Below are 62,275 nucleotides of genomic sequence, written 5' to 3' on the forward strand. Positions count from 1 at the left end.
TTCACCGGAGTCCATAAGATCATAACTGGAATATAAACAACCAAATAGATTTGTCGGATTGATTGACATCCATAAGGAGATAACTAATTGGCGATCAAATAAATTTGTCAGATTGATTTGCAATTGTGAAGGGATAACTGGGTTATTAGCGATCAAATGAATTTGTCAAATTGATTGGCGGTAAAAAATAGTCAAAAATAGTCAAGCTGAAATTATTGTGGCAGGAATGTAGAATAACAAGAAACATTGAATGTTAGATTAAGAGATATGGGTTAAAAATGTTAATTTGATCAAAATAATATGGATATAAGAGTTGAGAATCATCATATTATAAAATATAAAATATAAAAAAATAAAATTAATTAAGAAAAATATCTATTTTTCTAAAAATAATCATAGATCACCTGGTTTAATGATTTATTAACCATAATTGATCTAAACCAGGTTTCTCTTCGAATCATTTATGAAGTTGATCTAATAAAATTTGCATGTGGTTGTTCAATCCATAATTCAAGTAAAATCCAACATCATTAATTTTATTTTTTTTATTTTTTATATAAATAATATAATTTTAAAATAAGTTCGAGTTCATCCACCAACTCACCTTCATCAGTCGAGTCCGAATTCCAAATATTAAATCTAGACAAATCCCAACGGGATTTGACACATATACCTCTATATAAAAGTATACACTAGTAGCACCTTGCCAAAAACAAACCTTTAATTATCATTTTATTTGTTATGGATGCAACGTTCGGAAACTTCTATTGAGAATCGGACCAAATTTCCCATTGTATAATTGGATGAAGTTGCCAGCCTCATACGAAGTCAGTCCATTACACAGCTCTCGATGCATAGAGACGAAAGTCCCAAGAACCTCTTGTATAGACGAATGATAGGCGTTTGTGTGTACGATAATTATGGGTTTAAAATGTTTTTTTTTTTTGAAAATATATTAAAATATTATTTTTTATTTTTTAATTATATTAAAAAAATTAAAAAATTAAAAAATTAAAAATTAAAAAAAAAACACAGTTTACGCTTTCAAACACTGCTTATGAGATGGGGGCTTGGATATAAAATTATCGTATGGACCGCTCTGCACCACCAGGTCGCACCCAGACCAATTGTCTCGTGGGATCGCATTCACGGGGTCAACAACCCTTTTTTTTTTTCTATTTTCTATGAATTTATATTTACACAATCTTTTTTTTAAAAATGCTTGGCACTTGTAATATTTGTTGTGTTGTGGTGTATTATGATGTGCTGTTGTATTATATTATACAGTGAGATTAAACGTGTAAAATTATTTAATAATTAATTGCTGTACTTTGTTATAAAATCATTTAATTGTTTGGTGATTTAGTGTTGGGCTGTTTAAATTAAAATTATCTTTCAAAACATAATTTCAATTAAATCACATGGCATGATCGCGCGTTGTCGCGAGTTTATAAAACAAATATACTTGATAGTGTTATAATTGTGAATCAACACTAGACAAGTAATAGAAACTAAAGATATGATGGAGCAATATTTAATGACGGAAAAAAAAGTTATGTTGGTGATCAAAAACTTAGAGGCTGAACAAAATAATTTGTAGCAATCCATAGTGTTTTGGGAGGAAAGATACAGTATTTTCGCCACATGATTTTATTTTTTTGTTAATAAAAAGCAAAAAAAATACAAGGCTAAATTTTTTACCAACTTAATATTAAAAAAAACAACAAAGATAATTTTGGAAGAAAAAAACCCACGAGAAAAAACATTATAGCAAATGACAATGTTTTATGAGGAAAACTACAGTGCTTTCCCCAATAAAATAAAATAAAAAACTATTTAGAGAAATATTGTAGCAATACATAGTGTTTTGTGAGAAAAATTACAACGCTTTCTCGTATGATTTAACATTGTTGTAATTATAATTCTTAACCAAATCAATATTAAAAAAAATCGATAAAGATAATTTTTAAAAAAATCATAAAAAAAATTATATGAGAAAACACTGTAACAATTCACAGTGTTTTAAAGAAAAAAATTACAAAGTTAAATTCTTAATCAGCTTAACATTAAAAAAATAAATCGACAGAGATAATTTTAGAAATAATAATAATAAAAAAACACCAAAAAAATAAAAAACAAATCGTGTTGGAAACACTGTATCAATTCACAGTGATGAAAGCTACGGTACTTCCCTACATGATTTAGCCTTATTTGTAATGACTTGTAATTGTAATTCTCAACAATGTTTTGTGAGGAAAGCTACAATGTTTTTCTCATATGATTAAGTTTTATTACAAAGTTAAATTATAACAAACTCAATATTAAAAAAAAATCGACGAAGATAATTTTAAAAAAAATATTACAAAAAAAGAAAATACAAAAGAAACTGAAAAAAAAATCATGTGAGGAAAAACTGTATCAATCCATAATGTTTTGTGAGGAAAAACTTGTAATTGCAATTCTTAACCAGCTTAATATTTAAAAAATAAAATTGACAAATATAATTTTAGCAAAAAACATAACACAATAGAAAAAAACCATGAGGGAAAAACACACTGTAGCAATCCACAGTAATTTGTGAGGAAAGTTACAGTATTTTCCTCACATATTGTAACTTTAATTTTTAATCAGTTCAATATTAAAAAAAAATAAAAAAAGATAATTTTGAAGAAAATAAAATAAAAAAACAGAAAAAATCACGCTGAGAAACACTATAGCAATCAACAATGTTTTAAATAAAAAAATTACAAAACTAAATCTCAATCAGCTCAATATAAAAAATAAAAAAATAAAATAAAAAAACCATATGGAAAAACATTGTAGCAATCCACAATATTTTAAAGGAAAAAAATTACAAAGTATAATTTTTAACCAGCTCAATATTTAAAAAGAAAAATAAACAAAGATAATTTAAAAAAAGAAAAAATAAATGAAAAAAAAGGAAAGTAATTTTGAAAAAAAAAGAAGAAAAAATAAACGAAAAAAAAGAAAAAAAGAAAATAGAAAAACTATGTTGGAAAACACCGTAGCAATCCACAGTATTTTTTTTAAAAAATTATAAAATAAAATTTTTAACCAACTCAATATTTAAAAAGTAAAATAAACAAAGATAATTTTGATAAAAAAACAAGAAAAAAGAAAAAGAAAAAAAAAGTTGGAAAAAAAAGTAATTTTGAAAAAAAAAAAAGGAATGCACTGTCACAATGCATTCGGTGTTTAGTTTAATGTATAATATTTTTTAAAATAAATTATTTACTTGAAAAGAATACACAAAATATCATAAAAAACACAAGTTAAAAAAAAAAGGAATGAATACATTGCATGGTTTTTTTTTTGGTAAATAGAACTAATAAATAATTAAATTAAGATTCATATAAGCTCAACTCAGTTTCTGTGTATATTAGGAATCCCAAGGGATTGGTCTAGCCGTATTTACATATTTAGCCAGGGGCTTCGAGGTCTGCTCCTTTATCTCCGGTTTGAATCCCTCAAAGATTGTGTTTGGGAACACACAAATTACATTTCTTGAAATTTAAAATTTTTAAAAATTTTTAAATTATTTTAATGTGTTAATATCAAAAATAATTTTTATAATTTTAAAATATTTAAAGTTATTTATAACCTTGAAAGATTATTTTAAATTTACTGATACCGCGTACCACATATTAGTTCTGGAATATATGAACTTGGTATCATGTGCGAAAACTAGCCTAGTATACCTGCATTTCCAAAAAAAGTGTACATTAGGGTAAATTGCATTGTAAATATTTTTATAATTTTGAAATATTTAAAGTTATTTATATTTTTTAAATGAAATAAATAGAGATACATCTTAAAAACCATCAATCCTCGTGTTTTTTTTTAATGAAACTAAATATCTTTAAATTTTTAAAAAATCCACTTCCAGAAATTAAACAACTAATTTTTAAAATCTTTAAAGAATCATTTTTTATACTTTTAATTGTTTTATTTTGAGGTAAAGCAACAAAGAAAAGCAGACGGCCAACACAATCTTAGCGTTTGAAAAGGATGGGACGTGGAAGGAAGAAAAGTAAGGAGAGGACAAGGCAGGTCTCAAGGCATTTTACTAACACGGGAACATAAAACGAAACTTAGAAGGAAAGTAAAAATGTGGAGAACATATTTTCTCATGTCCCACATAAAATAAACTATTCTCTCCAATTCTAAGAGAAAGTGGGGGGAAAACTTAATAAAATACCAATTTTATATTTTTATAATTATTTTTCTCCCCCCTTTTCCAATTTAGATTTTATTAAAACATATTTTTTTAACTTAATAATTGAAAGAACAATATTAAAACTAACTTTAATTGAAATGTGGATTTTTATTTTGTTACAAAGTCATCAATCATGTATAGTTTGCAAGGACAACATTTTAGCTTAAAAATATATTTTTTTACCCATCAACCAGTCTTTTAAATAAATTTATTTTATTAAAAAACAAATTTATATTTACATGTACATAAATTTTATCAAAACTGATATGTATTTTAATTAAAAAAATACATATATAACAAAATTAAAAGGATATTTGAGAGTATAATAATTATTGTTTTTCAAAGTATTTTTAATTAAAAATATATTGATATCAACACATCAAAATAATAATATATATATATATATATAATAACAATTTTAAATAAAAAAAATTTAATTTTTTTAAAAATGTCATTTCAAACACGCCCCAACGCCTCTCAAGTAGATAGCTATCAATCCAAATGCATATTAGCATATTAGTCCCCAATCTTCAAAATCTTGCAGACTGACACCGACTCAACTGGCCATCTTTCAGCCCAATTGCACAACGCTGAGTTCAATTGGCTCAATAAATAGAACAAGAGCGAGCCTCCGAGGGTCAAATTGAGCGAAGAATTCTATCTACAAAGGGACAAAAATCATACTTGAGGTGGATGGATTAATCTAAATTCTTAGATGAGCGTTATTTTGAAACAGAAGCCAGCTATCCTTGCAGCTCACTCTTTATCCCATGAAACAGTAGAGAACCATCTCTGATCATCATGATGATGATGATTCAGGGAGTATTTTTAAATATAATAGTTATTTTTTAAAATATTTTTATTTTAGAAATATATTAAAATAATATATACTTTTTATTTTTAAAAAATTATTTGTATATGTTTTAAAAATATTTTTTTAAAAAATTAATTTTTATTTATTTTTTTACTTCAAATTAATATTTTTTTTATATATTTTCAAATCATTTTAATCCATTTATATAAAAAATAATTTTAAAAAAATAAAAAAAATATTATTTCAATACATTTTAAAAAACAACCTTACTACACTTCTAAACATCCCATGATACTGCCAGAAAGACTGCAATTCCTCCTTTCGAAGAAGCAAGCAGGCATTCATTTCGCAAGCGGGGCAACACTCACATATTGAACATCTGTTTGTCGAAAGCATTCACTTTATGTTTCTGCATGAAGAACATGCACAAGTACTACAGAGATGCTTTAGCTTTAATTATCTGCCATCTCCCTAGAACTATTGCTTGTTGAGAATTCTTTTTGCCAACTATCAACTACACAATTCGTTTACTCATTAGTTGGCAGGAGTAAAGATTTAAGGCGCCAAATCTGATACACATGTGACATGAGCCATTTTCAGGAAAAGCAAGCAACTCTACAAATGGTTAGCTATTACCCCCAAAGGAAAAAGGGCGTGCAAAATGCTACACCATTAGAAGGATTCACTACTATGGAAAAGCTTTGTCTTGGAGAAGTTGGTTAATTTTCTCCAGAACTCGATCAAGTCTTCTCTCTTCTTCTTCCTTGCATTCCAGCATCTTCTTGTGGCGTTCTAGAATTACTTGAACAAACTCTTGCTCTAAAGCAGTAGAAGGAAGCTTATTCAACTCACCCAGCCTGTTAACTTGATCCAGTTCTGGCTTCGATGATGTTTCAATCTCTGGGGTCATTCCTTCTATCTGATTTCCTCTCTTATCCAATTCTGCTTCCCTGTCCTTCCTTCTTGCTGCAGCTTGCAATTCTCTCTCCAGACTTGTTGTCCTTGTTGAGATCACACTCTTCTCTGCCAACGTAATTTCTAACTGTTTTTTCATCTTGTACCCTACCACTACCAATTCTGACCTTAAGAATCTACAGTCAAAACCTTGCTTCTCCAAATTTTTTATCACCTTTACTAATGACTCCACATGTTCGGGTGCGACACTTTTGTCTATCGAAACTATGTCCCTCACCTCAAAGAGGAAAAGCCAATACTGACAATATAAGAATTCATTTTGCTCTGATTTGTTAGGAAATTCAAGAATCACTTTCGGATCTTGAGGAAACACTCTAAAAATGTGGGGATAACACTTCTCCATCAACTCCTTCACTGGCATTTTTTCACTCCTTTGCATTGGTCCAGGTTCCAATTTGTTATCTTCCTTCAGCTGCATTAGGTACGCATGCACTTCCATGGGGTTCTCTGGATCAATTTGGACATGTACTTTCTGTTTCTTTGCTGGTGGATTTGTTACAGTGTCCTTTCCTTCCTTCACCTGCATCACAATTCCAAAATTCAAACTGCCGCCACAAGCAAAGCTTCATACTTAGTTAATCTATGTGTCTTCCATGCACAGTAGCAATATTGATTTTGCTAAATACTTAGAAACAGTTTCTACATGTTAAAATTTAGTGTTTAATTTTATTGCACATAATTATAGTTGGTTTTTTTAAAAAAATTGTTTGGTAAAAAAATTCATTAAGTGTTGATAAAATCCATCCTAGAACTAAGCTCAAATATTTATTTCTTTCCAGGTGCAATAACAATTCTTTGTTCATCTTTTACTCTACCTTAAAGTATATGTATTTATATATGTATATTGCATCTTAATATTGGATTTTAGATGTTAATTAAATAATTAATGTTTAATTGTCTATAGTATAATATTCAACAAAGATTAACAATTGATTTTGAGATTACTATGGGTAATGTTTATAAAAGGAACTTTTATAATAGCATAGGGTTAAAACTAAGGTGTAAGGTAGAATTGTGGCTTTTGTTGGTGGAAGCGACCAAATTTATTCATCAAGTCGCATGAAAAAGGGGGAATGATCTTATATTTCAAGCTAGACTATTATGTAAAATTGAAGTTTGTATAAACTTAGTCCAAGAAATTGTAAGGATCTTTAGTGAGCTATTTTTCACTTTGTTGAAGGTTGGATAATTGTAAATTTGGATCTCTTTTGGTTTCATCTATCAATGTGTCAAACATATAGTGCAAGGTAGTTCCTCTAACAAAATTTTAAGTGAAGTTAGGATTTAGGATGGACACTCTCCACATATATACGACCACATGTCATTCCTATATATGCATAACGAAAACAACACAAAGATACCTGTATCAATCTGCACAACATGCAGGTATGCAAGATCCTATAGTACATAAAACAAACAAAACCAACCAGACCACCTCTTGCAAGCAGGAAACATGACTTTTTGATGAGAAGGGAGTTCTTTCTAGCATTATCTAGAAAATTAGATAGCCACATTTACCTACCTGTTCAATTTACCTCCAAAACATACTTTTTTATTTTGAATAATAATAGCAACTGTCAGTAGTGACCTATCAAAGTAGAATTATCGACTATGATATTTTTATCATCGAAATCAGGTTGAGAAAATAGTAATTCTACACAACAGTTTTGCCATATAAGATATGCCCCAACAGCAATTTACCAGCTCATAGAACTCTATAAGACAACCCAAGTTTCAATTTTTTAAATAGTTGAAGAACAGTTTAATGCATCATCCATAAAAGCATGCCCGTCTACAATGGTTGGTTTTTCCAGTGCCTTGCAATATATCACAAATTAAGTGGGTAGGTTTTTGAAATGAAATAAATATACCATTCAAGTTCTTGTGCTTTACAGAATTCTTGTTTCAAGAAAGGTTATGATCAGGGCATAACATTCAAGTGCATTTTCACTCCTAAGCGACTTCAGCATCTACAGATAAAATCAATTTTAAGGATTTGATTTCTTTCTGTTCATTTTTCCCTGGAGTTATACAATCCACAAGGAAGCAGTAACTCGACAGATGAGTTTAATATTATTGGGGTTTACCAATCATATGCTAAGGCATTCATATTCTAAGACAGCAAAGGAATGTTCTTGAAGTAAAATCTATAAAAGTAATGCATCCCACCTGATAATATCATTAAGCTCACAAAGATAGTGCAGAAGAAGTAACTATCACAAAATAGTATATTCATGAGAAGGAAACTCTAAGACATCCAACTTACTTCAACAGGTTGGTTGAGAGTAACTAAGGGTATGTGACGCATGTTAGCAGGTTTGCCACCGCGCTCAGGATATTTAGGAACTCGGGCATCAGGAATACTAGGAAGCGTAGCTGAAGATGAACCTCTTCCTACAAAGCCTGTTATATTTAATCGAGTACTTAATTAGTGGTGAAAATTTAGAAATCATGATGATAATAATGGTGGGAGGAACAATTCTATCATATCAAATAAATTATTTGATATCTTCGTCAAGCAATCAACATAAACAAATAAACAAAATCTAATACATGAAACCAATAGATATTTGCTTCACTAGCACAAAACCACCATTTTTCATTCAACTTAAAAGATAAATTCCCATTCGGAAGTATGTAGAGGTTACGGTTGAGGATACCAGTAGGACGTCCTATAAGTTTGCGTCTTCGTATGCTCACCATCTCCACATCCACTCCTCCTATAACAAGGCATAAAGGTGCAGTTAATGGCTCCAAACAGTGAACGACTACCATCTTTATTCTTAATCACAAAGGGCAAACCATTTATGATATAATTAATTTATAACTACCATAAGCAATATAACCACAACGAATGACAAATAAGAAATGATCATTTACCACATAAAAAACTCTTAAATTGCAGAGAAATAAAAAGGGAAAAAGAAATGGAGCATTAAGCATTTGATTAATGACCAAGGAACACAGTATTCACAAAGAAATGGCAGCAGTCGCAAGCATATAACACTATTAATCATCTAAACTTAAGCCAAGCAGCCAATGCCATTCGAATAATCAAATACATGCAGTTCAGTCAGATAAGACTGCAAAAATTAAGCCATTAAGCAGTCATTAATAGAACTAACTTGCCTAACAAGCATTCACGAGGTTGAATATTCTTTCAGAATCCTAAGTTAGAAGAAATTATTAATAAATCAGGAAAAGGAGCAACAAAAGCTTAGAACATAACATGAATCTAAACGAAAAAGAACGAAAAATAATGATAAAAGTGAGTCACCGGCAAGGATGCAATATTTCATAATGTAAGCAAGAAAACTACCATAACCAAGAAGGGTCAAGCAATAGTTGCATCCATGTTCAAGATTCGAGAAAATACAACATGGGGAAGCAAAAAAATAGAAAATTAAGAGAAACCCTCATTAAAAAAAATCCCATTTTTTACAATAAAAGAAAAAAGATCAAAAAATAATCACCGCCCACAACTTTGCAAGACAAGCAAGGGGGAGAGCATGCAACCTTTCAACACAAAAAGAGAAAGAAAGGGTGTTGGGTAAAACCTGAGACAAACAGAATGCGATTGTAGCAGCGTAGAAGCCGAGGAGCATTACCTCCGTCCGGTCTACAGTAGTGTAAAGCGAACTGACGCTTGGATTTTAATCACCTACTACATTGAACTCCCTGACGCTTTTCAATGGGAGCATTCCTGGGCTGGGTGGGGTGTTCTAGTCCTGGCCTAAGCTAGTAGTAATTTTAGAGTAAGCCCATGTACATATAGGCTTTAAATTTGTCCAGGGTAAGCTCAATTGTTAATTTTTTTGATAAAGGTTATTCATTTTTTAAAAATTTTAATCCAATTATTTAATTTAGTCTATTTATACAATTAATGTAGTTGTTTGAATGTTATTTTTGGAATATTTTTTGGATATGTAATTTTATATTTAAAAAATATCACAAAAAGATATAAAATAAATAAATTTTTTTTTTAAAATATTTTATTTTGATATAAATATTATTTGGATATGTAAATTAATATATGTGTTGGAAAAGCTCGAGTAAATAGTGTTGATATAAAAAGTTTTTTAAAATAAATACATATTTATTTTAAAAATTCTAAATTTGTTTGGAGATTGTATCTATCATTACCATTATCTTTTACCACATTAAAAAAATCATTTATTTTCATATTAGTTACTATTTTCTATCAGAGAAAAAAATATTTAATTAATAAAGTAACTTATAATTTTTATATTAAACCTTACATATAATTATATTTAAATATTATGTTTATATTACATTTAAATATTAAATTTTATAGAAGTTAAAATATTATTTTTATTTATTTTATATGTGAAAATTCATTTTAAAATAATTTTAATTAAGTATATATTTTTTTAAATCCGAACTAAAATTATTTTCTCGAAACATTTTTTTTTAAGCCGCAGCGGTATAACCCGGCAACTTTCGCTCCACATAGAGGCAGGTTTGTTTGTGTTTTTCTACTTCTCCCTTCTCTCCCTTCTCTCCCCGTCTCACTCTCGTTGGAAAATGTCTCCTGTGAGCTTAAATCGCCTCCTCTCCTCCACTCTCAAGAAACCCAGACTTGTCTTCTCTCCACTCCCACCTCCATCCACTCTTCAAATCACCGACCCTTCACTCTATCACCGGCACCGCCCATTCTCCGAAAACCCACAATCCCAACCGCCCGAAATTCCATTCCTCAAAACCCCAACTCGAACCCCACTCGAAACCCAATTCGAAACATGGACCCAAAACCTCAAACCGGGTTTCACCCCAACCGATGTCGATACAGCCATCCGGGCCCAGTCCGACCCGGATCTCGCTCTCGACATCTTCCGTTGGACGGCGCAGCAGCGTAATTACAAGCACAATCACATCACCTACCTGACCGTGATCAAAATCCTGATCAGCGGCAGGCGATACCGCCAGGCAGAGACTCTAATCGAAGAGGTGATTGCTGGTGCTTGCGAGATTAGTGTTCCTCTCTATAATTCGATGATTCGCTTCTGCTGTGGCCGTAAGTTGTTGTTTAATCGCGCCTTTGATATCTATAAGAAAATGTTGAAATCGGAGGATTGTAAGCCCACATTGGATACTTACACGTTGTTGTTTAATTCATTGCTTAGGAGATTCAATAAGTTGAATGTTTGTTATGTGTATTTGCATGCGGTGAAATCGTTGACGAAGCAAATGAAGGCGTCAGGAGTGATACCGGATACTTTTGTTCTAAATATGATCATCAAAGCTTATGCTAAGTGTTTGGAAGTAGATGAGGCTGTGAGGGTTTTTCGCGAAATGGGGTTGTATGGTTGTGAGGCTAATGCTTATAGCTATAGTTATTTAGTAAAGGGACTGTGTGGGAAGGGGAGAAGTGGGCAGGGTTTAGGGTTTTACAAGGAAATGAAGGGTAAGGGGTTGGTGCCCAGCGGGAGTACTTATATGATTTTGATCTGTAGTCTTGGGATGGAGCGGAGGTTCGAGGAAGCAATTGGGGTTGTGTTTGACATGTTGGGGGATTCAATGTCGCCTGATCTGTTGACTTATAGGACGGTGTTGGAAGGGTTGTGTAGGGAGGGAATGGTTGATAAGGCTTTTGAGTTATTAGAGGAGTGGAGGAAGAAGGATGGATTCATGGGTGAGAAGAATTATAAGAGTTTGTTAAATGGATTGCATTTTGTAAGTCGGCAGTAGACTCTGTGCTCGCTTTTAGGATTTTATTCAATTGCCTGTGTTCGCAACTTTGTTGGATGTGAATTCCTCATTAAATCGGAGGCAATTGTGTGCTTGAAGATGGAATTATGAGCTGCAGTCATCCATGCTTACAATATGATTGCTTGAAGCAGACTGGATACTGTATTCCGAGTATCTTGCTCAAAGTTACTGGATGTGCGTGGTGATAGTGTGCAGCCAATGCAGGAGAAGAGGTTGCTGTTGCTTCTGCCTTTCAGGAATGGGATAATACTATCTTTCCCATGATGAATGTAGACTGTCTGACATTGCATATCCGCTAAAATTCCTCCCCATCTCCCATTTTGTGCATGGATTGATGTACTTGGATTGAAGTTGTAACTGGATTTGGTAGGGCAGTTCACGTTATGCCAATTCTCTAGTTCTGTAGCAGCTGACATCTTCAGCATCGGCATGTAAATGCACAAAGTGTCTATTTGGAAATTAGCCAAATGGTTCAAATATAAGTTTATCTATATACCTTGCCCCATAGATGCCTTGATAGTAGGTTGTGCAATTGGGTGTAAATGTTATATAAAAAATCTCAAGTGATGACTCCAAGCAGAAACGTTGTTGTGATGCTTCTCCACTAATTTTGTAAACTGGTGTAATACCCTCACGTTGTTACTGGTAGTTTTGATATATATATATATATATATATATATATATAGAAGGATAGTTAAACATGTTTTCTTTCGAAATTTATATGTGCAATATTTTTTAAAGTTTAAAATTAATGATACTTGTTTAATAACTAAATTTTTAGTTTCAATTATATTTGAATAAATGTTAGGGCTTTTTTCTTTTCTTTTCAAGGTAGTTTTTGGTTGACAAGATATTAAGATAATGGGACAAAGGCTTTTGTTTGATTTCTTTTTTTGCGGTTTGAAAGTGTTTATATATATATATACATTAAAATTTCAGGAGTGTATTTAGATTGTTTTAAAAAATTAAAAATAAATTTTAAAAAAATAAAAAAAATATTATTTTAATATATTTTTAAATAAAAAATATTTTAAAAAATAACCGATATTATTTTTACTAAACAAGCTCAAAGAAAATATGTCTGTATTTTATTTTAAGATTACAACAATTCACTTTCCATGTACATTTATTTTATATTCCAATCTCCAACTTTTCAACCAATGTTTTGGGCCGGAGATTTTTTTAAAATAAAAAGATTAAAACACCCACAATCTAGCCCAAGTCCAGGCCTAGGCCCGTGTCATACCAGGCTGGGTCCGGGTCTGATAAATATGGTTCGTGCACCTCTTCCATGTTATATAACGAGTCTCCGTCTCCTACTGGGTGTCAAACAGAAGACACACCACACAGAGAGAGTGACCGCAATTTGCAAAGATGGGCTTCAACTGCGCATCCAAGGCGACCGCGATATTCCTTTTGCTATCAGTATCAGCGCTGGGTAATTATCTGTGAGATTTATTTAGATCCAATCATTAGCAGCTTTCTTCCTTTTGATCTATAAATTCTCACTCTCGCCTCTCGCCTCTCGCCTCTCGCAGTTTCTGCTAAGAAGTCCGGCGATGTCAAGGAATTGCAGATCGGCGTGAAGGTAACCAATCATCCGTCTCTGACTAATTCTGTTGCTTCCACTGATTTTTCTTCTAGGGTTTTAAATATAAGAAGAAAAACCTTGAGACTTACAGAGGTCCCACTAATATAGCATTTCAAGTGTATTATTTGAGTCTTTTTCTTGTCATATTTTCTTATATTTTGAATTTCTTTTTTTATATATATTATTTCAGTACAAGCCCGCAACTTGTGAAGTTCAGGCTCACAAGGGAGATAGCATCAAAGTACACTATCGAGTAAGTCGGATCGCAGTTTTTGTTTGATATTTAACCTATTTATTCATTAGACCTTGCATTATTGAGTGCAGCAATGAAGTTGTAAAATATTAACAATAAGTATATAGTCCACGTTGTGTTGTGATATTTGTTGAATTGGAATTCGTTCTAGCTTAGTTTAGGTTTTGCATTTTTTTCGGGAGGATTTGGTGATATACATCTTGCAAAGTGTAGATTAGTAATTTGAACATAATTTTTAAACCGATTGTTGGACCGGACTGAAATTTTTCTAGCATGTACTACGAGACTTATTATGTAGAGGGATAGTTGCATGTGATCAGTTAAGGTCGTTTTAAGTCTAGTTTAGGTTCAAAAAATGTTGTTTTGGAATTTTCTTTATTTTTCTTGTTATTTTTGGATGTCTTTTTTTTCTAGTTATTTTCGGTGTAGTTTTGTTTTATAGACTAGGTCGGTTTAACCACTATATAAACAGTTTGCGTGTTATTTTCAAAGCATTTTTAAGAATGATTGAATTTCAGAAAAGCACTTTGAAAAGCAACCACAACCACACTCCCAAACACCCTCACCTCCTAAGGGTTGCAAAGTATGTGCTTGGTATGCCCTTTTAAAATGTAGATTTTTCCTAGTATTTGTACTTCATTTCATCTGTATGTCATCCAACTCTAAAGTATACAACACAAGGAAGGACCCTGAGTGCATAGGATAGGCACCTGTTAATTGGACATGTAGACAAGCATAGCCCCATCTTAGAGGATGATGGGCGCCACTTTGGAGAAACACTGGCATGGAAAAAGAAGTCTAATGGCGCCTGTGACTTATGGTCCCCCAAAATGATTGAACAAGCCTAAATGCATAGGATAGATGATTGTTAGTTCTGTTTATTTTTTCTTTTTCGATTTCTTTGAGTTCGGTTTCTTAATTCCACCTACAATTCTTTTGCTGATATCATAGGTTTTTTTCTGCACAGGGAAAACTCACCGATGGAACAGTTTTCGACTCCAGCTTTGAAAGGGGTGATCCTATTGGATTTGAGCTTGGCAGTGGTCAAGTTATCAAAGGTCTGAGCTACATTAACAACCATTGCTTTAATCAATGTTTTGGTTTCTTCATATATATATGTGGTTTGCATAGAAATTATTTAGTCTAACATAAAATCCATCCACTGCAGGATGGGACCAAGGACTGCTGGGAGCGTGTGTAGGTGAGAAGCGAAAATTGAAAATACCTGCAAAACTTGGTTATGGGGAGCAGGGATCCCCTCCTACCATTCCAGGTAATATATTATTTCCCACTCTCTTATTGAAACCTTTCATACTGTTTTCATTAGTGAGATGCTGAGGTATCTTTGCCAAGTTGGTGTTAGCTGACTTTTCAAGACTTGGATAATTTATGATATTGCTGAGAATCTTTTGTTTGGTTCTATTTGATAAAACTGTCATGATACACACACACACACCCGTTGATTTAACTTTCCTGTTTCGTTACTTGGAATCGTGATCGGCATACAGTAACATGTGGTGGTTATATGAAAATTTCAGGTGGAGCGACACTAATATTTGACACTGAGCTTGTCGAAGTGAATGGGAAAACATCAACTGGAGGGGGAGCTAGCGATAGTGAGCTTTAGTCAGTATTCTATGCAATGGCTTTCGCCATGGTTACTTGTCACAGTTTTTGGTAGCTCTTGCGGCCAAGCCAAAAAAAAAAACATTGGAATGGATACTAGTCAAACCGGAAAACATTGAGATAATTTGCTGGCTACATTTAATAAATGTGGTTTTATTTGCTTATTTTATCAACCTACCATTTTGTCTCATAATTTTTAAAAGTTGGCCCATATCTTAATATTTGTTCAAGACACTGTTCGTAAAGTAAGTTCAACCTAGGGTATAACATGAACAAATAATTTTCATGCGAATGAAAATAGAAGTGATAATATGATGTGATGTAACCTATATATGAACAACAACAAAAATTACAATCCCACCTTGAGGCTTTAGATGTTCACGCGCTAACTGCATGATACATCCAATCACAAACCACGGAATTGTTGTTGTTACTGTTACCTGTTAATTATTATTATTATTATAAAAAAAAAAAGAAAAAAAAGAGGAGGGGAAAGACTATTCCCCTCTGCACGCTTTATAGTTCATCGGAACATTTATTTTTTTTCTTTTTATTTTTTAATATTGAAATTATTAAAAATTAAATTTTGTTATTTATTTTGGTTTTTTTAATATAGTGTTATCATGATATCAAAAAAATATTCTTACAATAGATTGATGCCCAACTTTACAATTGTTTATTTTTTTTATCATGATATTAAATAAAAAAAATGATTTGCCATGTTGTTAAATAAAAATTGATTCTGAAAAAAAAAACTTGTATTTTATAATTTATTTCAATTTATTTTTTATAAGTTGATAGTGATCTTAGAAAAATGTACTGCTATTAGGTTGGTGTTTTTTTAGCTTTTTTATTAAATTATTAAATAAAAAATTGTTATAGAACATTCATAATTATTAGGAATTAAGTTTTATGATTTATTTTTTATGGGGTTATTATAATCTAAAAAAAAATATTCTAGTATTGAGTTGGTGCTCGGTTTTGTGAATACCTATTTTTTTACCGTATAATTAAATAAAAATATTTTTTTTATAAAAAACAAAGTTAATAAATTCAACAGAGTTCATGATTCGGGCTGTAGGTTTGGCGGGTTAACTTAAGTTGACCGGAGTTGATTCAATGTGTCGTCGTCTCAATATTTTTTTTTTTTAAGATTGTTTATAGACAAATAATGCAATTTAATTCAATACAAACATAATAACCAACAATATAATTATAGTGCTTAAAATAAATTGGTAGAGAAGAGAAATTGCAAACTTAATTTTAACGTGGTTTGGCAAGCCTGCTTCCATACCTTAAACACCAAACCGGTTTTGAGTATTGTATTCTTTTAATAGTCCAAGTTCAAGATTACAATTATCATTTTATGAATTCATATCAAAATTTTACACCACTTGAAGATGCTTTCTCTTCAAGATTTCTCATAACGTGATGAATCCACGCTGATATTTTTTACATTTGAATACATGTCATTTTCAAGATTTTTTCTTAGTGAAGTTGCCTTACTTAAACCAAAAGTTTATAGCTATTTATCAAAGGTTTACAAATGTAATTTTTATTATCTTGAATAACTTTTTCAATAAAATGGGTGATACAATTCAAATTTTTGATATCTTTATATCGCACAAAATAACATTTAAATGGGTAATAACTTGATCGATTCATGCAGAATTCCCAGTTATTCATCACGGATAAACAAATGGTCTCCCAGTTCATGTAGAATCCAGATTTTATTAGTTTTAATACTATGTGAATTCTTAGAATTATGTTATCAATTCTTTTAAATACATGCAAATGGAAGTATGTCTATTCATTTTAATTTGTATTATTAAGATAAGATATAAAGGTTTACATTTAGCATATTAAATATAATGTTTTAAACTAAGTGTGTACAAACCAATAAATATAATAAACCGATGAATTCTCCTTCATTATCAAAGCTTTCAAGTCATTAAATTCACTTTACATGTTACATGTTACTAGCTTTATCTTAGCCTTGTCCACGTAGATGTGATATACTAAGCACATGTTTCGCAAACAATACCTTAATTTCATCCTTGAGTAATAAAATAGTAGTGTTCTCAACATGCACTATACAAAAAAAAAAAAAACATTAAAGAAACACATTCCCTGACATCTCCATGGTGTAGAATAAGAATCATTCTCTCTTTAACTGATACATCGCATGACTCATTAATGATAATAGTGAAGAGCTTCTGATTAAGATTATTCAATATATTGATATTGGTGATTCTTGTTGCAGCAACAAGTCCCCAAGAGGCATAACATGATGGTAAAGGATTTGAGATCTGTATAGCAGGTTTCGAGTTCGAATCAAGGGCATGCATCTCTTGTAAGAGCCTAAAATAGCTGGTGTTTCTAATCTCACAAAGTGAGCTTTTTAAGAAGTGGGGTTTCATCGAATCTAAAAAAAATAATTTGTTGCAGCAACACATATAATATATTTTTGAATGTCATGAGCTATAATTCTTAGATTATAGGGAGATTTGTCTAAAACAACATTTTAGATTCTTTGATTATGATTAACAAGAAACCGTAAAAGCTAAAAAAAAGTTTCCTTAATTCTTTGAATCTTTAGATTTATCATGACCACGAAAAACTAGTCTTTGACACAAAAGAAAATGCATAAAATCCTTTGATTTAGAACTTGTTGATACGGTAAAAAATTCAGGTTAACTTCGTATAAAAGCCAGCTTTGAATTCATTTATTTTTTTATTAAAAAGATTGATAAAAAAAGATATTATTTTAATTTTTTTTTTAAATCAGAGGCCAACTTTCTTAATCCGTGATCAAGTCTTTATTTTGAGTAGATATCGATTCAGGATTTACAACTACTGTTATAACTGGTCTACAAATAATTGAATAACCCTTAACTTCAAACCAAAAGAAATAAAAAAAAATCCAATTACCTTTGGGGATCACCGCTGATTTCTCGATCTTTCCCCATCACTCCCAATACTCAAGGCAACAAGACCCCCGATACAATCCCAGCCGTCAACTAAACCAACCGGCAACCATTACGTGGTCCATTCACACGTCACAGGAAAAACACTTGTAACTGTTTTGTTGGTCCATTCACGTCACAAGAGAAACACTTGTAACGTTTTTGTTGGTCCATTCACACGTCACACGAGAAACACCTGTAACTTTTTTGTTTGATGAAACCATGGGTTAAAAGCTGCATAATTTTCTTAATATGTTCACTAATCAATTATTTTTCTTAATATAAGTACTTCGATCGAAATCTAGACATTAAATATTGACTTAGCTTTGTCACAGTGCTGCATTGTATTTTTTAAAGATTTTTTTTATTTAAAATTTTTTAAAAAATATATTTTTTAATTTTTATTTTTTTTATATTAGTATAATAAAATTATTGAAAAAAACGAATATTAATTTGATATTTTTTAAAATAAAAACATTTTTAAAAAATATTAAAAAATAAAAACTATCACACTAATGCTCTCAAACAAATTATTTCTAATCAAATATATTTATAGTTTTAATACTAAAGCGATGCCAGACAATAACTTAATGCAGCTCTATGAATAAAAAAGAGAAAAATCAATTTGATAAGTAGAAGTACCATATCACAAAAACTAATTGATGAGGGATCGTATTGAGAAACGTACTTAAGTACAAGGACTCGTGAGCTTATAAAGTAAACTTTGATTTATTTTATTTTATTTTATTTTATTTTTCTGGAATCATCTGACCTTCACTAACAAGCTAGCTAAACCCTCGTAGAAGTCTCTAGAACCCATTTCTATCCTTCATATACAAAAGAGAGGCCTTCGGCAGTTCGGCTTCACTCCCTCACTAACTCCAATCACCAGCAAGCAGTTAGCTCTCTTTCTTTCTGCAAATTAAGATCAGAATCAAGTCGTTTTACCATTCGCGGCGGCAATGGAAGAAGACTTCGAGCTTCCTACCGGAGACGAGATGATGATGAACAACGGCGACCAGCTTGATCTCCCAGACGAAGGTCCGATGCTGAAGGTAGGTGAAGAGAAGGAGATCGGTAACCAAGGCTTGAAAAAGAAGCTTCTCAAGGAAGGTGAAGGTTGGGACACTCCTGATAACGGCGACGAAGTCGAAGGTATTAATCGAAAGAGATTATCATTTGATATTTCTTTCTTTTCTTTCTTTTCTCTGATATATGAATTTATTTTATTTATTCTTGACAGTTCATTACACGGGGACGCTTTTGGACGGAACTCAGTTTGATTCGAGTAGGGACAGAGGGACGCCGTTCAAGTTCACTCTTGGTCAAGGTTAGGGTTTCTTTTCTGTTCTTTTTATGAGAAACGCTATTTGAAATAATTCTTGTTAATGCTGTTTTTTAACTATTTCAATTTCAAATGGGACTTCCTAATTATTATCATGCTATGAACCATTTTTTTAGAGAATCGCAATTGTTTCTCGGAAATTTTTATAAAGAAGTGATTAATGAGTGGAAACTGGAATGTAGAAGAATGTTAAGTAAATGGTAACGGGGGGTATTAAGAGTTGAGAAGACAAAATGGGCAAATAACTAGGAAGGAGTTAATCCTGAAGAGAATCGAGAAGATGGATGCAAAGAGTGGTTGATGCATGAGTAGATTTGATTTGATGGTTATGAAAGACCAATTAGAATGGAAGTGGAGTTTTAACATAGTCAGCTGGGAAAAGCGACAATTTATGAAATCCTAAAGCATCATGGTGTAGCAAAGGGCATCGTGTCTGTGGGACGAGTACTTGGGCGAGGCTAGCGAGGAGGATTACCTTAGAGATCAACAGGCTTATCAGCATAAAAATAGTGGCTCTGTTTCACAGTATGAAAGAATTCCAAGATGTTTACACACACACGCCCGCACACACACACTATTTACAAAATTAACTTCAGATCTCAGTGATGAGGAAATCTAGAGGACTAATATTTGGATCTGACAAGTTATGGAAAGATCAAAATCAGCTTGTAAGGCTTGCATAAACACCCTAACATGAAAGTGTAATAAATTACGATCAGGAAGAAGCTACAAGATCAGTAGCATGTGGTGCACTGGAAGCTTTTCTCAAGGAAAATTCACTCGTTGATAGTCGTTTTTTCAGACTTCATTGATGTTTATTTAACTAGTCATTTTTTTTGGAGATTTTTTTATGTATACTCATGGGATTTTATTTTCCCAATGGCATTTGCTAGAACATTTATATACTATATTAATACAGGCCTACAATTGACAAATTTTGCTGTGTTGTTTTGGTTCTTCAGGGTTTTGTAATCATTAAGTCTTGACTGTGTTTTCAGTTTCCTATATCTGTCTAATAGTTGATGCAGACACAGTTTTTAATTTTTTTTTACCTTTGGTGCTAAATGGAGAGAAAGTGATGTCTGGTTTTTGATTCGGACGAGGAACAAGGATGACTTATTCCATGCATTTTTTCTTGTTATTCTACAGGCCAAGTGATTAAAGGATGGGACTTAGGTATCAAGACAATGAAGAAAGGTGAAAATGCCCTTTTCACCATTCCTGCTGACTTGGCTTATGGTTCTTCTGGCTCACCTCCAACTATTCCTCCCAATGCCACACTCCAGTTTGATGTTGAATTGCTGTCCTGGAGCAGCATCAAGGACATCTGCAAGGATGGTGGGATATTTAAGAAGATACTTGTTGAAGGAGAGAAATGGGAGAATCCAAAGGACCTTGACGAAGTGTTAGGTAATTTTAATTGTTCAGTACTGATGAATTATTTCGTTTTTGTTATTGCAATGACTTTAGTGCATTAACTGCTGTCCTGACTTCTTATTTATACAGTTCGGTATGAAGCTCAACTCGAGGATGGTTCAGTTGTTGCTAGGTCTGACGGAGTGGAGTTCACTGTCAAGGATGGTTAGGATTGTGAATCCTTGCATGGTGATTTTATCTACTGCTGTCTATCTCATTGGTGTTCTGACTGTATGGATGTGTTATATGCCAGGTCATTTCTGTCCTGCACTGGCAAGAGCTGTGAAGACAATGAAGAAGGGGGAGAAGGTTCTCTTAACAGTGAAGCCACAATGTAAGCTGTCTTCTTGAAGACCTGGTTGGATTTGAACAAATATCTTGGTTTGCAAAATTCTCTTACCATTGTTGTTAAATTTTTAATTTAGATGGATTTGGGGAGAAGGGTAAGCCAGCATCTGGCGATGAAAGTGCTGTTCCACCTAATGCTAATATTCAGATTACTCTGGAGTTGGTTGCCTGGAAGACTGTGACGGAGGTAACTGATGACAAGAAGGTTATAAAGAAAATCTTGAAGGAAGGCGATGGATATGATCGTCCAAATGAGGGGGCTGTTGTAAAAGGTTGGTCTTGAACAACAGGAAAGAAAATGCTTAGCTGCCTTAAATTATAGTGTTCAGACCATATAATGGCTGTGTGATTTTGCTGCTTGCAGTGAAATTGATTGGGAAGTTGCAAGATGGCACAGTATTTTTTAAGAAGGGACAAGATGACAGTGAGTTGTTTGAGTTCAAGACAGATGAAGGTAAGTTCCATTGTGGTTCTTTCCCCTCTCACATCATTCTATGTTTTTTCAAAACTTGTTTGTGACTATTGATGTTTGGACAGAGCAAGTAATTGATGGACTTGATAGAGCTGTGTCTACGATGAAGAAAGGTGAGCTGGCCCTTTTGACAATTGCACCGGAGTATGCATTTGGCTCATCTGAGTCGCAGCAGGAGCTGGCTGTTGTTCCTCCAAACTCTACTGTGTGCTATGAGATAGAGCTGGTTTCCTTCGACAAGGAGAAGGAATCATGGGACATGAATACTGATGAGAAGATTGAAGCTGCTGGCAAAAAGAAGGAAGAGGGCAATGTGTTGTTCAAGGCTGGAAAATATGCAAAGGCATCTAAAAGATATGAGAAGGTATCTTTTGCAAAAAATGCTTGGTGTTTACTGAATAATTGGATTTGTGAAATGCTCCTCCTGTGTAGTTACGTATTTGAATATTTGTTGGGCTTTGTTTCAGGCTGTGAAGTATATAGAATATGATTCTTCATTTAGCGAGGAGGAGAAAAAGCAGGCAAAGGCACTGAAGGTCGCCTGCAACCTAAACAATGCTGCCTGCAAACTGAAATTAAAGGATTACAAACAGGCAGAGAAGTTGTGTACCAAGGTAAGAGACGTGAAGTTATTTCCTAGTCCTGTATCTTGATTCAGCCTTGCATCAGTTATGTGGATGGAGTTCTGATATAGTAACTGTTCAGGTATTAGAGTTGGAGAGTAGAAATGTGAAGGCTCTCTACAGAAGAGCCCAGGCTTATATTCAGCTGGCAGATTTGGATCTGGCTGAGTTTGATATCAAGAAAGCTCTTGAGATTGATCCTGACAACAGGTAGGATTTGTATTCTGGTTGAACAGCAGTGGTTTTTGATTTGTTTCTTCGGCAGAGTCCCTTCTGTGTTAGTTAATCTTATACATCACATTTATCATTTAAAACTAGGGATGTCAAGCTGGAGCACAAAACTTTGAAAGAAAAGATGAAGGAATACAATAAGAAGGAAGCCAAGTTTTATGGCAACATGTTTGCCAAGATGTCTAAGTTGGGATCTCTTGAATCTAATGTAAGTATGCAGCTTAAACTGATAACTTCTAATTGCTACAATGCCCAAGTTCTTTATGCTAAGACTGCGTTTTGCCTCTATGAAGTATAGATCAGTATGTTTATTAGAAGCAGAGCCATTTGAATCTGAAGCTGAGCCTATTGGAAAACGAATAATATTTAGTCCTTAAAAAATTTCAATGGTCAGTTGTGATTGTCTCCCCCTTTCAATTACTGATTTACTGTCTACTCCGTGCATACAGAAAGCAGAAGCTAAGGAGGCAGAGCCCATGAGTGTAGACAGCGAGGCATGAGCAGCAGAGAGTAACAAGTTGGCACTGGACTGTTACAACAAGGCAGAGTAAAATTCTAATCATTTTCTTTAATTAACAATTCAAGGTTTTGCCTTGGTACCTAAGACTGCTTCTGTCTGGTGTTTTTTCCGTTTATGGTAATGGATTTTTATCTGCTACCAGTATAAGATTTCATTAACTATCATTGTAAACAGCTTTGCTCCGTTGAGTTTTTCTCGATTTCTCTAGCTGTGCTATGAAGTTGTCTGGATTTTACATAAGCATGGGCTTACTGATGTAAGTCACGTTTCAGTTATATATACACGTAAGAGTAGGAAGATGGTCACAGTTAACGCTAAAGAAAAAAAACAAAATACAAGAGAGGCCAGATGTAAATGTGATGTAACACAAAATTATTGGCCGTGCCTCCTCCTGTTGCTCGCTTGTCAATGCTATGCCAGCAACGGTTAAAATCTGTCGATGGCATGCTCTCGCCGCGTTGTTTGAGACAGGTGGCAGTGGTTTATAGGGCAGGCAATCTTACATGACTAGTCCGGTGATCCGTGTAAGGTGGGCGGGTTGGACTTTAGTTTGATTTGATTGAAAAAAAAAAGACTATTGATAAAATTAGATCAAGGTAGAGCAGAGCCAGATGTGGAGACGATGGATCTTTTAGATTTTTCTAGATTCGTGTGAAATATTAAGGTGGGTAAAGGATTTGTCGGATTCATCACCCCGGAAAATTTTATTTATGATGGTTACATCTTGTTAGTATAATTTTCAAAAAATATACGTACATGGAAAAAAGAAATCAAGCCTCACTCCAATCCCTAGGCGTATCGTATCATGGTGGGCATTCAACCAAAGAAGCACACCGTAGTGGAGGCGCTGTTCTAGCAAATTGTATAAGCTCCACCCAGCTGATATCGTACATTCACTCAGGCCCTCTCAAAGCAGGCATTCTATTCCGGAAGCTTTAACATAAAATAAATTTCACTAAATGATAATATCTTTCGAGTTTACATTTGTGGGTAAACAATCTACGAAATAGCAATCTTCAAAAAGAATGAGAATGATATATAATGTGACAATCCAATGACGCCCGCTTCATCCATCTTGGCACGCAAGTGCACATTTCCGTTACTCCACGACACAAAAAGCCACTGAAACGATGCAGCAGGGCGGAGAATCGATGCCCTGCACTAATTTTAGAGTGTCCCCGTCACATCCACCACTCTGGGATTACCTTCAATAACCTTCAGCGTTGAGATGACAGCCACAATAATACAGCGGTCCTTTACTCAAAAAAGAAAAAAAAATTAAAATAAATAAATGAACAGAACACAAATCCTTGCCGAGAACAGACGAATGGCTTGCTTCAATCAACTGTGAAACAACGTCTACGGTTCTGAACAGTGTAGTATCTAATTTGCTTCAGTCACAGGCTATCTTGGGGGAGAGTCGTCAATCTTGGATGCCATGATATGACGGTCGTCAACTCACCTGTTCTCCAATCAAGTCAAGACCAACAACCAGAAAACTGATCCCTTGAAATAACAGGAAGTAGAAGTGAATTCCTTGGGCAGATAGCAAGCTTCTCACCGAGGCAGTCAACAGTATCAACGCCAGAGCAAGTTCCTTCCTATACAAACTATTTCTCTTCTTTTTCCCAGTTTTCTTGGTTGTTTCTATCTTGTTCAGCACATCCAGCCCTGATTCCGAGCAAGACCTGTGGAGATTTGTAGTTTCCACTAAGGGATCCGATTCCCTTTCAGCAAATGCAACCAGGTCTGCCTCTGACGATCTTCCTAATTTCTTTGTGACTACCCACTCATAAGAACTTCCTAGTCGAAACAATCCGGAGATCATGGCATTGAATTTGGTCACGGACATGGTGTTCTCAAACAGAAGGTATGGGACGATGAATGGGAATGATCGTGGCGCCGGGAGAATATTCAAGATAGACATCAATCCAGGGATATAGCAAACAACCCAAGCTGGTAGCTCTGCTTCTGGTAGGAACATGGAAAGTGGGAGAATGATGCAGAAGAGAGTGAAGGAGTAAAAAGGCAGGATAAGCTTCCTTAGCAAGAAGAAAAGAAATATCAAGTTTGCTTTCTTGCCCAAAGACACCTGTAATTTGGAAGGGAAATATTTTAGGTTGTTGACACTAAATATAGTCGAAAAGATTCACTGCATTGGAAAACTTCTTAGGCAGATAAATCCTGCTTTCAGTACCTTCGCACGAAGTGTGTCGACAAAGCACAAGCGGAACAGCTGCATTGGACCTGAATGCCAGCGATGTTGCTGTTTCTTGTAAGCCTCATAGGACTCTGGAAGTTCACAAAGGCACTGCAGAAGGATAGAATAACACAATTACATTGATTATCCAGCTCAAAATGTACAAGGTAATACGGCGAGTTTTAATATCATGACAAACCTTAACGTCATTCAAATATATGAACTTCCATCCACAGAGATGAGCTCGAACAGCGATATCCATGTCTTCAACAGTTGTCCGTTCCAACCAACCACCACACTCTTCAAGGGCTTTAATCCTCCATACACCAGCAGTTCCATTAAAACCAAAGAAGTTGATGAAAACACCATTCACCTGTTGCTCAACCTCAAAGTGGAACGATAAGTTTATGTTCTGCAGTCTTGTGAGCAAGTTCTCATCCTTGTTTACAAACGCCCACCTTGTCTGGACCAATGCCAGGTCATCCTTCCCCTACAAATTCAGAAACAATTCACTAAAATCATCGCAACAAAGCAGATTATTCTTTAACAAAAAACACAGTGGCCAAATCTAGAGAGGCACCAGTTTCACAAGGTTACCACATTCAACCAGTTGGAAGCTCCAGTGTGCCGACATCGAAACTAATCATGTAACTATGTGCTAAGTGAAATAATAGCAGATATACCAAATCAACAGTGCAAGAAAACTTCAACTGTTATACAGGTTCCAGCAAATTGATCATAACTTTACCTTGAAGTGAGGGATAGTCTTCTTCAAGAAATCAGGTCCTGGCTGAAAATCTGCATCAAATATTGCCACAAACTCGTAATCTTTTACATAATCACAACTCATTGCAGATTTCAGGTTTCCTGCCTTGTAGCCTGTACGTATGAGACGATGCCTATACAATATATGCACACCCCTTTGCTGCCATTTCTGTACTTCTGCCTTGATGAGGAGTTGAGCATCTAATTCATCAGAATCATCCAAAACCTGTATAAGCATTCTCTCCTTTGGCCAGTCCTGGACACAGCAAGCTGCAATAGATTGTTGGTAAACCTGTGTGCCAACCAATGATTTTTAGAAATTAATCCATTAAGTAACGTAAATTCTACAAATAATTACATGGCTAACTAATCCACTAAGGTTCATTTGATTAGTGCAGTGAAGTAAGGTTAAAACTGCGTTTTGTTTTAGCTACATTTTTAAAAATATTTGATTAATAAACACATTATATTTTTATACGAGTACTAGTGAAATTCTTTGCAATGAAAAAGCTACAATTGATAGTTTTTCTTATACTTTAATAAATCGTAATCCCAAAAACTATAACAATATCAAACACGTAATAGTATAATTAGCTAGCATGCTTCCTTTTTCAAATGATTTTTAAACTATTATAATGCAATAATATCATAAAAAATAACAAATTCAGTAATATTTTTTTTTAAAAAAAAATAGTTGAGGATTAGAAACCTACATCTGCTTGCTTACCTCCCTTTCATTGCACATTGGAATCTGCACCAAGACCATCGGATAATCCTCCACACTCTCACTGCCATCATACTCCACTGCCGCCACCGGCCGCAGTTTCCAAAACTTGATCCAAAAACACCCTAACATCAACACAACACGATCCACCGACTGTATCAAAAACAAGACAATACACACATTTGTCAAGCTCTGCAGCGGCGGCGCCAAGTAACTAGCTCTTATTTCCAACCACTTGGCATAGACTCTCTCCACGGCAGCCTCCGCCGACTCCACCGACGGGGGACTGAAATGCCATCCCTTGAAATAAGCAACTAACTCGAAACACAACAACAAAATCACCAGAAATAAAAACAATTTTATGATCCTGTAAAGCCGCCGTGACGAGGCGGAGGAATCGGATGGCGAGTCCGTTGTGTTCGTAGCGATCCTGCGATTGGCTGTTCGGAGGAGGGAAACTGAGCCATTGGTTAGCCACGCGAGGGAGGTTGCGAGTTGTTGGAATTTGAGGAGCCAAAGCCAGGACAGCTGGCGAGCACTACGAGTGTGTCCTTTATCGACGGTTGGATCTGAGGTAGGGTTGCGGATCTCGACGGTTAAGAAGGCGGTGCTATCAGGTTTGTCGAGAAAGCCGCGTTGCTTGTTCCACCATTCTTGAAACTCGTGGTTTTGTGCTTGACTACTCATGGATAAAGAGGTTAAAATTTAGCAAACGCAAGTGACTCTACTGGCTACTCCTATATTATAGAAGCTAAGGGAAGGGAAGAGGAAAAGGAGGAAGGCAGAGGAGAAGACAGGCCATGTGATGTGATGTATCTGTGTAGTTTCCTATCCAGATTTTGATCCGCACGCACTAATCACGGAGATGCTCCGGGGGCGGCCTCGACTCATGTTTAGACGAAAAATTTTATGGTACTGGCTATTTAATTATTGGATAAAAATTAATTAAAGTGTTTCCAAGTAGTTATATAAAAAATAATTATAATATAAACACTATAAAATTTTCAAGTAATTAACGTGTTTTTTTATTAATTTTTCTATTTATGTTCTTAACTTGGTCATTAGTTCTTTATTAGGTTAACTCAATAATTTATATATATAATCTTGATTTTATTAAGAATACAAATGTAATATTATTACTTGTTTTTTATTTATGATGCGGTGTGATATTTTGTATTTGTAAAATCTTATATTAGTAAAAGAATTTGTTTTTGAAAAATAAATTAATAATTCTATAAAAAATCATCTCATAAAGTAAATTATTCAATTGTCATGTAATTAACCTGGATAAGGAACATTAAGAATTCAATCAATTTATAGAAATTAAGATTTGATTTAATTGAATGTATTCAGAGAATATGAGAGTTAATTGAACGAATTCAATGGATGTAAAAACTAATTAATTAAATTAAAAATATAGCGATAGAGTTTAATAATTTACAGACTAGTAAAATTTCGGATTTCGCCACTTGCTTATTCATTTTGCGCGTGATGAGATTCGTTATGACATGATGATGATTGATGGTGTGTGTGTGTGTGTGTGTGGGTACACACTGTGTGTGTGTGCGCGCGCGCGCGTGTAGAAGGCGATCAAAACTTAAAAACTTAACGGTGTCAACTTGGATAGCTTCTCTTGTCTTCGTGTCTTGTCTTGTCGTGTGTGTTTGACTGAGGAGATCGAATTGGAGAGGTATTTCTAGTTTTAGCATGTTTAGGCCTTTAACCAGTGTTCAGTTACTGAAAAGGTAAAAAGATGAGACAAAAACGTGCTTTAGGATTAGTGTTATTAAAAGGGTTAAATTCACTGGAGTTTTAAATTAAATAAGATAAAAATTAATTTTATATAATTTTGTTGATTTAACAAATCAATTCATTAAATAAGACTTAGTTTAACTTGGCTATGTTAAATTATTATTAGGTAGAGTTTGAATTTAAATTAGACAAAAATTGATTTAGTGTAACTTGATTAATCTAGTAAATTAACCTATAAATTGATAACCCGGTAAAAACTCGATTTAATTTTTTTAAAATGTCAATTTAATTTTTTTATAAAATGAAAACAACACTACTTCAAATGTTAATCCAAGTCTTAAATAAAAAAATAAGATAGGTTAGGTTTAATAACTATGATTAGAACTGTAATTGTAAATCTCTATTTAAGAATCGATTCGAGACAACACTTCAATCACATATCAAAAAAATCAATCTAAACAAATTAAAAAAAATGAAAACAACATTATTTTTATAATAAAAATTAAAAAAAAAGTTATTAAACTGAGAGTTATAGGTTTTGATTAAATCTAGATAATTCAATTTTTTATTTTTATTTTATTTTTTTAACATAAATCAGTCCGGAGTCTCCTGACATTAGATTCCAAGTCAAACTGTCAAGTTGGTTCGGAATTTATAACAGAGGTTAGAATAGTAAGGCAGATGGATTCGAGTAGGAGCGTGGGATATAGGATCGTGAAAGCCACTGATCAAGCTAATTGCTTAACCTTTTGAACTTCGGCATGAGAAGGTAAAAATAAAAGGCTTTTGTAATTAGTGCGTAGGTGAGTGTTAAAGTCACTCAACCTAATCTCGTTAACGCGTTTTTCAAATAAAAATAATTTTTTATATTATACTTCACGTTTAACTAAACAAGTGATATTAGTTTTTTTTATCAAACAAATAAATAAATAAATAATGCACCCTTTTTAATAACAAATATGGAATAAAATCTTTTATCTTATAGTAAATTCATTCTTACCATAAATAATTAGACTTTCCTTATTTCTAAAACAATTTCTTGTTACTTTATTCATGTTTTTTTTTTCTATGTTTAGGTTTTCTCTAATTTTTCTTTTCTTTTCTTTTCTTTTAAATTTCAATTTGAATGTTTGGGGTAGTGGCAGAATAAAAACTGATTCTTTTTCAGTATTTTTATTTTCTTAACCAATAAAGTATTGGTATAGCAGTTAAGGTATTATTATATCTCTGTAAAGATAAAAACACAAGTTCAATTTTCCGGAAACGTACTTATTAGAAGGGGTGGCCACGAATCCTGAACGGGACTAGCCTCGCCCTTTAAAAGGTGTGAGGATACCCGGGTAAGAAAAAATATTAAAATATCAACAATAATTGATTTTACACACACACACACAAGATGGCTATCCATAGAAAAATTAAAGAACATAAGAATATTGATTTTTTTGCTGATAAAAAAAACCCCTAAAACATCTATAAAAAAAAATAATTAAATTGAATTTATGGAAACCCTAAAAAACAGCCCGTACTTACCAGAGCGTTGTAGCTTCTGTTTGTAAGAAGGTATTTGAAAATATGATAGAAGTTGTTTTCGAAGTGTTTTTTATTTCAAAACATATTAAAATAATATATTTTTTTATTTTTTAAAAATTAATTTTGACATCAGTACATCAAAATGATCTGAAAACATCAAAAACACAGTAATTTAAAGCAAATTAACTTTTGTTTTTAAAAGTGCTTCCAAAATACAATGCCAAACGCTGCAAATACATTTTAAGAGTACATTTTACTTACAAAACAACAAATTAATATTTTTTTTAGTATGTTCGATGGTTTTGATGTGCTAACATAAAAGATAAAAAAATATATATATTAATATATTCTTAAATAAAAAAACACTTTTTAAAAATATCATATACTATAATACTAATCACACATTAATCATGGATTGTTATCTGAGAAAGAAAGATCATGAACATGTGGACTCACAAGCAATGATAGATGAATAGTATGGTGACAATTTTATTTTTTTTGGTCAGGAAAACACAAAACCCAGAAAGAAGCTCTATTTACACATCCTAAACTCCCACACACACACCTCGTAAATCTGTGGACAAACACTCCACGATGCAAGGCTGCAAGCTGGAGATTCAGAATGATGCCTGATCAATACTAACACTAGCCTATTTCTCTGCACATGAATTTGCTTCACGATAGGTATATAGTGTATTTCAATATTCCTGACATAGCTGACTACCATCGAATAAAATCCTGCGTCTACTTCATGCTCCAGCAATCACTTTGTAATCTACTTCCGAATGAAGATGCCTCACACCCATATTCGACACTTAAAGGCTAGCCTTGCTGTGTCAAGTCTGTTGAAGGCTAGCCTTGCTGTTACAAGTAATTTCTTAGAACACCAGCAGCATCGAGCATGTCAATATTCAATTTAATCCACTAAATAGGTGAATTATATTGATTGTGAACAAGACATGAGTTACAAGTAAAAAAGATTGATCCAAATTTTTTTTTAAAAAAATCAAAACAATAATTTTTTGATATTTTTTAAAAAGTCAATGTGTTGTTTGTCGGGTCGACCAAATCACCGAGTCAACCTAAGTTTTCTATTGGGCTGGTTGAGTTTTTTTTTCTTTTTTTAATATTTTTTCAATTCAGACGAACTCAAGTCCCGAGTCGATCTAGTCCTAGCTTGACCCGCTAGGACATTTTTCAGAGAAAAGAAAAAATATTTTTCTCTAAATTTTACATGAATGACAGATTTATTGATAAAATATTCAATTTTTTTTTAGGTGCATTGGAGTTGTGATCGGTTCATATATAGCTTGTGAATTTATAGTTATGGGCAAGGTTGTTAAAATCGCGATTTGACTTGTAAACTCGAAAAACACGTATAATTGTTCTAAAAACTCGAAAATTCATAAAATCGGGTTAAAATTGAGCGAAATCGGATAAAATCACAAAAAATCTTGATTTTGATACCGATTTTACGATTTGAACAAAAACCATAAACTGCACTGCAATAGTGCAATATATGTTTCCTCTAGGTCAATAGCCACATGCCAGTTGTCCAAACTCCAAACTCCACAACTCCACAATCCACATCACTCATCCATGTTTTACCCTAAATTCATAATCTTCTGAAGAGAAAATCTTTGAGATTGACGGCTCACAGCTTCCTCTTCATCAACAACGGCATAGAAAATCTTTAAAGTTCAGTTTTTGATTCTTCATCAACAACTCTCTCTCTCTCTCTCTCTCTCTCTCTCTCTCTCTCTCTCTCCATCATCAACGGCATCCTTTTCAGTCTTCACTCTTCATCAACAGCGGTAGGCGGCAACGATCTCCTTTTTTCCCCAGCATCAATAGTTTTCTCCTCAGACTTTAGAGTTTAGTCTTCGACTCTTTATCAACAGCTCTCTACCTCTTTTTTTTTTTCATCTTCAACGACATCCTCTTCAGTCTTTACTCTTCATCAACAGCTTCCTCTTCAATCTTCATCAACAACACTCTTTCTTTTTTCCATCATCAACGGTTCGTCGGCTTCCTCTTTAGTCTTTAATGTAAGTTGTTCTATTTATAATGTGATATTCCCCAATCCTCTATATTTTGCCGGTTCTAATTGCCCATGATTTTTAATAAAAATTATTCCCTTTATAATGTTTTGCTTGATGGAATGATTAGTATGATGATTTTGAAGTGATTGGGTAATGGATATGCAATATAATTTTTGAAGTGATTTGGTAATGAGTTTTTATTCAAAAATGCATGCTCTTGTTTTATGTTATCTGCCTCTCTCTTGTTTGTTTTATTGATGACAAATTCAGTAAAGAGAATATGTCCAATTGTTCATAATATTTTGTTGATGGTGGAGACCGGAGAGAATAAAAAATAATTGAGAATTTTATCATTGCAAATTTAGTATATTTTAGGGACTGCCATGCATGGATTTTTATTGTTTGCTTGATGAATGAGAATATTATAGTGAGTTTTGTTATCATTGTAGATTTTAAAACATGTATTATGGTACTTCTTTTTTTTAAGAAAAAATTAGTTAGAATCATATTATGTTTGGATTTGATTACAAGGTTTATTTGAGTTAATTCTTGAATTGTAGAACTTATGGTATCTAAAAAAAATTCATCTGGTAATAGACTTGATGTGAGATGAGAACATGGTATAGATATTGATAAGAATTTTAGAAAAGTTCAGTGCAAGAAGTAAAGGGTATCAACAAATTGTTTGTTTTAATTTTGTTAATTATTAGTTAATGAAAAGTTACTTAAATTATATATGAATTTTGTTTGAAACATGTATTTTAAGGTACTTGAACTATGTATGAAAAAAAATTCCTTATGATTTTACAAGAAGCAAAGGGTACCAACAGATTGTTTATTTTAAGTTTGTTAGTTATTAATTAATGAAAAGTTACTTAAATTATGTATGAATTTTTATTTTAATCATGTATTTTAATATGCTTGAACTATGTATGAATTTTTATTTGAAGCATATATTTTAAGGTGTTTGAACTATGTATAAAAAAAAATTCCTTACGATTTCACAATCCGAGTTTATTTTGTATTTTCAGTGTCATGTCAAAAAAATATTTTTGACAACATTTGTGGTGGGTTTATAACTTTTCGGAAAAATGTAAATTAGTAACGAATTAATAGGATATGTAATGAGTATTTTTGTTATTTGATTGCATTCTAATGAACTATTTTTATTATTTTTTTATATTTTTTTAAATGATGGTGGGGAGAATTTATCATTAAATCATGGATCATACCATTAATTAGTTCTAATATCTTTTTAAATTTTTTTTCCTATGTTTATATAAACACCAAACAATTATTTCTAAGTGATTTACATCAGTAACACAAAATTAACATATTCTTTAAAAACAAATTATTTTATATGAAACGAATAAAATATGAAACTTTACAATTAGCTTATCCTCACCCTTCCCTAATCAAGCACGTACGACTTGCATGATTAGATATAATGGATCATGTAATGCAATTATCCATTATATATCTGGTTGCTTAATTCTTAAAATCATAATTATAACTTAAAGACTCGTTACATTATAAGCACTACATTAAAAAAAACAAACTATGTAATGAGACATTCATGATTAAAAGCAATCATGCAAGGATCTAATTGCAAATAATTTTATTATAAAGACTAAATTGTATTTTTATAATATACAAGGGTAAAAATTCCAAATAAGGACCAATCTGTGAGTGAATTATAAATTAGGGATTGAATAGGTTTTTTAAAAAACTACAAGAACGAAAAGAAACTTTGCGACGTACCCCGTTGCATTACTAATTGTTAGTTTTGCAAATAAATAAAATAATTCTATTACACACTTAATTACGTAATAATACATTTCATCGTACAAAGATGATTTCTATCGCTTCTCGGCTCTATATTTTGACATCAGTTAAGTGGCAAGGCCCATGATTATAGTTTTATATGGGGCTCTGAGGAAAGGCCCAATTACAGCACTAGATATTATTTATGGGCCGGAACTAAATATTTTGTTTGGGCCAGAACTGAACTAAAGGGTATCATTGGTGCTCTGCAGTAAAAAGGAAAGAAGACAAATGGCAAACAGCTAGACAGAGCCTCTTTGTGTTAGGCAAGGATGGAGATGGGCAAGGCTCCGACTTCAGTCCTTTGCATCTCTATTCTCACGATAACAAATAGGGCCTTTGAGTTACATTCTGGAGGCCCATTATCTCTATTTCCCATTCCTACGGGCTTCCAAGAAGAAACCTGTCGAAATAAACCGGTGGTGTTTTTGCTTGACTTTCCCTTTCCCCTTCTTAACCGGCCAATCTTTAATGATTCGGTTTTCAAACTCGGTTTGGGGTCTAGTTTGGTTTAAAATTTACAGCCTGAATTTTTCAAGTCAACCATTAGATTAGCGGGTCAATCACATGTCAGCCTTTTTAGAGTTGACTTGGTCAGGTCTCACTTGAATTTTAAATTATTAATTGAACTATTAAGTTATTCGAGTTTAATTAAATTAATTTTTAAAATAATTTAAAATAAAACCCGACTAAAATTAAACTCCAGAGTTAACGAATAACCTGATTAACCTCCTGTGCAACACGAGTTGAATAACTTTACTCTCTAATGCCATACAACCATGACAGCGTTTCCACCAACAGCTAGCTTAAGAAATTGTCCTCCGGACACGCAGAAGAAATTTCTCAGATGTAAGACCAGACATGGTAGTGTCATAGACGTTCTCACCGAAATCCAAGCTCACAATAATTCCACAACACCCTGTCACCCAATAGAAAAAAGAAAAGAAAATTCACAACGACTTGAACCAGAAAAAAAAAAAAAAAAAAACAATCGATCTCGGTGTGTTTGATATCTATGACCTATCAATCGTTAGGGCAACATACTGTTATTGTCATCGGTTTTTCTTTTTTCCTCTTTAATGATGACCGGAGCCTAACCCTAGGTACGGTATAGGTTAGAAAAAACCTATATATCACCAAAATTATATATATATATTGGTATGTGATCTTTTTTCCTTCTTCGAGTTTTTTTTTTTTTAATAATTTGACTCTTGATTTAGTTCCTTGTGTCGGTGTTCAGCATGGTTAGTTCATTACACAAGACAAAGATAAAAGCTTGGAAAAAGATTGTGGAAGAAAAAAAGAAAGAAGAGAGAGAGAGAGGATAGGAGAGAAAACGCCCAAAAAAGTATTCAACTCGGTAGAAATTAAGCTCATCGAAGAGGAGAAGGTGAATCCATGATTGAGTTAGAAAACCCATAATTTTATTTTGATTTCGAACTCATTTTCTTCTCTTTATTTTTCTTGGATGGTGAGAAAACTATAAATGTTGTCTATGATTTGGGATAATTAGACTCACAAATTCAATAACCTAACAAAGAGTTCATGGTCCATATTACAAAAAAAGAAAATAATAATAATAACAATTTAAAAGGATAAGATTAAAGGTAAGACACTTGCATGGTTTTATCTTCTCTAATAGTAAAATAACTAGAGAATGAAGTACAAAATATGCATTTTTCTACACAACACCGTCTCATAGACCACAGGCAGACATCTAGAGGAGAGCAAACATTTGAGCTGCTAGCACCGTCTCGTAGACCACGGAAATATTCATGCATCACGAGGATGTTTGAACATTCCTAGTAGCTACAGGATATCAAAAATCTGAGTCGCTTGCACATGAAATCGCATGCTTTATTTGATTTTTGATAAGCTACTGGAGGATCTCAACTATTTGATGATTTCTTGGCTCTAAGGTCAACCTGGCTATTTTCTTCTTAGTGGAATGTAAAGTGGGAGTGGAAGGCAACCCATGTTAGTGGGTAGGGTTACCCTAGATCACATTGTGTAAAATGTGGGAGTACGGAGCCTAAGTTTTGAAACATGTTAATTAAACAAATATTTGTTGTTATGCCCATTGTTTTAAAATTTTTTTTACTTTTCTTCGGTGGGTTGATTCGAGTTTGAATTAAATTTAAAAATTAAAAAATATAAATAATCTATTGATTTAATTTAAATTTAATCCAGATAAAATTAAATTATTAATTTTTAAAAAATAATATTTAAAAATTAACTCTAGATCAAGTTTTAAAATTATATACATGTTTTATTTTAACAAAGTTTAATTTAACCTCCTTGAAGGTACACGAGTCTATCAATTTTTATTTTCTTTTTTTTCTATCAATTATTCCTCTTATATTTCATTCATTTTATAGTAAGGTACTTCAATCATCATTCATTAACAAAAGTAATAATAAATATAATTTAATTTATAAGCTTCAATTTTCCTACAAAAGTACAATTAGTTGACGATTAGCTTTATAAAACTTGAAGTACGGAAGTTGTTTAATTATCTTTTAAAAACAAAATCATTAAATTAAGTATGATGAACGCTAATAAAGGTTGTTTAATTATTTTTTTATACTACAAGGATTAATTAATTTATATTAATACATCACAAGGACGGAACATAATTAGCTCATAATAAACACTTAAAGTATTTGAACGAACCACTTAATTCCTTGAATTTAATGGCAGTATGATTGCGGGTGTTTTTCGAATAATTTTTTATGCCAAAATATATGTCAATGATATTTTTTTATTTTTTAAAAATTATTTTTAACATCAACACATCAAAACGATCCAAAACATACAAACCATATTAAATTTTAACAAAAAAAATTCAAATTTTTTTTTGAAATACCGTTGAATCGCATTCCCAAACATGCTTTTAATTATCTGCTGCATAAAAAACCTTCGGGGTTGTTTAATAATCTTTTTATACTACAAGGATTAATTAATTTATATTAATACATCACAAGGACTGAACATAATTAGCTCATAATAAACACTTGAAGCATTGAACCACTCAATTCCTTGAATTTAATGGCCATTTATCCGCTGCATAAAAATCCTTTGGCATTGTTAACTATTCATAATTTTCTAAAATTCCGTATGCTCACGAATGAAAGGTTTTTTTTTTTTTTAAGTGTTTAGATATAAAATATCACAAGCTTGCATTAATGTTTTCTTCTGTAAGAGGTTAAGCAGTTGATGATTGATGATAAAAGATTCAATACTTGCAAAATAGTTTTTTTTATAAAATTTAAAAATCATATGATGATAAAATCAGTACTTTTTAATAAGATATTGCAATAAATAAAAGAATAAATTTTAAATTCTTAATAACAAGAATGTTTGTTTTTAGTTTGTGTATGGTAAATACTTTGTAAAATAAGAGTATAAATACTTTAGAGAATATGAAAAGTGTGGACCCTTTACCTAGGCAATTTAGAGGGGGTATATAGTCTCTGAATTTTATCATGTTACTTGAATGGGAATGTTTAAGCTTCACGTCTTTCTAATAGCATTGATGAGTGATATATATTCCTTACACAACATTAATGAAGGGATATATATACCTACACAAAATTAATGTTAATAGAAATATGACAAATTATTTAGAGACTTTTATATACATAAGGATGTAGGGAGATGATCATTCTTGATTTTTAATATTTTATATTAAAAGACATGAGAATAAATAAACAAATTCACGTGACCTAACATAGAGCCTAACAAAATTATCAACTCTATATATTTTTAGTTTGGAATGATTCCAAACGTAAAGGTCATGAGTTTGATGCCCTGTCAGACTCATATGCATTTGGCCTTAATACATAACTGAACTCAAGAATATTTAAACCTGATACATTTCTAGACTCACATGTACTTGAGCTTAGTAAATAGTTGAACCCGTGGATGTTCGGGTTTGACACCTTCTTGAACTTATATGCACTTGAATTTAATGCATAGCTAAACAAAAAAATATCAGGTCTAGAATCTTAGCAGATCCATATGCATTTAAGCTCAAAATATAACTGAACCAAAAAAAATTAGATATGGTACCTCGCTAGACCCACGTGTACCCAAAAATATTGAGCTTGAAAGTAAGTTAGGTTCATATTGTTTAGCCTTGATGTTCTACTTGGTATAGATATATTATAACCTTTTTAATTATGAGTTTTTAAGTAAATATGTCAAGGGATAATCATCCTCTTTTTCAAGGGATTTTTTGGAATAAGCAGAATTAACTCTTTGGCATTAAAAAGAATAACAAATAAACAAATTTCACCAACCAAACCAAATTTCCCCGAAATTCTTTTTGACACTGACATTTTCCTTCTTCAAGAAATGTGGGCAGTTTAAAAGAACTTTTTTTTGTACACCTTTTTTTCCCCGGTAAAGTTATTAAATTATGCCTAACTTAAAATTGATTTAAATTTATCTAAAATGATATTATTTTAATATTAAAAAAAATAATATTATTTTAATTTTTTTAAATCAAGTTAGATTTTAATTGAATCAATTAGATTCCTGACCCATCTAGTTGACAAGAATATATCACATTAACTCTAACTTGATTCAATTTAAAACTCAACAGGAACTAAAAATCTAACTAAAGAATCACAAAATTAACAGCTAGACCTAATTTAATAGTTTTGCTCTGCAGTTTTGCACCATCTACGTGAATTTTGAAGCGTGGAGCTCTAGTCCTCCATCATTGAGAAGAGCAATGCACTCAAGAAAGGTGAATCAAATGAACGGTGTAAGAAGCTACTACTAATTAAATAATTGTTAGGTGGGGAGGCATAAAGCTTCACGAGTTGAAAAAAGCTCACCCTCGAAAAGTACATTGCAAATTGAGAACTGAGTAAATTTGTCCATCTCAAGTCACTAGAAGGGGAAAAAAAAGGAAGAAAACAGGTAGGATTGTGACACAAAAAATTATAATTTCCTTGCAAATTACACATCTTGCATTGAAAAGAAACGGGATTTGATGGTGAGATCCTTTGAAATGCAGAAAAACAAAATATTCTTACAGTTGGAGAGCATGAAATAACGCCATGGTTGGTGAAGCAAATGATGGGTTTTTCTTCACAGCCCGTGTTTTCTTTTCTCCCCTGCAAAGAAAACACCCTTGGAGGTTAAAGAGACCTAAAAATTAAAGGTTCATGGAGGTGAAACTTGAAAGAGATTACAGGGGTCCAATTGGAAAGGGGGTGATAGAACAGCAACATCCTCTTACAAGTAAATAGGTCACCTACCCTAATGATCACTAAATACCCTACAAAACAACAATATATATAATTATTTGCCCATTGGTAGGGTAGGGCCTCGTCTTGGTGAGATAAATCTCACACTAATTCGCGGAAGCTCGAAGCTTTTCCTTCCATCAGGGACATGGATTTCAGGATTTTGATTAAGACAATTGACCTACAAAATTCCATTACACTAGTGGGCTAACTGCTAACTGAAGTTCTTGGTGGGATTTTCAGGTATTTGATAGTTTGATTGTGGTTGTTTTTTAAAATATTTTTTATTAAAAAATATATTAAAATAATATTTTTATTTGTTTTTTAAAAATTATTTTTGACATCAGCACATCAAAATGATATGAAAACATTAAAAATATATTAATGTGAAGTAAAGAAAAAATAAAAAAAATAATTTTTTTTTAAAAATACTTTTGAAATATAAAAACAAATAAATTCATATTATTATTGTTTTAATATTTCTTATGAGAGAAACTCGGTAAATGAAAAAACAAAGAGGAAAATGTTCATCTAATATTTTTACGTGCTGTGGGGTATAGGACTAGTGATTAAAAAAACATTTTTTTTCTTAAATTTTTTAGATCCGGATTTTAAAACCAGTATTGAGAAGATTTATTAAAATACTTTAATATATTAAACTGATGTAAAAAATAAACCTTTAAAATTGTTAAAAAAGAAATTAATTAAGCTATTTTGAAAGTCTCATTATCAAATTAAAAATATATTCTTGCAACGATAATTTATAAACTGTGTGGGGGTGGTTGACTATGTACAACACATTTGCTATTAAACAGAGAGGTCGTGTTTAGGTAGCATTTAATTATTACTAAAAAATAAAAGAGATAAAAATAAAAAGACCTCTTTATATATATTGTTTATTTTAAAATAATAAAAATTCATTTTAAAATTATTTTAAATACTCTTATTTTATATTTCTTTTTTTTTAATTAAATAGATTTTTATAGAGTGAGTTAAGATGATAATCACCACCAACATCGACATCAACACCACCAAGAACAATAATAATAATAATAATAATATTTTTTTTTTTTTTGCATAATTGCATCAAGGTTCCAACCTTTTTCCCCTTGGAGAATTTTGCCAGATTGTCAAAGGTCAAATGGAATTTCTCAACGAATTTTAGTATTGGCAAATAGTTGTCAAGTTATGTATTCCCAACAAGTTACCACCACTTCTTTCATCATAATTTTTTAATGGTGGAAGAAAACCAGCCCTCCCTTGAGTGTGTTTGGTATTTCAATACTTTTTAAGAGGTTTTTTTACTTAAAAATATATAAAAATAATTTTTTTTATTATCTGAAGCATTGAAACTATAAAAAAAAATATTAAAAAGACAAATTTAATAATTTTAAAATAAATAAAAAAATAAACAATGTGAATGGACGAAACAGACAAGGAAATTAACAGTTGGAAAGATATCAAACAGTAATCCCTATGCACATTTGATTATGATTAGAGCCTTTGAAACTTTATGGGGACAAGACTTGTCACGTAAACATTTTCTAATCATCTGTAATATTATAATATTATAGAATAAGCATGTTCTGTACAAATTTTCTAATCCCTAGGGGCACAGCGCATTCATGGCATCTTTCTGGTGACTGAATAAATAATAAGACTACAAATTTTGCAGAGCAATTATAGACCCTTGAATAAATAAATAAATAAAAACAGCTTGGCTGCAAGGCAGAAATCCTTTGTTAAACCCTAGAAAATGGAGTTTTACTAACAACCTCAAAGGAAAAGATTAGTCTATTTCCAAAGGGTATCTTTCCATACATGAATTCCACCAAACCAAGCCCTTTCCACCCTTTTTCCTATTCACTAATACTTTTAAAAGTGGAGGGGATGATAAAGCCCTTCGATTCATTGAGTCTAGTCAGAATCTCACCACTGCCAACATGGGATTCTTTTGATGTTTATAAAATAATTATTTTCTTTTCTTCAATGGTTGGTTGTAGGGTATGCGGTGCGATTGTAAATGTTTTTCAATTAAAAGGGTAGTAGCAGTATTAAAAGGTTAATACTGTGCAGCGATGAACAGTTGTTTAAAGTTTTTATAGCTTCATCTGCCTTTTTAAACCGCGACGTAAAATCTACTAACTTCTAACTTCCAATCTCTGGCCGATTGATTAGCACTTTGACATTAAAAAAGGGAACAGAAACTTCTGTTTGTGGTTAATCGATGAAAATTACAGGAGGCCAGTAGTGTGTGCCAGAAATCATGCAATTGTTGACCCCAGCTCAAGATAAACCAATGTCATAATCACTCAAATCAGACTTTTACAGAAAGTCCTCAGCATAGACAGCTGGTTACAACATAAGAAAGAATCAAATCCTAAAGATTACACAATCTAGCATCGCTTAATTATGATGATGCTTCTATTTCCATGGTCTTTATCTGTACATCAATGTACAGACAGATAGAAAAAGACAGGTAGTGAAATTCTTCATTTACTAATTAGAATCGTATCTTACATCAAATCTGGTGCTGCAAGACTTGGCACCAAGATACATAAGAGCTAGGCTAGGATTTTACAGTGGATACTTCCAAGAAACTTGAAAAAAAGGATCTTGAGGGGGGGAAAAAATCAGGAATATGTAAAATCATGGGGAAAAAAAAAATTCTTCCTCATCAACCTAATGATAAAATTGCTTAGTGATTCCTGGGTTGGTCCATATAAGATTTCTTGTATGTACAGCGCCCTTTCTCTCCTTCTGGACTTCTGAATTTTGAACTGAAGAATGGTGATTAGAGCTCAATTTTCATGTGGGATACTTGATTTGAACCTGCATTAAATGAATGCTTGTCATGAACAAGAACTTTATTTGCATAGTTTTGGAGACTAGTTCAAAGCTTTGATGATTTCTGCCTCTTTTTCTTACCATGGAAATTTTGTGGCAGAAATGTTTCCAGGTTTGGATTCTGGCCATAACCCATCTGAACAATGGTCTGCAGGTCATCTTCACAGAATGTTGGATACTGGACATAATTAGAGAAGCAGGTTCAGAAATGTGCTAGGGAAATTACCACAAAAAGAAAAAAATAATAAAATCTCTGCATTCACGTCATGGACTTCATGGTTAAGAACTCAATATAATACCTGATGAGCATTTTGGGTAAATCCATCAAGCGGGGGTAACTGAGCATTGAGGTTTTGGCACAGTCCAGTGGTATCTAATTGGTCCACAGAGCAGTGGGTCACTGCCCCATTAGAAATATTGCTATGCAGTGGTGGATTTTGCTGCTGTTGGTGGCTAAATATTGCTGCCGGTGCCGAGGAATCTAATGGAAATATTGGATGGGGCAATGGTTGGCTTGATTGGAACATCTAAACACAAAAATGCAGCAGCAAATTCAGACTTCGAAGAATTGAAATTCATGTACAAAAAGGTTCAGGGCATTGACTAAAAGACTCACATCTTTTGAAATGAGAGTGTCCATGTTAAAATCCAGCCTGGTATTCACAGAAGCCAACTTCATAGAGAGGAACTGCCCACAGAAATAGTAAAGGGACAATCATTAGGCATGGAGCTTCACTTTTCAAACAAGATGAGGATTGTTGATTTCCACAAATATATATATTAATTTACCTCAACTTGCCGTTGCAATGACTGCACGTAATTTATGATTTCATCAAGCATAAGGGCTTTTCCTGTGACCTAACATGGACACACAAAACTTATTTTAGCAATTAAAAATTCACGTTCTTGAAGCTAATGTATTCGAATCTGAAAGTTTCAACACACCTTATTGCAACCAGGCACAAGATCTTGGAGAAGCTTCATTCGTTCACTGATTTTCTCTCTTCGAACCTGACAACATGTTAATTAACCAGTGTTAATGCTAATCTGGAAATTACTCCAATTGATTGAATAAAATTGTATGGTATACAGTTGACTTGTAATTCTCACTCTTTCAGCAAGGCTATGGCTATCAGTTGCTTGACCCCTCCTTGCTCTAACATGAATGTAGTCCTTAGGAGGCTCAGGAGGCTTTGAATTGGCCTTGTTTTGGATATCCTCTCCGCTGCCCTTTGGCTCTTCCTCTGCTTTAACAGAACTATTTTCGTTCTCTTCTCCTTCATTTGGCTTGATTCTTTTCGTGTTTGAATTATCATCAGTTTCTGCATCCTGAACGAGAGAATTTTCCCGTTTGATCAAAATTGTATTCCCAATTGATATATAAGAAGAGAAGAGATAAGAAAAGAAATTTGACTTGTTAGTAATCTATATAACTATGTACCTTCGTAGCATTGGCTGGTGGGTTTGATGCTGATTGTTTTGCTTTTCCCTTAGAAAGTGCTTTTCTTTTCCTGGAATTTAACTCATTGGAGACCTTTAAACCTGCCTCCCCACTTGGAATTTGTTCAGATACAGAGGACTCCTGAGAATTTGTCAATTCGGATCGATCCTGCAATGGAGTACTCTTGTTACCCTTTTGAGATCCCACTGCCTTGAGTAAAGGACTACTCGCAACACGCGCCAACTTGCCATTTCCCATCAATGGATTACATCCATTAGCCATTTCAGCATTGTTTAGCCCCAACTGGCTGATTCTGCCATTGAAACTCCTGCTGCCAAAGCAAGAGAACTTTGCAGCTCTCTCGGCAAATCCCGGATCAGCTGTGAATTCTGCCACACTGGAATTCAAACCCATTGGTTTTCCCAAACTGGGGATATTCGAATGCTCTTTCGAAAATTGATCCATGGCAGGCATCTTCAGCTTGGGTGGTGAATTCAAAGGAGTAGTATAGCATGAGGTGTTGGCACTGTTATTGGCAGCTGTAATATATGAAGCTGCCAACATTGGCTGAGAATGCGGTGAGATCTCACCAGGGTTGATGCTGTTGTCAATGTTTCCTAGCTTTCCTATCAGTTCTCTGGCCATAAAGCTCTCATTGGACACGTTACAGTTTGATACTCCTGGAGAGGACACCATTGAGCTCAGGGAAGACTCAAAGTGAGGACTGTGATCCGTTGACTTTTCCCAGTTGGAATTGAACAAGCGGCGGGCTGAGCAATTATCTTGCATTTCCATGGGAGATGAGAGGGATTGCCAAATTGGCATCAATGAAGAGGTTGAGGTTGGTTCAAAGAGCAATGCTTGTGGAGGGACTCCTGCATTGAAAAAGTACTCACTCTCCATCAACAACCGTCACAGCTTTTCTTACTCGAGTTACAAGCACCAACAGCTAAGAGCCGAAGCAAATTAGCAAACAGACACGAATTTGATCAACAAGTAAGGTGTTTCCTAGCAATTACTACGTAAGAGAAAGAGAACAGACCAGTGGTTAGGTAAGGAAAAGCTTAAGAGGAGGAAGAGAGAGGGGAAGGGGGGAAGGGTATAGCTGGGCTGTGATGGAGTTATATAGAGGAAAGAAGAGAGAAAAAAAGGTTAATAGTTCGTTTGACCTTAAGTTTTGTTACCCAAGTTGTCCTTTCTATTTCTTTCTCCGTAAAAGGTGGAGGAGAGGGTGGTTGCCGGGCCTTGGACGTCATCCATCCCTCTCTTGAAACACTACAATCTTCTTCTTAATTTGGCCGTTCAACTAAACGAAGGACTTGGCTTCTTAAAACTATACATTTTTCACCCAATAAAGGGTGAAATAACTTTACTTATTATTGTTGATTTGGTATTGCTTTTCGATAATAAAAGTAATTTCAAACCACTTGAAATTGAATTAATTTAAACGTTAATTAAGATTCATCTTCAAAAAAAAATATATTTTAAAACCGCACCTCTACATCCACATGGTGCAAATAACTTTATTTATTATTGGTAATTATAATTATAAAAAGTAATTATAAAAACAATTGTGTACTTTTATAATTATAAAAAGTAATTATAAAATTATAGTATTGGAATTAGGAAAGAGTTAGAATTTCTATATCTTAAAATTTACAAATCCTATGTGAATAACGAAGTGGTGAGCAAATCCTTTTGCTGGACTAATTAAGCTTCAAAGATATTAAATAATGAAATATTGCTGTGATATTTCCTTCATTATCATAAATTTAAAGCAATCTTTATTTTGGATTTTTTATAGCGTAGGCCCAATTCACGGAAAAGGGAAGCTTTTATTACTGAGTTAGTTGCAAGTTACTAACAACTATTCTTGTCTACTTCACGGAAAAAAAGTTTTACAAAAAGTCAACAACTCATGGTTTTACTCATCCTTGTTGGTGCATATTTGGTATGGTAATACAATATATTTTTAAAAATATATATTATTTTTTTATTTTTAATATTATCACATTAAAAAAATTAAATTAATATATTTTTAAGTTCAACGTACTTTTAAAATGCAATTCCAAATATAAAAACAAATCTTATTTTAGACTTGGTAATTAAGGAACATATTAAAAATAAACTTAGGTTATTAAGTAAACCTGCAAGTCATTTGTTTTAATTAAAAATTAAGTATGTGTTCCATCTTAATTTTAAAAAAATTATTGGATTTGATCTTAGGTTTGCATCTAATTTAACCAGGTTAATTATATCACTTGACCAGTTCAATATTTTGTTTTTATTTAATTTAAAACCCAACTTAGCTCAAACTTCAAGCTATAATTATGTTTTATATAATTTAAAACCTAACTTAAATCAGACTTCCAGCTGCAAATTTCTTCATATATATATCAGGCAAGATGGAGTAACAAAGCGTGGTTTCTCCCTTTATCGTGGAAATGCCCTAAGACAAAAACAGGAGCACGTACCAGAAGCAAGTTCGAATCAGGATACTGCGTGCATCTCCGAAGTCTGAAAGGGCAGAATGTCATTGTTCAACGTACCAAGATTTGTTCATGCTAAGCAGTTGTGGGCTTTCAAGTGTTGAATCTCTGGTCTTTAATGTTTATTTTGTTTCACCTTTCACAGTTTTAGATGGTTTTTTTTACCCTATTGTTGTCCACTGGGAAAAATCCATGGAATCCCAATCTGAGTTCAGACTGAGTCCAGAGATATATCTTTTTATGGACTATATATGATTTATTGTTTACTAATATATCTTAATTATGCATTCTAGTTTGTATTGTATAGATCATTTAATTTAATTATTCTAGCAGTTTTATTTATTAAATTTTATTTAAAGTATATATTATCATAATTAAGACAACGCTATTTATATCACTAGCTAGCATGATTCTCTATTACTTTAACAATTTTTTTATTTTATTTACAGTATTTTCTTCATAGTTATGATTGTAAGGAAAATATCTTAAAGATTATTAAAGTTTTTATTTGATGATACTGATTTTGCAAAATGCTAAAGCAGATTGTAGGAGGGTTTTGAGTTCAAGAAATATTTTTATATTTAAATTATTATTCAAGTCCAATGAAAGATAAGATAGAGAATAAAATAAACAACAGAATTAACACCCCAGGGGGTAATTAATTAGAGAGGGAGAATATAGATTAGACAAACAGCAAATAAAATAAAAATAACATCAAAGTTGCTGAAATTACACTGCACTATCCTAATAATTCGTGTCATGAAATTTATTTTATCAATATTCTTAAGTATAAGGGAGAAATCGAGAAAATCCCCTGGACTCTGGACTAAGAGTTTTTATTATTATTATTATTATTATTATTGTTATCTATTATCATTTTTTTCCCTTCCCCTCTATCCAATCGGAATTGATTGAAGTCAGCACGAGGAATTTGCAGGTGAAAAGTCAAAGTTATATCACATAGGTTCCTGTAAAGAATTTTAATCTGGAGTCGTGGTCCCCAGAGTAAAATTAAAAAAAGAAGGTAAAATAATATTCTTTTTCTCGGTTACTACAAAATGAAATAAGAAAAAAAAATCCCTGTAGGCTCTAGTAAAATCAAAATTCAATTTTTTTTTATTAAACAATAAAAGACATCTTCAATACAATTTATATATTAATAAAAATTAAATTGGATTTTTTTAAAATAATATTAAGAATATACTTCCACATCAATCTAATAAACCGACGGATTTGGTCAATCATTGCATTAAAAGCCCCCACCCCCCCTAACCCGTGTTTGGTCGGGTTCACATAGTAAACCAACAGGTCTGTATTAACTCAGCTAGCGTTCTAAGAAATACAACTACGTACGGGAGATTGGAGTCGGGCCATCAACCAGATCCTGTAAGAAGAATTATTTTTATAATTAATTTATATAAGTGTTTCCTAGACTCAATGCATTGAAGTTCTCCTAGAAATTTATTGGCCCCGGATTTGGTTGGGCAAATTGCGATCTTCATGATGAAAAATCGGTTCCACGTTTCTCTTTTTTGCTCAATGTTAGCTCAGGAATGTTGTTGATGGGAAAATTCTTGGCCGAAACAAGAAATTTCAAGTGATATATAATTATATTATAATCCTTTATGATTGGAAATTAGGCAAAAAGCATGATTCAATTAATTGATAAGGTGCCTAAAAAGGGTGAAAAAGAGAAAATGTTTTCATGAAGTGGATTAATAAGTCGAGAAAGCCAACGGCCCATTAATTATATGTGGGTTTGATTAATTATTTTCTTCATTACGTACGGTTGCAATTAGAACCTTAATTATTGTTACTTTTGTTCGTCAAAAGTGAATCTCGTGGACAATGATTTCTTGAGAAAGTGGATGATCTTATGATGTTTAGGTATTAATTATAATACTTAGATATAATTAATAAATACATAAATCAAATAAAATACAATTTATTTTATAATTAATACAGTACTAATCAATCATACTCTGTCTTACATAATATGCATGGTTCAAGGTATAGCAACTTTGTTATTATAGAAAACAATATATGCAATAATTAACACTTTGATTTGTATCATGTTAATTAATATTATATTGAGATTGATTTCTTATTAAGGAAATTACTCTTTTATGATATCATAGTGTATTTGCAAAATTCACTAAAAACCCCCAGCAAATAAATTGAAAGATTTATGCTACTACGTACATTTAACTAGGCTTTACAAATATCTAAGGGTGATTATTTTCAGTTCAATTCGATTTTTATAAAAAAAATAACCAAACTGAAATTTAAAAAAAAAACCAAACCGAAACCGGTTTCGGTTTGGTTCGGTTTTTTAGGACAAAACCGGTTCAAACCGGATTGGCTCGGTTTGGCTCGGTTTTTGCTCGGTTTGGATTCGGTTTGGTTTTTTTGGTTTCAGACTTATAAAATCAAAATCGAACCGGTCGGTTTTTTCAAAATTTAAATTAGTTTAATCGGTTTTTTTCATGGTTCAGTTTTTTCAGTTATTTTTTTTTCTGATTTTCTTGGTTTAATTGAATTTTAACTTTTTTGCTTACCTCTACAAACAGATATAAACAAGTCATTTGTTATAATTACTCGATATTTAAATTAGCACAGATATAGAATGAATAAAGTCATGGAGATTGTATTGTGCATGTTTTTGGAGTTTTAAAGATGATGCAATAAAAAAAATGATAAAAAAAAAAAATCAACAAGAGAACAATCCCAACTGAAGACTAGAATCCCTTACCTTATAGTTTATGATTTTTATCTAGTCATAAATCATGCCAATTTATGCATAGATAAAGGTAAAAGAGGGAAAATATTATGATACTTATTCTAGAGGCAATAATTTGGGATAATAGCTCTTAATACTATTAAGTAGAAATGATGATGTCATATGGCTAATATACTAGATATAAACCTACTCTAATAATATTCAATGAAAACGTATTTGTTTAAAACATAGTGTAAACCACAAACTGTGTTTCATAAAAAATTTGTTTAATTTTTTTTTATTTTTAAATTATTTTGGTGTACTGATGTCAAAAATAATTTTTAAAAAATAAAAAATATATTATTTTAATATATTTCAAAACAAAAAAATACTTTAAAAAACAACTATTATCACACTTTTAAATATCCTTAAAATTATAATTAAAAAACCATAAGAGGATAGGTGAAGTAGTTTTAGGGTTAGGTTGTGTTTGTTTGATTTTGTACTCGAGAGTTTGTCTTATTGAGTTATATGTACAACCAAGTCGAATTTAGAGACTAGTGTGTTGTGGCCTAATGGGGTTGAACATGAAATCCTAGAAGTTGAGTCATCTTTTTCAGGTCTAAGGGGAGCAATGAGTGTACTTCTCACTTAGACCCTAAATATCCTAGTGGGAGTAAGTATCATAACCCTTTAGAGTTTTGAGCTAGCTAGTGTTTCTTGCGTGTTATGTGCCATGGTACTAGTGATCAAGGATTCTGTAAATCACAAGTTCATCAATGGAGTGGAAGTCCCAAGCCCATTAACATTAACAACGCATATCGCTTCTTCTTCTTCTCTCCCGCTCCAGACCGATCACAAGGGCAATCATTTAGGTCATGTCTTGAGCATAGACGAATGCAGACTTTGGTGCTTGGAAGGTTTAGGAACGTGAAGTTTTTATTCTGGGGTGTTCATTCCATTTATTTAAAACTTATTGAAAATTTTCCAAAAACAACAGGGATTTTGATTTTTTTTTCCCCTTCTTCTAAACTATGGAAGGACCAAGGCCCGTGTTCTTGGTGAACAGCCAATTAAACATCAGATACGGGAGTATAATTTCATTATACTTCTGATCAAACGTGTCCTCATCGTTAATTTCAAGTTGCTGAGGGATCTAGCTGGTCCTTTGCTAGCATTGGTATTCAAGATGAATCGCCAATATCCTCCCTCAAGAACCTCTTCTCACTGTACTATCACTACTGCAAGTAACTTTGACCATTCAACAAAAAAAAATCGTATATATATATGCAGCAGTGCTGATAGAAATCTTTTATATTTGTAGTGTTTAAAGTTAGTAGAACACTATGATCCTATCACATATAAAAAAAACTAAAATAACTAGATAGTATCAAAAGGTTTGCTCTTTTTATGGTCTCAGATTCGAACCATGTGGTTGCTCATATAATAGCTACTAAAGGTTTACATGATCGTTAACTTCAGAACCCGTGAGATTAGTCAAGATACATATAAACTAGCACAAATACTCATGTTAAACTAAATAAAAAAATAGCTAGACAGTGGATCACGAAAAAGAAGAAGAAAGAGGAGGACGACGGTGGGTAACTTTGATAATTTATTAGGTATAGAAGATTTTCCGCTTACGATTGTGACAAAAGATTAGTAGGCTATGCCAGTAGCCATTGCCTTCTTTATCTTGGAGCCCGTAGTCAAGGATTTGCATGGAATTAAATTCCAGTCAACAATGCAGGCTTCCCAATTCCATCTGCTACCGATCGATATCCAGCACTTCATTACTTCTATAGCATTGCTGACCGGGCAACTCCAGCACATATAGACCTCCATGGATTATATATGATCTAACTTAAGGTACAGGTTATGATTTGTATGGTCAATTCAAGAGGTGGTGACCTAAATAATTCTTTATCCAAACAATATCCTTTTAGCTTTTTATAAAATAAAATGAAAATATAGATGTTGTTTAAGGTTTTTTTTTCAAAAAAAATTCCAATTTGAAATAAAACCCAACCCTAATAAGTGAATCACTAGATTAACTCATCAAGATGAGTTTTATAGATGTGATCCAACCCCATCACACCATCTTTTGATTTTCTTTTCTTTTCTCTTGTCCCTTCTTTTCTCATGATTGTCTAAGTGTGTATTAATAATATAATTTATAATGTTTTTAAGAATATTTTCAGATTTTTTTATTTTTAACATCATCACATTAAAATCATCGAAGAACACTGAATAAAATAATAATTTAATGTTTTTTAAATTTTTAAAAAATACAAAAAAAAAAAAAAAGAAGCACAATCCTAAATGGAGTGTAAGTCTCCTCCCCATGCCGGTCATGATTTGTATCAAATATTAATTAATGCCGAAGCAATGCAACAAACGTGTCAAAAACCTCAAAACAGAGAAGAAGAAGAAGGGACCATAAATTAATGAAAAGGGAAATATCATGGCATGAATGTGCCAACAATATATCAAGAAATTCAAAGTATTTAAGAGCCCAGCACTGTACTTTGTACCATATAAATGCGTTCCCTTTCCATCTGGTACGACCATCTGGCTGGGAATGCTAACCTGTGTTCTAGAATTTTTGACTGGGAAGTGATAGATGTCATACCATTAATTCCGTCTTAAATAAAACAAAAATAATACAAATTTTTTCAAACACACACAAATTTATTAAGCATAAAAATAAAAATTTAGATTGTTAAATACTTCTCAGGATTATCATTAAACTTATAATAGTTTAAATCTAAAAAGTCCTTGTCCGACTCTTTAAATAATATTTAGTTAGTGTACTAACCCTGTAATTTGGTTGTTACTTTTACTTAAATGAATTAATTTTTTATTTTATTATATGATAAAAAATATCAAAATTAATTTACTATCAATCCAATATTAAAAAGATAAAATTTAATAAAAACCTTACACTTAATGATGAAATTGGCAACAAAAAAAACAAAAGATTTAAAAAAATTATCAAAAAATCTCAACTCGACTCTTTGATTGATATTTACTAAACTCATCAAACTTGTAACTTGAGTTTATTTTATTATATGATAAAAAATACAAAAAAATAATTTATCATTAATTATTATTAAAAGATAAAATTAAATAAAAGCCCTTATCAAATAATAAACTTGGAAAAAAAAGCTTTAAAAAAATAAAATTACTAAAAACACTCAACCATGCCGGGTTAGGCTGGTGCCAGAGGAAGGCTATTGCTCTTTGCCCATCTTTTTCCACCCTTTTTATCTTCTTTTTTTAAAAACATATTGTCTGTGTTTGTTTTAAATCAAATATCAAGCCTAGGGCAACTTCAATATGTGACTTTGTAGGTGCATTGTATACTTCAACCAAGCTGAATGAAGACACCATTTTATTCTAAAACATTTAAAATAATATATTAACTTTGTTGGTTGAAAAAATTATAATTTAATCGGGTTTTTTTTTGTGAAATAGAGGATATCTCGTTCGAGGTAGAAAATAAAAAAATCCTATAATGACCTAATATCTCTAACAAATCACCTTATACATCAATTCAATTTGAATTATCATCTTTGGGATTTCAAAAATAAACTTTTAAAACTTAGCTCAAATCAAACCCACAACCTCACATTACTTTCACACAAGTTTTTTAAAACACACACAAATTTTTTAAAGCATAAAAATAAATATTTAGATTGTTAAAAACTTTTTAGTATAGTCATTAAATTTGGTATCACAATTTAAATCTGAAAAATTCTTATATGACTCTTTGAATGATATTTAGTTTGTTTGCTAACCATGTAATCTGGTTGTGAATTTTGTTGAATTGAATTAATTTTTTATTTTATTATATGATAAAAAATATCAAGATTAATTTATTATTAATCTAATATGAAAAGATAAATTCAAAAAAAAAAACTCACACTAAATGATGGAATTGGCAAAAAAAAAAACAAAAGATGTCAAAAAAATTATCAAAAAATCTTAACCTGACTCTTTGATTGATATTTAGTCAGCTCATAAAACCTGTGACTCAGGTTATGAATTCACTTAGTCGATTTAAATTTTTTATTTTATTATAATATAAAAAATAAATAAAAAAATTTATCATCAACTAAATACTGAAAGATAAAATTAAATAAAAATCCTCATCTAAATGATGAATTTGAAAATAAAATAATAAAAAAAAACAAAATTGCTAAAAAAACTCAATTATGCTAAGCTGGGCTTGACCTAAAAAGCCAAATGTGTGAGTTTAAGGGAGACTAGTGTGCCTACCTATTTTGTTTTTTTTAAAAAACATATTATCTGTGTTTATTTTAAATCAAATATCAAGATCAAGGCAACTTGAATATGCAACCTTGTGAGTGCCTTGTATACTTCAACCAACCGAGTTAATACACTACTTTATTTTAAAATATTTAAAATAATATTTTAATTTTGTTAATTGAAACAATTATGACACTAGCTCAACTCAAACCCAAAGCCTCCAATTATTTTCATACTTTAACTACTGAACTACAACACAAAACTTATAATCAAATAATTAAAAAAATATATTAACTTGTTTTATTATTTATATAAACAGTGAAATCAACTCTTAATTATTTTTTTGTTTTTATTAATATATGACAAAATTGTTATATAAAATATTTATCTAATCACAGATAAAAATATTATTGAAATCGAATCACCTGTCATGGGGCGTTGTTAACTAATACAAACAAGATGTACGGAATTTAGAAAGAAAAATTACAAACATACAACTCATTCGCCAAACTTCTTGATACATACAATATTATATAACTAGTATAATTAATATTTCGACAAAATTGCTGTATAAAATATTATTTTATAAAAAAACTATTTACTCACGAATGCAATTTTTATTGAAATCGAATCACCTCTCATGGGGCATTGTAAAATAATACTAATAAGAGGTATATATGTATTTTAAAAAATAAATAAATAAATAAAAATTGATTACATATTAATTGTTTGGGTAGTATATATATATGAAAAAAGAAATTCATGTAAAGCCAACGCAGAAACACCCCCCCAACACACGAGGCAATGCTGGCCAGCTTGTTCATTGACAATCCGTTTTTCTTTGTTCTTCTTTTATTCTCTTAATTAATTTTTATTATTCTTACAGTAAATGCGTGTGTGTGTATTTCTTTGTTTTGTTCTTGCATGAACTTTGTCCACATACGCAGACAATGTTTACGTATGAACAACTTCCCTTCAAGTTTCCCTGTCTCTTCCTTGTCTTTGTACTTGGCTGGCTCACACACACAAGTAATTAAATTAAAAAAAAAAATTATAAAGGAATGGCTGCAGTTTACGACAAAATTCTATAGTTTAACTAGGTTTATATTATAGCTAGGTGGCGCTGCTGGCGGAGTGCTTTTCTTTGTTTCGTAATTCTTGAAATTATTAAATTACCCTTATCTCTTTACTTTATTTTGTTTATATTTTATATGGGAAATACATTATTATATTAAAAACACAAATCATATTTAAATGAAACGGTCGGTGTGTTGTTGGAAACCAGAAATCTATGAAACCAGCGGCTAAACCACGAAACATATATTATTAATTATTATATTAATTTGCTCACGTCACTCGCGCTGTGGATTATCTATCTCACAAACCAATCAAGTGGCAGCTTGTTAAAGGGTCAACTAAGGGCAACATTATTTAATAAAAAAATGGATGTTGAGTAAATTCAGGTAAAATAAAAATAATTTGAGTTATCCAAGTTATGAGAATTCTTTTCTTTATGTATTTATAAAATTATAAAATTAATGGGCTTAACTTTTGTTTCTTTAACATAATAGAACTAATTTTATTTAATTAGTGCCGCTGTAGGTGAGGTTAATTATATACTATAAATATTAATATTTGATTTAGTTAAAAAAACGGAGTTTTCTTCCAGTGGAACCCATCATACTTGCAGTTGTACCTCAAGTTTAATAAAAGTGAAAAATTCCTGTCAATGCCTGCGTTTCGTCTCTATGTGCAGAGTTAATAATTCACTCTGCAGAAATGAGTTTTTAATTCACTTTGTAATATTCACTTTCCAGCCTCAACGTAAATATAACGTAAATATATTGGATCGAGTTAACCGAGTAAAAAAATTAATTTTTAAAAATTTTAATTGTGTTTTATTTAAAAAATTAATATTTAATATTATTTAATAACATTGCATCAATTAGAAAGAGATCGCATAATGGTGTAGTATTTATAAAATTTGATCGTAATCTTAATTTTGTTCCTGATGATATTTACCTGATTTTATTGTACGTCAAAAAACCATGAAAACTATAGTTCTTGTCTGATGAATTTATAGAAAGTATTATTTATTTCATGATGTAATAGCAGTAGTTAAATTTATAATATTTAAATTAAAAACAATCAATATTAATATATATCTTTTTTAGTTATTTTATAATCTCAAATTGAAAAGGATTCTTAACCAAACACATTAAACTATTTTTTGTTCAACCTCAATTTCAACCACAATTTTAACCAAACATATATAAATACTAAACAAACCTCAACCAAAAGTACTTTTTATAAAATAATTTTTTTCAAACCATAAGCATAAAAGCTACCACACTATTAAACACACTTAATTGAAATCTTTTAAAGAATCGTGAAAATAAAATTAAATAGCGTCATGAGTAGATTTTGGGTAAAAAATTTCAGGTAAAATTAGGATAATCCAAAAAAATTTGGGTCAGATCGATTATCTGGAAAAAAATCGAGTGATTTGCATAATCATCCGAAATAATAATTGGTCAACCAATCAAACGTACTTCTTTTTCCCTTCGGTGATTTAAAGGTATTAGGCCTCCGTGACTTTAACAGGGCTGCCCTAGTTTGCAAACAGGTTAGTTTTGGGCCTTAGGCCCATGCAACTACAAGAAAATAGAAAGCGAATTTAACTGGTAGATAAAATCCTTTTTTTTTTCTTTTCAAATCAGGGTAACTTTTAATTTTATTTATCAAAATATTATATTGTTATACTTATTTTCTAAAACAAAGTAGTTTTTTCTACATAAGCACCTATAATATTGCATGGAAATAGCACAACATAAAAATACTTGTACGAATATAACAATCTTTCATGTATTTTTTTTATTTACTCTGACAATATTTTGTATAGATAATTAAGGAAACATGTTTATTACAAAATAAATTTTCCAAAATTGAAAAAAGGTCCTTGTTTGGTTTAAAATGAAGATATTTAAAGGAATGACTATAAGATATTAATTGAAGCAAACAAAGCTCTTATTTTTTTATAGTGGAGAATTTTGGTGTTTTTAAATCCATGAAAAAGTGAAGAATTAAAAAACACATGTTTTTAAATAAAAAAAATTTCATTTCTAGTTGATAAACGTGTTTTTTTAGTTTTTTCTATATAAAAAATTTAAAAAAAAACTAAGTAAACACAACATCCTGAAATTTTCAGCTAAATAAAAACCTATAATTTCTAATCCTTCTCCTATGAAGTTCTAACCCTAAGAAATTGGCAGAATAACTTAGAATATATGCAAAATAATCCCCTTTCATTTCTAAATTAGTTTGAGAGAGATGGAATGGATCAACCTAATGATATAGAAAAGTAATCGCTACCTGATGATTCATGATTTGAGGCGACTCAGCCTCTGCGCAGCCTGACTACGGGGAAGACTGCTTGACGGGCCGGTCTCAGCCCAGATGATTTATATGGGCCTGGGGTGCAATTTTCAGCCCGGTAGCCCAGCTTGAGTGATCAGACTTGGCAGGTTGGCATTTTACCCAGCGGGCTGGCTCGACCCATGCAAATAGAGACATAAATGCCTGTATATATTAAAAACCCTTGACGCCTATAATAGTGGGTTTGGTAGTGTGGTGTGTAATAATTTAAAAAAATATCGTTCTTGTTTTTATATTTTTTATATATTAAAACTATGACAACATACTAAAGAAATTATTAATTTAATATTTTTTCAAATAAAATATAATTAAAATAAAAATTATCACACTTCCAAACAGTTTCCCAGTTCCTTTCTCCATTTTGTTTCTATTGATGTCTTTCAAGGAAGAAAAAGAAATCTCTGTGAATTCCACTATCGCACGACATCCACCCATTTACCATCACTTGTATTGCCTTGGGACTAGCATAGATGTCGTCCGAAGAACTATGATATTTCCTAGAGCACCAAAAATATCATGCCTTCGAGATTACGAGTGCTGATAATAACATGATTGTCCGAACCCTATTCAATCATTGAGTTGTCGAATGAATTTATAAATCATTGGGTTAATTTAAATAAATTTAAACAATATTATGTCATTTTTTCTTTTTAAAAAACTATTTAAAACCCGGTTTAATTTAAATCCAATTTTAATAAGTCAACTGGACCTTTAAGTTTAGCCAATTCGGTATTAAAAACCAATTTAGATTTAAATTCCAGGTTTAACATATCAATCCACTAGACTAGGACACGCCGTGCTTAATAAGCATGGATGTGGATTTATCTGTGTTTTTCTGGTCATTCTATGATAGTATATCTTGTGGTTGTTGAGTCTCTCATTAGATTTAAACCTAGAAATTAAAGGTCTGCTCTATTTTCCCCACCTCCATCATTTTTCTTTTTCTAATAAACCCAAAACCCTAAGACTCGTCATAGGATGGTTCGGGCTCGATCTCAAGAGTTGGCTCGAAGGACTGGACCAGGCCTTCTGACAATTATGATGATGTGGTCCGTGCCTAGTGTATTCTAAAGGTGGCCAGCCTAGGGTTTTTGGTTTATCATAGAAGAATAAAAAAAGAAAAAAGATTTGACTTGCTCAAGTATTTTATCGAAGAGGGTTTAGAAACATAGGGTTCTTCCATGTCTCCTCTCGAATACAAAAGCTAAAAGCCAAACATGTTGGGATTAAGACCTTCCATCCAACTATCTTCATCTTCTTTAATTTGTGCTGAGTCTTAAAAGTGAAAGGCAAAATGGGATCAATCGTTTATGCAAAAGATTTATCCATAAAATTAACAAAGTTAAATATTCTGTCACCACTTGAGACAATCATGCTTTAACTACAGCTATTCTATATTTCTTTCACCAATCTTTCTTCTTTTATTGTTCACTGTTTGAGGCGCACCTAATCTTCCTTATCCACTATTTTGAAATTTTTTATTTTTTTTCTTTACTTCAATTTATTTAAAAAAATTATTTTGATATACTGATATAAAAAATAATCGGTTAATCTCTTAGTTCTAATAATATGTTCAATTCTCCTATTGAGATGGCTGGTGGTCAGGTGTTTGATACCTGTAAAAGATCCCCTTTGATGATTATATTAATGATTTATTTAGAGAAAATACAATAATATTACAAACAGATACCCTAAAAATAAATATGCAGTGTAAAATGGAGATTCTGAAACTTTTATTTAAAGGATTCACGGTTTATTTATAGCTCATGAGTCTTTTTATAGAGAAAATTGATTAAACTGTAATATTGTCCTGATAATATCAAAGAGAAAAAAATATCCCTGATATATGTATTAATATTAATAAGAAATATCTCTAATATATATATATATATATATATATATATTAATTGAAATATAACGAGTCATATGAGAACTTTCATATACCTAATATATAGAAAAAATACAATTCAAAATGTAGTTGAAAAAAAAAGGGTCCTTCTATTAACTAATCCTATGAGAAACTGAGTGGTTTTGTGGTTTTCTGGGCTTTAAATTCAACATACAAATAATATCTATCCATCGACTTCTTGGCTCTCCTTTCTATGATGGATGCAGGATGAGTTATTAGACCGAGTTTATTCTTCATAGACATACATGGTCTAGCTAGGAAAGATTAGGCTTGATCTGATCAAACTCTACTAAATCTACGTTGACTTTCACTATACACGTAAAGATTCGAGTCAATATATAGGACATATTACAAAAAGCATGGCATCCCTCGTCAAGATTTTAGGCACCAAATCTCCATCTAATCTCCCCATTTCAAAGCTTCATCGTGCCGTTTGCACGATGTTTTCTGGTGGCATCGAAGCAGCATTATACATCCATGGACTTGGAAACTAGCTAGAGTGTTTTCTTTTTCAATACTTTCTCAAGGAATCTCGTCAGCCACTACAGGGTCACATTTCGTTTATAATAATAATAATTATAGCCCGTCACAGACCATTTCTTGCTTAATTTTTCAGCAAGCAACGTATGGTGATGCCGCCGGCAGGGATTTCGTGTTTGCATGCAGATCTCTTCTATACTAATCCATGAGGCCCTGCCCTCAGATTTTTTCCACTCGTTTGAGTGCAGTTCACGAAACTATTAGCCTTAAAAAATTTGAAGGTAGAAATCGAAAGCATGAAACATTAATTGCCTAGTTAACCGCCTATCAAACTTGAATAATTAAAGGGGAAATTAATAAACCTTAATTATTTTATAAGCTATTGACAATATTGCACATGTTAAGCTGTTTTAAGTCGTCTTCTCCTCAATTTTATAGCAATAAATATAGTAAATATTCCAGTAATCTTTTTTTCGGTTTAGGTTTTCTTTCTTTCCGAAAAACAATATATCTAGTAATTCTTATATATATATATATATATATATGTGCTTTTTTAATTTTTTTGCATATACATTTTCCACTAATTTTTATGAAAATCATCTAATATCATGATAATATATTCTCCATTGTATATGTAAAAAGATTAAGAAAGCTTGGATATATATTGCAGTAATGGTGCTTTTATAGTTGCGTGGGGTTTTGTTTTTCCTGATTCATAATTTGCTTACCTTTCTATGTACTGTATTCAATTTTCCACGAGTTAGATTTTTTCTATTTTAATCAAACACGAAGATTAATGTGGGAAAAAATCGTGGAAGAATATTTTTCGTCGAATAAACATAGACTAGGTGTGTTCCCATTATTAATGGAAGAATATTGGATCAAGTTTGAACAACATAATTTCTATCTCACGTGGACCAATTAGTTTATCTCGTGACCTACTTCAGTATTAAAGCAAGTTGTTCTAGCTATAATTCTTAATTTAATTTAATATAATAATAATAAGAAGAAGATTATTCTTGGTTTTGCTAACCCCCTTCATTTCTTATATTTTAACGAAGAAATAATAATTATCGAAATAAGGTTGCAAGTCAAGTGATAAGAAGATGTATATTTGATTTATAGATTTGATTTTCATTCATAAAAAATTCCTTTATCTATTTTATGTGTTATTGTACACCGCTAATAAAATTGATCCGATGTTAAAAGTGGTCCGATAATAATCTAATTTAGACAATAATAAATTTAACTTTTGTTGATGCTGTGACTGAATCAAGAATATTTAACTAGTTAATCTGATAATATAGTGAGGTGTTATTGGAATAACAATTATCGGAGTAAGGTTGCAAGTAAAGTGGTAAGAAGATGTATTTTTTATTTATCAAATTAGAGATTTGATTTTCATTCATAAAGAGTCCCTCTATCTCTTTTATGTGTTATTGGACACCGCTAATAAAATTGATCCAATGTCAAAAGTGGTCCGATAATAATCTAATTTAGACAATAATGAACTTAACTTTTGTTGATGCTATGATTGAATCGAAAATATTTAACTAGTTGATTTGATAACATAGTGAGCTTTTATTGGAATAACAATTATTGAAGTAAGGTTGCAAGTGAAGTGGTAAGAACATGTGTTTTTGATTTATCAAATTAAAGATTCGATTTTCATTCATAAAGAGTCCCTCTATCTCTTTTATGTGTTATTGGACACCGTTAGTAAAATTGATCCAATGTCAAAAGTAATCCGATAATAATTTAATTTAGACAATAATGAACTTAACTTTTGTTGATACTATGACTGAATCAAAAAATATATTTGAGCTTGGGAATTTTTTCTGGGTGCATTTGGGGTTTTAGGGCAGGTTTTTACATTTTTCATGGCCATTAATTGGTTTAATAAAGTCTCTAAGGTGTTTCATAGATGTTTGGAGCAAAAAATGAGTTTTTGAGTAAAAAAATAAAGGATCATGTTTTTTCAATCACCGTAGTGGCTAGATTCTAAAGATGAATAGACGATGCATTATCTGCTGGTGTAGATGACTAATCTTTTTTTTTCTGATGCATCCGCCCCATTAAACTTACAAAAATAAAGGCATGCACGCAAGTCATTGCTTGATTGGGCCAGGAGGTAGACCTGTCATGATTCTTTTTTTAAAAAAAAATCATTAAAAAATAATAATAATAATGCATTAGTTGATATTTGTTTTTCAAATAAATTTTGGGTTTATGTTTTAATTAGTTTGTGATGACTTTTTAATGATATTTGACATGTTTAGTTTTTAAAGAGATGTATAATTTATTTGTAATTTTTTTTTAATTTTATATACATTAAATTTGTTTTTTTAGATAATAATTTTCTTATAAAATTTTTCATATATACGTCCTTGAATTTTTTATTCAAGTCAAACATGCTTTAATGGTTGAATTCTTTTTGAAAAAAAAAAGAATGAAATTAGCATTATTATATTTGTATCACAATAATCAAAGCAATTTTGAAAAAACATGTGCACGGCAAAACTTTCAAACGTGAATGTCAAATAGAAACGACAAGTTAAAAGAAGAAACTACAGAAAAGTTTGGCATCATCTTGAATAAATTGAAGACTTCACAGTATCTGCAATCTCCTAAATATCTAAATATACATGAGCTTTTTACCTGTTATGAAGTTTATATTTTAATTTGTAGAATTAATTAATTTAATTTTTATAAGATTTAATTTGAAATTTAAATTAAATAAAGAGTTAGGTTATAAAATTTCAAGACTGATACACAATAAAAACAGGTTTAATACCATATTAAAATATTCTTAATATTAATTTTTCATATTTTAAAATGCAAATTCACAAGGCAATTGACACGTTACCCCTTCAAAGAAAACATTTTTCTGTTGAAGTGACACCATTAACGAACAATCTTCCTGTTTTGTCACATGAAAATTTGGAACTAGGGAAGTGCATTTATCAATGATTGATGGTCCTTCTCGGCAACACCGAAAACGACGACCGAAGATGTTTTGACAGTTTAGACATGCGAGGAAACACCGAAGACGGACACGTGGGTGAATAGGTCCCACTCTTACACGTATGGACAGCGATCGGGGTTGGCATGTATAGGTAACGTCCACCTCACAATGATAATTATTTTTTAAGACTTTTTTTTATTTAAAATTATATTAAAATAATTTTACTTTTATTATTATTATTTAAAATCATAAAAAAATTAATTTAAAATAAAAAATTTAAAATATTTTTTGAAGAACAAAAATAAACACACTTTAAAACAAAAAAGAAAAAATAAGATGATAAAAAAATCTTTCTTTTCCTTTCAGGTAACCACTTGTCACGTCTATCTATTATATTTTTTATTTTAATTGAGTCAATTAATTTTTTATTTTTTTATTTGAATTTATTTAAATATAATATTAATTAAAATTAAAAT

At 31.7% G+C, this 62,275-nt stretch overlaps 6 protein-coding genes across 6 annotated transcripts; 3 read left to right on the forward strand and 3 right to left on the reverse strand.

Annotated features, from left to right (window-relative positions):
• Positions 1 to 5,433: 5,433 nt before the first annotated feature.
• Positions 5,434 to 9,716, reverse strand: LOC133691248 (uncharacterized). The gene is made up of 4 exons (XM_062111675.1): positions 9,584 to 9,716; positions 8,687 to 8,746; positions 8,293 to 8,429; positions 5,434 to 6,546 (listed from the first exon to the last, which is right to left on the reverse strand). The coding sequence occupies exons 2-4, from the start codon at positions 8,727 to 8,729 to the stop codon at positions 5,740 to 5,742; spliced, it is 987 nt and encodes a 328-aa protein (XP_061967659.1). The 5' UTR covers positions 8,730 to 8,746; positions 9,584 to 9,716; the 3' UTR covers positions 5,434 to 5,739.
• Positions 9,717 to 10,479: 763 nt separating this feature from the next.
• On the forward strand, positions 10,480 to 12,247 carry LOC133691392 (pentatricopeptide repeat-containing protein At3g25210, mitochondrial). The gene has a single exon (XM_062111879.1). It carries the CDS (start codon positions 10,572 to 10,574, stop codon positions 11,733 to 11,735), a length of 1,164 nt encoding a protein of 387 aa, XP_061967863.1. The 5' UTR covers positions 10,480 to 10,571; the 3' UTR covers positions 11,736 to 12,247.
• A 798-nt stretch (positions 12,248 to 13,045) lies between these two features.
• On the forward strand, positions 13,046 to 15,399 carry LOC133691178 (FK506-binding protein 2). The gene is made up of 6 exons (XM_062111571.1): positions 13,046 to 13,194; positions 13,295 to 13,344; positions 13,538 to 13,600; positions 14,568 to 14,658; positions 14,769 to 14,873; positions 15,139 to 15,399. Exons 1-6 carry the CDS (start codon positions 13,131 to 13,133, stop codon positions 15,225 to 15,227), a joined length of 462 nt encoding a protein of 153 aa, XP_061967555.1. The 5' UTR covers positions 13,046 to 13,130; the 3' UTR covers positions 15,228 to 15,399.
• A 3,571-nt stretch (positions 15,400 to 18,970) lies between these two features.
• LOC133692213 (peptidyl-prolyl cis-trans isomerase FKBP62-like) lies at positions 18,971 to 23,387 on the forward strand. Its single transcript, XM_062112991.1, has 12 exons — positions 18,971 to 19,347; positions 19,436 to 19,522; positions 20,687 to 20,947; positions 21,044 to 21,118; positions 21,207 to 21,287; positions 21,379 to 21,573; positions 21,666 to 21,755; positions 21,839 to 22,137; positions 22,241 to 22,387; positions 22,479 to 22,606; positions 22,715 to 22,835; positions 23,077 to 23,387. Exons 1-12 carry the CDS (start codon positions 19,155 to 19,157, stop codon positions 23,125 to 23,127), a joined length of 1,728 nt encoding a protein of 575 aa, XP_061968975.1. The 5' UTR covers positions 18,971 to 19,154; the 3' UTR covers positions 23,128 to 23,387.
• Positions 23,388 to 24,081: 694 nt separating this feature from the next.
• LOC133692212 (probable xyloglucan glycosyltransferase 6) lies at positions 24,082 to 27,740 on the reverse strand. Its single transcript, XM_062112990.1, has 5 exons — positions 26,840 to 27,740; positions 26,096 to 26,404; positions 25,547 to 25,837; positions 25,345 to 25,458; positions 24,082 to 25,239 (listed from the first exon to the last, which is right to left on the reverse strand). Exons 1-5 carry the CDS (start codon positions 27,521 to 27,523, stop codon positions 24,601 to 24,603), a joined length of 2,037 nt encoding a protein of 678 aa, XP_061968974.1. The 5' UTR covers positions 27,524 to 27,740; the 3' UTR covers positions 24,082 to 24,600.
• A 13,980-nt stretch (positions 27,741 to 41,720) lies between these two features.
• Positions 41,721 to 44,782, reverse strand: LOC133692954 (transcription factor bHLH62). Its single transcript, XM_062114139.1, has 8 exons — positions 43,531 to 44,782; positions 43,200 to 43,418; positions 43,035 to 43,100; positions 42,879 to 42,947; positions 42,706 to 42,777; positions 42,389 to 42,616; positions 42,171 to 42,267; positions 41,721 to 42,074 (listed from the first exon to the last, which is right to left on the reverse strand). Exons 1-8 carry the CDS (start codon positions 44,431 to 44,433, stop codon positions 42,037 to 42,039), a joined length of 1,692 nt encoding a protein of 563 aa, XP_061970123.1. The 5' UTR covers positions 44,434 to 44,782; the 3' UTR covers positions 41,721 to 42,036.
• Between the last annotated feature and the right edge of the window lie 17,493 nt (positions 44,783 to 62,275).

Source organism: Populus nigra, chromosome 4, assembly GCF_951802175.1.
Source record: "Populus nigra chromosome 4, ddPopNigr1.1, whole genome shotgun sequence".
Classification (NCBI taxonomy): Eukaryota; Viridiplantae; Streptophyta; class Magnoliopsida; order Malpighiales; family Salicaceae; genus Populus; species Populus nigra.

Coding starts and splice junctions, on each gene's coding strand:
- LOC133692954 (XM_062114139.1), bottom strand. CDS start 44,433: ATGGAGAGTGAGTACTTTTTCAATGCAGGAGTCCCTCCACAAGCATTG. Junction 43,419..43,530: donor CACCAGCCAATGCTACGAAG/GTACATAGTTAT, acceptor TCTCTCGTTCAG/GATGCAGAAACTGATGATAA. Junction 42,778..42,878: donor CATTGCAACGGCAAGTTGAG/GTAAATTAATAT, acceptor TTCTGTGGGCAG/TTCCTCTCTATGAAGTTGGC.
- LOC133692212 (XM_062112990.1), bottom strand. CDS start 27,523: ATGAGTAGTCAAGCACAAAACCACGAGTTTCAAGAATGGTGGAACAAG. Junction 25,459..25,546: donor TATATTTGAATGACGTTAAG/GTTTGTCATGAT, acceptor ATCCTTCTGCAG/TGCCTTTGTGAACTTCCAGA. Junction 25,240..25,344: donor TCGACACACTTCGTGCGAAG/GTACTGAAAGCA, acceptor TCCAAATTACAG/GTGTCTTTGGGCAAGAAAGC.
- LOC133691392 (XM_062111879.1), top strand. CDS start 10,572: ATGTCTCCTGTGAGCTTAAATCGCCTCCTCTCCTCCACTCTCAAGAAA.
- LOC133692213 (XM_062112991.1), top strand. CDS start 19,155: ATGGAAGAAGACTTCGAGCTTCCTACCGGAGACGAGATGATGATGAAC. Junction 19,523..20,686: donor CAAGTTCACTCTTGGTCAAG/GTTAGGGTTTCT, acceptor GTTATTCTACAG/GCCAAGTGATTAAAGGATGG. Junction 22,836..23,076: donor TGGGATCTCTTGAATCTAAT/GTAAGTATGCAG, acceptor CCGTGCATACAG/AAAGCAGAAGCTAAGGAGGC.
- LOC133691178 (XM_062111571.1), top strand. CDS start 13,131: ATGGGCTTCAACTGCGCATCCAAGGCGACCGCGATATTCCTTTTGCTA. Junction 13,345..13,537: donor AATTGCAGATCGGCGTGAAG/GTAACCAATCAT, acceptor ATATTATTTCAG/TACAAGCCCGCAACTTGTGA. Junction 13,601..14,567: donor GCATCAAAGTACACTATCGA/GTAAGTCGGATC, acceptor TTTTCTGCACAG/GGAAAACTCACCGATGGAAC.
- LOC133691248 (XM_062111675.1), bottom strand. CDS start 8,729: ATGGTGAGCATACGAAGACGCAAACTTATAGGACGTCCTACTG. Junction 8,430..8,686: donor ACTTATAGGACGTCCTACTG/GTATCCTCAACC, acceptor TAAATATAACAG/GCTTTGTAGGAAGAGGTTCA. Junction 6,547..8,292: donor CTCTCAACCAACCTGTTGAA/GTAAGTTGGATG, acceptor ATTGTGATGCAG/GTGAAGGAAGGAAAGGACAC.